This window comes from Jaculus jaculus, chromosome 1 (assembly GCF_020740685.1).
Source record: "Jaculus jaculus isolate mJacJac1 chromosome 1, mJacJac1.mat.Y.cur, whole genome shotgun sequence".
NCBI classification, from domain to species: Eukaryota; Metazoa; Chordata; class Mammalia; order Rodentia; family Dipodidae; genus Jaculus; species Jaculus jaculus.
Window position 1 is genome coordinate 222,288,243 of NC_059102.1, and position 72,089 is coordinate 222,360,331.

A 72,089-nucleotide genomic window follows, 5' to 3' on the forward strand; every position below is an offset into this window, starting at 1 on the left:
GGTACATTTATACAATGGAGTTCTACTCAGCGGTAAAGAAAAATGAAGTTATAAAATTTGCAGAAAAATGGATGGACCTGGAAAGGATTATACTAAGTCAGGTAACCCAGCCCCAGAAAGCCAAGCGCCACATGTTCTCTCTCATATGTGGATCCTAGCTACAGATGACTGGGCTTCTGTGTGAGAATGAAAATACTTAGTAGCAGAGGCCAGTAAGTTGAAAAGGAGACATAAAGGGTGGAGAAAGGAAGGGAGGAGGATACTTAATAGGCTGATATTGTATATATGTAATTACAATGATTGTAATGGGGAGGTAATATGATGGAGAATGGAATTTCAAATGGGAAAGTGTGGGGGTGGGGAGGGAGGGAATTACCATGGGATATATTTTATAATCATGGAAAATGTTAATAAAAATTAAAAAAAATGTTAAAAAAAAAAGAAATCATTAAAAAAAAGAAATCATAAAAAAAAAAAAGAGAGAAGTGCTTACTGGGCAGTTTGATAAGCATAGTATATACATTTAGCCAGACAACAGCAGACATTACACCTCTAGGGCTCATGACTACCCCTGTTTTAAGTTTTCAGTATCAGAGATGTATTCCCTCCTATGGAGCGGGCCTCCAGTCCAATTAGAGGGCAGTTGGTTTCCACCATGATAGACGTGCCACTATTGCACCTGTTGGCTCATTTGGCATGGCTAGGTGGCACACATCTTTAATCCAAGCATTCAGGATGCAAAGGTAGGAGGATCACCAAGAGTTTGAGGCCACCCTGAGACTACATAGTGAATTCCAGGTCAGCCTGGTCTAGAGCAAGACCCTACCTTAAAAAAAAAGTCAAACAACAAATGTTGGCAAGGATGTGAGGAAAGAGGAACCCTCATTCACTGTTGATGAGAATGCAAACTTGTACAACCACCATGGAAATCAATATGGAGATTCTTGTAGAAGATGAATATAGAAATACCAACAGACCCAGTTATTCCCTTACTGGACATTTACCCTAAATGTTCTATGCTTCACTACAGAAGTGTTTGTTCAACCATGTTTATAGGTGCTCAATTCATAATAGCTAAGAACTGGAATCAACCCACGTGCCCATCATTGGTCGAATAGGTAGCAAAGTTGTGGTACATATACACAATGGAATTCTACTCAGCAGTAAGAAAAAAATGATACAATGAAATTTGTAGAAAGATAGATGGACTTAGAACACATCATATTCAGCAAACACATTATCACAGAATGACAAACAACACATGTTCTCACTCATCTGTGTTTCCTAGCTTGAATGAGCTTGAGTTTCTGGCATACCAGATAAGCAACTTGAGGCCCAGAGAATAAGGGCTTGGGGGGAGGGGAAAGGGAGGATATGGTAAATAATACACAAAACTAGACACAAAATAAACTGGTACCATAGAAACTTTTCTCCTTGAAGGTAGACTAAAAGATGTAACCCTCAAAAGGAGTCTAGGGGGAATGTCTGAAAAGAAGGGCCCTGGAGAGGGTGGGATGAAGGCTAACCTTAAAAAATTTTGGTTTTGACCTGTAGCTCACAGTACCAGAATTAGGTGCTACCCACATTGAGCTGTTGATGGGAGAGACCTAAGAGGTCCCCAAAACAAGACAGGCTTCTGTTAAAGCACTTGATTGCCCACCTGAGGTAAAAAGGTAAGACCCTATTGCTGAAGACACCATATGCACTGACACAGAACATTGAGACACATGGCTGGAATCCAGAAAGCCAGTCCCCAGACAGCCCATCTACTGCTGGAAAGCCCTACCTGAACTACTGGGGGAAAGTGGCAAACAACAGTGGCAGCAAGCAGCTACTCAGAAGCAACCAGCCTGACAAGAAGTTCACACCAGTCCAATGTTCACACACAGCTTTGGTGGGAAACCAATGTCTTTCTTATTGACTAAGAGATCCCCTTAGTGGAAAGAAACCCATATCTGCAACTGGGAACCAGGTCTGACCTCTATGGAGATAAAGATTATGCTTTCCAGGGCTGGAGAGATGGCTTAGAGGTTAAGCGCTTGCCTGTGAAGCCTAAGGACCCTGGTTCGAGGCTCGGTTCCCCAGGTCCCACGTTAGCCAGATGCACAAGGGGGCGCACGCATCTGGAGTTCGTTTGCAGTGGCTGGAAGCCCTGGCGCGCCCATTCTCTCTCTCTCCCTCTATCTGTCTTTCTCTCTATGTCTGTCGCTCTCAAATAAATAAATAAAAAATGAACAAAAAAAATTAAAAAAAGATTATGCTTTCCAAAGTCAAGCTCCCACTAGTCTCTGGCTAAAAGATGGGTAACAGCCTTCAAACTCTCCATAAATAACACTTATCCAGTTAAACCTATGCTGATTTCATTCTCTGTTGGAGAATCTGTTTTTCTTTTTCAGAAGGTAGCAAGACCTAAGGAGATAAACCACCCCTTGCATTTTTGTCAAAGCTCAGGTGAAACCAAGAGGAATTGGGGAGACAAGCAAGAATGCTATTTCCATGATAACCTGACCATCAGTGCCAGGGTGAGGGAGACAGATTCTGAGGTTACTCAACACATACAGAGGTTCCTAAGAGCTCATTACTGAAGTAAACTTAAAATGCACCCACCAAGACTCAGGAAATTTTGTGGAAGAGGGATGGAAAGATTGTAAAAGCCACAGGTTTGTATGTTATACCAAAGGCATTGCCACCCCCCAATAACTAACTGCTGCTCCCACAAGGCAGAACCCACACCCCATGGGGAAAATCAGCAAACCCACTAAGGAAAGCCCCCTGCAGAATGGGGGCAGGGAAAAGATGGGACCAACACATGTCTAATTTTACTTGATAAGTCTGCACACTCATCAGAGACAAAAATACATGTCCTTGTGTATCATTCTCACATGTAGTTCTTAAATATTTAAAATAACACTTTAGGGGCTGGAGATATGGCTTAGCAGTTAAGGTGCTTGCCTGAGAAGTCAAAGGACCCATGTTCTACTCTCCAGATCCCACATTAGCTAGATGCACAAAGGTGATGAAAGGGCAAGGTTGCACATGACCACTGGGTGGCACAGGGGTCTGGAGTTTGATTTCAGTGGCTGAGGTCCTGGTGCACCAATTCTCTCTCTCTTTAAAAATAAGTTTAAAGTAACACTTTATTATCTCTAATCTTAGTACATTCTAAATCACATTTAATTTTTCTTTAATTATCTCTTGGGCACTGTGTTTTTATTTTTTGACCATCCCAACATATCCAGCAAGTAAACCTTAAATGTAAAAAATTCCATTTATTATAGTTTACATTGTCTTCAGTCATAATTTATTATAGTTGTCAAAATAATAAGCTTACAGGAGACTGAGAAGAGAAATTAGTTTATAAAAAGCATGTTGTGCAAACATGATGAGCTGTATTTGGACCCCTAGTGCCCACTTAAAGGATGGGTATGGGGACACATGCTTTAGTCCCAGTCCTAAGAGACAAAGCCAGGAGAAGCCCCAGGGCTCACTGGGTAGAAAGTCTAGCCAAATCAGAGAGATCTAGTTCAGGGAGGTACCCTGTCTTAAAAAAGAAAATAGTAAGATGGGCTGAAGTAATGGCTTAGCGGTTAAGGCATTTGCCTGCAAAACCAAAAGACCCAGGTTCGATTCCCCAGGACCCACGTAAGCCAGCTGCACAAGAGCGCGCACAAGTCTGGAGCTTATTTGCAGTGGCTACAGGCCCTGGCATGCCCATTTTCTCCCTCTCTCTCTCTCTCTCTCTCTCTCCCTCTTTCTCTGTCAAATAAATAAAAATATTTTTTTTAAAGTAAGGTGGAGAGTGATTGAGGAAAACACCAGATATTTAACTTCTGGCCTCTATATGCATGTACACACATGTGTATAGAAGCCAACTTTTCTCCCCATTGTAGAAAAACACATCTGTCAGCTAGGGCTTGGAAAAAGAAGTTACTGCAAGAAGCATCCCTACTCAAGGCATCTAAAACTAAGTTACCTGTTGGTACAGGATCTTTAGCATCAGAAATAAGCAACACACAACAGTTGAAAGTGCAACTCTGCATACACAAGAAATGAATTGACTCTAAAAATTTACAACTAAGTAAACAATACTCCTAGAGGATATAGGAAAGGACAAGAAGAAAATTAAGAGGAACTGTGGAAGGAAAAGACAGATCTGGGAGAACTGTGGAAGGAAAAGACAGATCTGTGGTAATTACCCAGGAAACAGAAACATATAAAGTTAAATGACATGGCAAGTAAACAAGGAAAGGTAAACAGGAATTTTCCAGAAAGAACAAAATGTAAAGAACTGGGAGAGTCAATTAAGAAAACATGTGAGACTTCCATTTAAGATGGCGGCATAGGTACAATGCCAAAGCAGCCTAGGGGGAAAAAAGACCAAAAAAACTCAGCAAAATACACACTTTTACTAAAAAGTGAGGTGTATAGGAAATTGAAGCGGCAGCGTAGAAATAGAAGAGATCCAGAGCATCCAGAGCCTGCACAGGCTGGAAAAAGAGGCCCTGGCAGCTCCGCCAACCGCAGCACTGGTGGCAGCGTACCAAAAAGCTGCCAGGCTTGGCTCAAGCAACAGAAAAAGCCAGGGGCAGGGGGCTTCCACTCACACCGGCGCTCTCCACAACTCAGGAAACGTGAAGGGAGAGCAGCAGTGAGCAACGGAGGAGGAGATCACAAGGTAGAAGAACACGTGGAACAGCGAAAGAACTAGAGCAGCTGCGGCTCCATCTCCTCCCCCACTGCCTGAGCCCACAACCACCGAACAGAGCAGCGGTCCCAGGACCCGGCCACGCCAACTTGATCCGACAACGGGACCCAAGCAGGAGCAGAGTCTGGCAGCAACATCACCGGCACCAGAGGCAGCAGTGGCGGTGGACCCAGCAGCAGCGGCGACAGACCCAGCAGCAGCAACTTTAGCAGCAGCAGTTCCAGCACCAGGGGTGCTGATCTGCAGGGCCACACTTACCAGGCTCGGTTTGCCATGCAGGAAAAGCCAGTGCCCAGCTGCAGAAATCAGAACCGCAGCTCAACAACCCAGGGAACAACTTGACTGAGACCAAAATATCCAAGGTGACTGGGATTGCACCATGGAAGGGTCTCACTTGGTCATAAGCTGACTTGGATCCCTCAACAGACCAGAAATCTTAACCTCTTTGTTGATACAGGATCTGGTTGTTATAATAACTACTCTTGCATACATACTTGGGGCTGTTTTTGATTGAATGTGTACAATGTTTAGTTAAATTTTAGAATCTACCTGTATTTAATTCCACTCAGCCTACTTGAATACTCCCATAGAAGGGAAACTCAACCCCTAGGAACACCGTTGTAGATACTCTGAGAGTCTTAAGAGACACACCTAACACCTTAAGCTCCTACCCTGAAAATATATAACATCAAATCAATTGATACAGCTAAGAATACCCAGTTAGATAGAAAATCCAAGCATTAACTTAATCCAAGATGCAAAAATATATACATTATAACACAAGAAACACTAAAAAGCAAGACGATATAAATCCACCTAAAAGTATTAATGCATCAGAAATGCCCTCCAGTGAGAACAAGTTAGAGGAAATGCCTGAGAAAGATTTCAAAAGAATGATTGTAAATATGTTCAAAGAGGTCAAAGAACAAAGCAAAGGAATCAAAGAAGAAATCAAAAAGGAAATCAAAGGAATCAAAGAGGAAATCAAAGAAGACGCAGGACACCAATTTCATGAAATAAAGAAGGCACAACAAGACATAAATAAGGAAATAGAAATAATAAAGAAAAATCAGTCAGAATCACTAGCAATGAAGAACACAGTTAATGAAATAAAAACTCTGTAGAAAATGTCACCAGTAGGATGGATGAGGGAGAGGACAGAATATCTAAGCTAGAAGACCAGGTGGCAGTTCTAATACAGTCCAATAAAGAGAAAGACAAACTTACAGAAAAGTATGAGTGGGAATTTCAAGATATTTGGGACACTATGAAAAGATAAAATATAAGAATTCAGGGCATAGTAGAAGGAGAAGAATTCCACTCCAAAGGCTTAGTAGTCATCTTCAACAAAATCATGGACCCCAAATTGGGAAAGAGGTGCCAATGCAGATACAGGAAGCCTTTAGAACACCAGCCAGACAAAACCTGGAAAGAACCTCTCTCACCATATTATAATCAAACTTCCAAACACACAAACCAAAGAAAAAAACTATTGAAAGCAGTTAGAGAGAAAAATCAAGTTACCTACAAAGACAAGCCCATCAGGATTACAGCAGATTATTCCACACAAACTTTAAAACCCAGAAGGGCTTGGAGTGATATATTCCAAGTTCTGAAAGATAACAACTGTCAACCAAGGTTACTTTATCCTGCAAAGCAATCCATTCATATAGTTGGATAAAAAGGACATTCCATGACAAAAGCAGGGTAAAGGAGTATTTGAAGACAAAACCAGCTCTACAGAAAATACTTGACAGAATCCTCCATGCTGAAGAAAAGGAAAAGGACACATATAAGGAACCTAGCAAAAAGAAGCAATACTCAAATACTAGTTAACAAAAGAGAGCACAGGTAGAACCAGGACCACAAAAAAAAAAAAAAATGGCAAACATAAATACACACCTTTGAGTAATATCTCTTAATATCAATGGCCTTAATGCCCCAATGAAAAGACATAAGTTTGCAGACTGGGTTAAAAAGCAGGATCCTACAATTTGTTGTCTCCAAGAAACTCACCTTTCTACAAAGGATAGACATTATCTTAGGGTGAAAGGTTGGAAGATGGTGTTTCAAGCAAATGGGCCTAGAAAACAAGCAGGGGTTGCTATCCTAATATCTGACAAGAGAAACGTCAGTCCAATGTTAGTCAAAAAAGATAAGGAAGGGGCTGGAGAGATGGCTTAGCGGTTAAGCGCTTGCCTGTGAAGCCTAAGGACCCCAGTTCAAGGCTCGATTTCCCAGGACCCACGTTAGCCAGATGCACAAGGGGGCGCACGCATCTAGAATTCGTCTGCAGCGGCTGGAAGACCTGGCACGCCCATTCTCTCCCTCTCTCTCTCTCTCTCTCTCTGCCTCTTTCTCTGTCTGTCGCTCTCAAATAAATAAATAAAAATAAACCAAAAAAAATTTTTAAAAAGATAAGGAAGGTCACTTTATATTGATCAAGGGCACACTCCAATAGGAGGACATTACAATCCTAAACATATATGCACCTAACATGGGGACTTCCAAATTCATCAAACAAACACTATTAGAACTAAGGTCACAAATAACACCACACACAATTTTGGTGGGTGACTTTAATGCCACACTCTCATCAATTGTCAGGTCATCCCAGAAAAATTAACAGATAGGCATGTGGACTAAATGAGGTCATAGAAGAAATGGACCTAACAGATATATACAGGATATTTCATCCAAAGGCTGCAGAATATACATTCTTTTCAGCAGCACATGGAACATATTCTAAAATAGACCATATATTAGGAAACAAAGCAAATCTTAACAAATTCAGGAAAATTGAAATAATTCCTTGCATTCTATCTGACCACAATGGAATTAAAATACAAATCAGTAGCAAGGAAGGCTATAGAGCATACACAAAATCATGGAAACTAAACAATACACTTCTAAATGATGAATGGGTCAATGAAGAAATCAAGAAGGAAATCAAAAAATTTATAGAGTCAAATGATAAGGAGAACACAACATACCAAAATTCCTGGGACACAATAAAGGCAGTTCTAAGGGGTAAATTTATAGCCTTAAGTGCCTATATTAAGAAATTAGAGAGGTCACAAGTAAACGACCTAATGCTTCACCTTAAAGCCTTGGAAAAAGAAGAACAAGGCAAACCAAAAATCAGTACATGGGAAGAAATAATAAAGATTAGGGCAGAAATTAATGAAATAGAAACAAAAAAAATCCAAAAAATTAATGAAACAAAGAGTTGGTTCTTTAAAAGGATAAACAAGATTGACAAACCCTTAGCAAATCTGACCAAAAGAAAGAGAGAAGAGACACAAATTAATAAAATCAGAGATGAAAAAAGTAACATCACAACAGATTCAAGAGAAATTCAAAAAATCATAGGGACAGTAGAAAGTGGAGAAACATCCCTTGTTCCTGGATTGGAAGAATCAATATCGTGAAAATGGCAATCTTACCTAAAGCAATCTACACATTTAATGCAATCCCTATCAAAATTCCAAAGGCATTCTTCATGGAAATAGAAAAAACAATTCAAAAATTCATTTGGAAACACAAAAAACCTCGAATATCTAAAATAATACTGAGCAACAAAAATAAGGCTGGTGGTATCATCATACCTGATTTTAACCTAGACTACAGAGCCATAGTAACAAAAACAGCCTGATACTGGCACAAAAACAGATATGTAGATCAGTGGGACAGAATAGTCGACCCATATGTAAGCCCAAGTAGCTATAGCCACCTGATATTCCATAAAAATGCCAAAAATACTCATTGGAGAAGAGATAGCCTCTTCAGCAAATGGTGTTTTGAAAACTGGATATGTATCTGCAGAATGATGAAAATAGATTCTTCTCTCTTGCCATGCACAGAATTAAGTCCAAATGGATTAAAGACCTTAACATCAGACCGGAAACTTTGAAACTGCTAGAGGAAAAAGTAGGGGAAACCCTTCAACATATTGGTCTTGGCAAAGACTTTCTGAATACAACCCCAATTGCTCAGGCAATAAAACCACAGATTAACCACTGGGACCTAATGAAGTTACAAAGATTTTGCACCGCAAAGGACACAGTGAAAAAAGCAAAGAGGCAATCTACAGAATGGGAAAAAATCTTCGCCAGCTATATATCTGATAGAGGATTAATATCTAGGATATACAAAGAACTCAAAAAGTTAAATACTAAGGAATCAAACAAGCCAATCAAAAAATGGGCTATGGAGCTAAATAGAGAGTTCTCAAAGGAAGAAATACGAATGGCATATAAGCATCTAAAAAAATGTTCTACGTCACTAGTCATCAGGGAAATGCAGATTAAAACTACATTGAGATTCCATCTCACTCCTGTCAGATTGGCCACCATCATGAAAACAAATGATCATAAATGTTGGCGGGGATGTGGAAAAAAAGGAACCCTTCTGTACTGCTGGTGGGAATGCAATCTGGTCCAGCCATTGTGGAAAACAGTGTGGAGGTTCCTAAAACAGCTAGAGATTGATCTACCATATGACCCAGCTATAGCGCTCCTAGGCATATATCCAAAAGACTCATCTCATTTCCTTAGAAGTACATGCTCAACCATGTTTATTGCTGCTCAATTTATAATAGCTGGGAAATGGAACCAGCCTATATGTCCCTCAACTGATGAGTGGATAATGAAGATGTGGCACATTTATACAATGGAGTTCTCCTCAACGGTAAAGTAAAATGAAGTTATGAAATTTGCAGAAAAATGGATGGACCTGGAAAGGATTATATTAAGTGAGGTAACCCAGCCCTGAAAGCCATGATTTCTCTCATATGTGGATCCTAGCTACAGATGATTGGGCTTCTGTGTGAGAATGAAAATACTTAGTAGCAGAGGCCAGTAAGTTAAAAAGGAGACATAAAGGGAAGATAAAGGAAGGGAGGAAGGTACTTAATAGGTTGATAATTGTATATATGTAAGTACAATGATTGAGATTTAGGTAATGTGATGGAGAATGGAATTTCAAAGGGAAAAGTGTTGGGGGGAGGGAGGCAATTACCATGGGATATCTTTTTATAATCATGGAAAATGCTAATAAAAATTGTTTAGAAAATGGGCTATGGAGCTAAATAGAGCATTCTCCAAGGAAGAAATACAAACGGCATATAAGCATCTAAAAAAATGTTCTACATCACTAGTCATCAGGGAAATTCAGATTAAAACTACATTGAGATGCCATCTCACTCCTGTCAGATTGGCCACCATCATGAAAACAAATGATCATAAATGTTGGTGGGGATATGGAAAAAAGGAACACTTCTACACTGCTGGTGGGAATGCAATCTGGTCCAACCATTGTGGAAATCAGTGTGGAGGTTCCTAAAACAGCTAAAGATTGATCTACCATATGACCCAGCTATAGAACTCCTAGGCATATATCCAAAGGACTCATCTCATTTCCTTAGAAGTACATGCTCAACCATGTTTATCGCTGCTCAATTTATAATAGCTGGGAAATGGAACCAGCCTAGATGTCCCTCAACTGATGAGTGGATAATGAAGATGTGGCACCTTTTTACAATGGAGTTCTACTCAGTGGTAAAGAAAAATGAAGTTATGAAATTTGCAGAAAAATGGATGGACCTGGAAAGGATTATATTAAGTGAGTTAACCTAGGCCCAGAAAGCCAAGTGCCACATGTTCTCTCTCATATGTGGATCCTAGCTACAGATGATTGGGCTTCTGCGTGAGAAGGAAAATATTTAGTAGCAGAGGCCAATAAGTTAACAAGGAGACATAAAGGGAAGAGAAAGGACAGGAGGAGGGTACTTTATAAGTTGATATTGTATATATGTAAGTACAGTGATTGAGATAGGGAGGTAATATGATGAAGAATGGAATTTCAAAGGGGAAAGTGTGGCGGGGGGGATTACCATGGGATTTTTTTTTTATAATCATGAAAAATGTTAATAAAAATTTAAAAATTTTTAAAAAAGAAAACATGTGTGGATTCCCATATGAACAAAATAGGGGCCTTGTGTCACAGGAACTCCCAGAGACCAGAGCAAAGCTAGCAATGTAGGGTGCAATCTTCTATTGTTGTCAGCTTCCCAGCACTCAGAACTTGCACATTTTTGTCAGACTTATATCTAAAGAATACTTTTGGTACTACTAAAGTTAGAAAGTCTCTCTATTGAGGGTCTGAGAAATTCATCCTACTTCTACTGACTGCCAAGAAGTCTATCAGGAGACTGTCCCATGCTATTGGATAACCCTAGGAGAGCTGGATACCTGACTAGCCATCTCCTAAGAAGTACAAAGAAGTTCACGTCCTTCACACTTGCTAATGCTTCTCCTTTTCCTCTCCTTGTACATACAACATCCCTGGCCCAATGCTAGATGGGCACCTCGCATTTCCCGTGCTGAGATGGGAAGTGTCCCTCTACTACTAGACTCTCCTCCAATAAAGTCTCTGTGTACAAAGTTCATGTAATCTATGCAGATAATTGTTTCAACAAAACACAATAGATGGCAACTACCCTATCTCAGAAGCAGGAGACATTCTGGATAGCTTGAAACTGTAGATGAATATTAGACCTCACTTGCCGGGCTCCCCTGGCAGGTAGTGCTGGGGGAGGACCAGGCCGGCTGGTTCCTCCCAAGGGGTCGAGGAGGAGGGTGGGTGTCGTCTGCCAGGAACAAAACCACTGTGCTGGGAGTCTTGTCAAAGCATGCACTCACTTTATTATTACTGACATGTGTTTATATAATGTTGAGAATGAAGGTGGGGATTTTAGGATGGGGTGAGATGTAAGGGCCAATAGCATACCACGACCTCCGAGATGATTGGGTCTAACTCTAACTTCCTGTGCAAAAGTAGCAGGCCAGAGGCCATTTGGCGCCCTGCTGAGTTCTAAGTGCACACGGGAGGTAACTCTTAACTTCCTGTGCGGAAGTAGCAGTCGAGAGGCCATTTGGCCTCCTGCTGAGTCATAGCTAGGGCAGAGGCAGTTCGCCAAACTTTACCTAGGGTCAGGAAGTTCCACTAGGCCCCTCACGGCTCAACATCTCCCCTTTTGTTTTTGTAAGAGCATTAGTCACTATGGCTCCTGTCTTAGATTGTCCCCCTCTGGAGATCTTACCCGTCACTGGGCACCATGTGTTTAGTCTCAGTCAGTCTGAGATCTTGCCCGTCATCGGTCACGTGGAGGGCAGAAGAGGTGGCAGTGGGTCATATGAGGAACTTAATTCCTGAGTTGCCAGCCTGTGGTAATGTATCTCAACCTGATGGATTTTTATTGTCTTTAGCCACTGGTGAATGAATTGTGTAATTTTGTTAATTACACAAGGCCTGACAGTGAGGATAAGGAGAAGGAGGGGCCCAAGTAGGGGGAGAAGGTAGGGTAAAAAGCCATGTAAGCCCATCTACAGTGGGTTGTCTTGAAGGCCCCACCGTCTCCTCTCCAGGTCCTCTTGAAGTCTTTTGATCTTGTCCTGAACAATTCCTGATCTATTGGCCTATAAATAGTATTTTGCCTGTAAAAACAAGCATATGCCTCCCTTTTTGGCCATTAATAGGTCTAGTAACCTCCTGTTTTGTAGCACTACCTCAGCCAGGGAATCTAGATGTTGTTGGAGATCAAGGATAGTGTTGAACGTGGCGTTTATGTCACTAATCAACTGGAAAGGGAGCTTTCTGTGGAGATGGACTGTCATACCCATCCTGGCTGTCCCAGTGGCCATGCCTACGGTTATTCCCAACCCAACAATTAGGGTCATATGGGCAACTGTGGTTGTATTATTGGTGATTACCACAAGCAGCTGGGGAGGCCCAGATTGGAGGCAAAGCCAGCAATCCTCTACATGGGAGGAAATTGTTTGGTTTAGCAGGGTGATGACCATTTTAGGAACAGTCCTTAGGGGTGGGACAGTCCCTGGAGGGGTGATTATCAGTGTCCCCTTATTGGGGTAAGTATTTTAGGTCCCTCGCTGGTATCCAAATGGGTCTTTTTTCATCTTGAGGGAAGACACATCCAAACCCTCTCCCTGCTATGAGGGGTGGGTCTTGTCTTTTCCAGGCCCCAGTCAATTGGTCTCTCCATTTGACCTTGATCAAGCTGTATGTGACAGAGGATGACACACGTTTTTGAAATGGAGATATTTTTTCATTTCTAGAAAAATTTAAAATATTTAAGGTGAATAATGCTTTCTTTAGCTGATCATGGCAGGGAGTAGTGATTCCCCTTTTGTTTTTGTAATTGTGATTTAAGTGTTTGGCTATATCTTTGAACCATAGCTTGGCCTCAAGGGTTATAGGAAATGCCTGTGGCATGTGTAATTTGCCACGTCTGGAGGAAACTTGTAAAGTTTTTACTTACAAAGCAGGGGCCATTATCTGTTTTTACTTGATCGGGCAGCCTGAGAGTGGCAAAACATTGAAGCATATGACTAATGGCATGTTTAGATTTCTCCCCAGCATGTGCAGATGCCCAACAGGCACGGGAGAAAGCATCAACTGATAAAAAGATATATTTAAGTTTTCCAAAGGGGGAATAATGAGTAACATCCATTTGCCAAAGATGGTTGGGGCAAAGGCCCTGAGGGTTACTCCTGGAAGTTTGGAGGGAGGGAACCTGGAGGAAGGGTTGGCAAGATTTGCATGTCCTAATAATCTTTTTAAGATTTTTATTTGGTATTTGGGGGAATCTTTGTTTAAGGCCTCTCCAGTTGGTGTGGGTTAGGGAATGAAATTGTATAGCCTCTGAGACAATGTGACAGTGAGCAGCAGAGGTCAATTGATTGGCCAAGCTATTTCCTTCAGACAGAAAACCTGGTAAATTTTGATGGCCTCGAAGTTGTTGTATGAAGATAGGGTGGGACTCTTTGTTTGAGTAGGGCACAAGCCTGGATCATTAAGGGGGATATAGGGTTGGAATCAAGTCTAATGTGAGCTTCAATAAGATTGGGCAATAGGTTTATCACATAGAGGCTGTCAGAAAATAAATTGAATGGCTCCTGAATAGTATGTAGAGCCAGAACAACCACAAAAAGCTCTTTGTACTGTTCTGATCCCTCTATTTCCTGAGAGGTGCACTTGATGGGCTTAGGTTTGACCCCCAATTTAAAGGGGGGATATACAACCAGGGAAGCTACCAGGCATCCCCCATCTGTAAAGGCAATGAGGAAGTCAGGGTTGGGTTGAGGTAGGAAAAGCCTGGGGGGTCTCCACTCCAACTGGAAAAAGAGCTCATCTACTTATAAGGGCCATAATGGCAGTTGATTGTACCCAAGAACCCTTCAAGTGCCAAAGCAACCCTTGCATTATTTCTTTGGAGCCAAGTGAAATCAGTTTATTTTATATGGGGTAATAATGGAGTGAAGCTCAATACCAAAGAGTCTAATGGAAGTTTCCCTTCCTTTAATGATGCAATCAGCTACTTGGTTACTTAAAGAATAAACCCTAGGGGCCCCACCGATTGAGAGGTGAATCCACTGAATAGGCTTTCCCTTTTGAGCCAGCAAGGCAGTTATCAGGGTCTCCCCAAGGAAAAGGTAGAGGGAAAGAGGGAGATCAGGGTCTAATCATTTGAGATTAGAGTTATCTATGACCTCCTGGACTCTATGGAGGACTTGTCTCTGCCCAGGTATTAGGGTTACTTGGGACGAAAATCAAGGCCCCTTAGTAGATCAAACAAGGGGGATAATTTCTCAGTGGTTATATGTATCCAGGGCCTCATCCAGTTAATTTCTCCCAAGAGCTTCTGGAGTTGAGGCAAGGTGTAAGAATCCTGAATATAAAGTTGTGGTTTAACAGGTGAAACTGTATCTAGGGTAAGTATCAAGCCCAAGATCTTAAAGGGAGGCACAGTTTGAACTTTCTCAGGAGCTACATTAAAGCTGTGAGTATGAAGGATAGTTAGACATTGGTGGGTAAGGTCCTGGAGTATGGAGGAATCCAGGCACCCAAGAATAATATCTTCCATGTAAATATAAATCAGGGTATTGGGGAGATTGATAAGAGAAGAGAAAATGGATGGCAGGTATCATTGACAAATGGGTGGGCTATTAGCCATGTCCTGAGGTAAGACAGTCCACTCAAATCGCCACAAAAATTAACAGTGGGTACAGAGAATGTAAATTTTTCCATGTCTCCTGGATGGAGAGGGATAGAGAAGAAGCAATCTTTAATGTTAATTGTAGTAATATGGTATATATTGGGAATAGCTGGGATCCATGGGAGTCCCCTCTGGGAGGTTCTGAAGGGTATTATGTGTTTATTGATCTTCCTTAAATTATGTAAAAATCTCCAGGACCCATTAGGCTTTTTTATGACAAACACAGGAGAGTTCCAGGGACTAGTGGAGGGACAGATATGGCCTCCAACTGTTGTTCAATAAGTATGTGGAGTTGGTGTAACTTAGAAGAAGGGAGAGGCCACTGCTCAACCCATATAGGATCCTCCAGTCTCCACTGGATTTTAAACGGGGGGCGGGGCTGGGCAGTGGCCCTTAGAATTGGGGATGTTCATTGGAATACTTTTGTCTGAGTTGCTCAAAGTAAGGGTCATCTCTATAATTGGGATAACATTCCCTCCCTTCCTCAAACTGTTGTTGATATTCTTTTTTATCTAACAAATCATTATAAAAGGCCTTATTTTCAGTAGTGATGAAAGCCTTGGCATCTCCAAGGATGTCTTGCACCAGTAAGTTAGCAGTGAGCCCAGTCACCACGAGAGGGCAGACTTCTTCCCTGCCCCTACCTGGATCAGTTCAAGGGAGCCACGTGGCAGTCTCCCAGGAGGTGGATTGCTCGCCAACTCCCAGTAGGGGAGGGCCAGGCACAAGCTGCCAGGAGGGGGGCACTTCCTCCTTTCTCAAGACCATTCGGTCCGCTTCAGTGTCGATGAGAAGTTTGAATCTTTTATTGCCAATATTTAAAATAATTTTGGGTCTAATGCCAGGAACCAAAAGAACGGTCCAATGGGCTTTGATGGTCTCTTTCCCCTTATTTAACAGGGCTGGGGGGAGCCCCAGGAGGAGTTTAAAGGCTTTCCCTGTATGTCAAACTTTGACCAACATTCCCTAGCCCAATGAACGCCTTTTTGTATTTAGGCCAGCGGGTGCAAGGGGCATTGGTCGAACCCCCCAAGGGTGATGGAGGCTTTGTCTTGTTGGGGCATTCCTTTTTAAAGTGGCCCTCATCCCTGCACCCAAAACATGTTGAGTTTTTAGGATTTCACTGTAATGCGCAGATTGTAGTGACCAAATCTCTCTGTTTATTTTCCTGAAGGGCGGCAGCCATGGCCCTAGCCTGATGGGAGATAGTGCCAACATCCTTGGTGGCTACAAGCCATCTACTCATGGAGTTGTCCTTGAGGCCTGCACAGGCAAGGCAGTGATCAGGCGTCATCCCTTCCCAAACCAACATTTTAGTAAACTGATCCCGTAATGCCCCTGGGGGAAATTTTCTTTGAAGGCTTTTTTCACCCTATCTATAAATGTAGCCAAGTCCTCAGATGGTTTCTGAGTAATACCCATAAGGGGGGGGGGCTTCAGAAGGTCCCTCATCATGCCTTTTCCGTGCCGCCAAGCCCAGTGCCCTGACCTGGTCCCTATATGGATCAGGTATAGCCACCTGTCAAGTGCCTGTAGCATATTGATCAGGGGTACCAGAGAGCATCCCAAAAGTTATTGGCACAGGGGGCTGTTGACTTTGGTTTCGCTCTGCCTGTGTATGGTACTCATCTTTTAAAAAGGCACACCACTTAATGTATAGGGGACCTGACAAGACAGCCCTGACTAGATTTTTCCAACCTTGGGTTGTACAAGGTTGATGGGCAAGTCCCTGTAATAGGGTCTCAGACCAAGGAGAGTTAGGTCCATCCTCCGAGACTGCCTTTTTAAGATCCTTAAGGTCCTGAGCTTTCCATGGATACCAGGCAGCAGGGCGATTGCCCCCAGGATTTAGATTGGCAGGAACTAAAAACAGTAGCTTTATTTTCTGGTGGCTTGGTGGCCGAATATGAAGGAGAGGCCAAGAGGGTCCAGAAAGGATTAGTCGATGGAGGAGGTGGAGGAGGTCCCCTGGAAGGCCAGGGAGAACTCTCAAAGGGATCGAGTGAGGGGTATAAAGATGTACCCTTTTCTGGGGTTTTTAAAGCTATATCTCCAGGAAAAGTAGTTGGATCAGGCTGTATACTATCTTCTTCCTCTGTTTCTTGTTTATGTTTGGTTGGCCTTGGAGGGAAGCAACACTTGAGGGCTGAGATCATAGGGAGGACCCCTAAGGGGGATATTTGACCCTTCTCCACATGTGCCTGACAAACAAGGGCCTCTACCCTATCCCAAATGTCCCAATCAAAGAGACTTCCTTCCAGCAGCCATGGCACCAGTTTAAGAAGGCAATCCCAGGTCTGTCGAGCCTGATTATCAGTTAAATTAAGCCCTCTACTCTTTAGGAGTGCCCTGAGAGATTCTAAGGCAGGATTGGATTTAGAGGTAGACTGTCCCATATTATAAAGTCGAGAGAGAAATTTCCATAAAATTAGGGCTATTGCAACCCACAGACACACAAGTACAACACAAACACAAGGATCCAAAAGATAGGTAAACATGCTGTACAAAGGTCATAGATGCAGCTCGCCGGCGAACTGAAAGTGAAAGGAAAGGGAAAGAGAACGAAGAGATGTTGATAAGCAAGTACAGGTTATAGAAGCAAAATTTAGCACATTAAATATGAAGACTGCCTCATAACTTATGAGGGTACACTCACCCGCACATGCACACCAACTGACCTCCTCAATGAGAATGCCTCTCACGGGGCACTAGTCTGCCAGGTTTCTTTTGCCCCACGTTGGGCGCCAGGTGCTGGGCTCCCCCGGGCAGGTAGTGCTGGGGGAGGACCAGGCCCACTGGTTCCTCCCAAGGGGTTGAGGAGGAGGGTGGGTGTCGAAGGCCATGGACAAAACCACTGAGCCGGAAGTCTCCTCAAAGCAGGAACTCACTTTATTGTTACCGGCAGGTGTTTATATAATGTTGAGAACAAAGGCAGGGATTTTAGGATGTAAGGGCCAATAGCATGCCACGACCTCTGAGATGATTGGTTCTCACTCTAACTTCCTGTGCAGAAGTAGCAGGCCAGAAGCCATTTGGCCCCCTGCTGAATCATAGTTGGTGGGAGGCAGTTTGCCAAACTTTAGCTAGGTTCAGGAATTTCCATTATGCCTCACGTCTGGGCCTCTCAAGGCCCAACACTCACTAACAACAGGAGAATGGACATCACAAACTCTGTTTCCAGAATTCTGGGATAAGCACAGATGTCCTTATTCCCAAAACATGGTGTCTGTAGAATCACAAAGTGTTTTGCAAACAGAAAGGTTTTATTAGGACAGGCTAAAAGACCCCTACAATCCTCCTTTTTCTTCTTCTTCTGGAGTGCTGGGATATAGGTTTGCACCAGTTCACCTGACTTTTTTCTTTTTGGTGTTACTTCACTGGTTGGGTGCTCCAGTACAATATTGTATGAAAGTGGTGAAAGAGGAAAAACTTGTGTTTTTCTGAGTCATAAAAGAAACCTCTCCATCTTCATCATTTAATGTGATACTGACTTCAAGAGTATTCTGTGAATACCTTTTATCAAATTGAAAAAGTTTTCCTGTATTATTCATTTGCTTAGTGTTATTACACAAGTGAGTTGAATGTTATTAAAAGTCAAAAATTACACAAGGGACTATGAGAAGGGGGAAAAAGGTCCAAAGAAGGGCTAATATTATACCAGGGGGTTGATTTTCATTAACTTCTTTTAGATGTATTGAGATGACTATATGATTTTTATCCTTTATGATATCAATGTGGCTTATTTACTCTGATAGATTTGTTTTGGACTTCTGGTCTTCAGAATTATAAGAGAATAAATTTCTTTTGTTTAAGTCACTAAGTTTGTGGGGTTTTATTATATAAAAATAGAACATCAATGAGATCATACAGTATAATATAAGGTTGGTTTAACATTTAAACATTTTTCAGGTATGTGAGTACTAGGGAACTGAACCCATGCCAGCAGGCTTTGCTAGCAAAGCACCTTAACTGCTGGACCATCTCCCCAGCCCTGACCTAATAACTTTAATGCGCACAGTTCCACACCAACGCAACATGTGTCTATCAGGGTCACATCACTGCAAGATTGTCTCTTTTGCCTACACTAATGTCTTTACTGTCAATGATTTTAAAATATTTCCTAATTTCTGTTGGATCACTTTTTAAAGAAAAAAGACCTGGGGGCTGGAGAAATGGCTTAGCGGTTAAAGCACTTGCCTGAGAAGCCAAGGGATGTATGTTTGACTCTCCAGATCCCAGGTAAGCCAAACACACAAGGTGACACAAGGGCACACGGTGACATAAGGGCACATGGTTGCACATGTGCACAAGGTGGTACACCTGTCTGAAGTTCAACTGCAGTGGCTGGAAGCCTTGGCACACCAATTCTCATTTTCTCTCTCCCTCTCATAAATTTTTTTTTTTTTAATTTTAAGCCAAAAAAGAATACTATTAACCAGGAAAAAAATCTGTATATATAGCTATAAAATTAGAAACTACTTGTGTCTTGAATTAGGGAGCTGGTATCAACTATGGCATTTTCATTTGAAATGAGGTCATAAAAGTTTTGAGGGGGAAAAAATATGTATATAAAACACATGCATTTAGCACAAATGTATAAATTGTTAATTATACATATCATGGCAAATGGTAAGAGGAAAAATGCATCGTCTTTTCCATTCTCTTGTTCTTTCTTAGAAGCCATTCCACATTCCCATCTAATACAATAGCTAGATACAGTCATCTTCCGAGTGTGAATCTATGTTTAAAGGAATATCCATCCCTAAAATTCCTAATCAAAGATAATATACAACTTGCCAATTATCCAACTGGGCAATCAGACAAAAAATAAGCATTATAATTCTGACATCCACACCTACAACAGAATGCTTTCCATAGTGAGATGTGAACAAGAGGGAACCAGGTGACACCATTCCACATAATGTTCTCCGGAAAAAAAAAAGTATGACATTTAGGACATCCATGTGTCTTTATTGTTTCATTATGACAGGTTATGATTCTGTTACAAATTGTATATATATATATTGACTTAGTAAAATCCAAACTATGACTTGAGAAAAATTAACACATGAGACATGATCTGAAAAGCTCTATGCTAAACAAAACAGGGACACATTTCATTGCAATCTAAAATTTTCAACTAGCTTTATTACTGATACATGCTAGTGCAAAACTGAAAATTACTGCATGCACAAAATTGGTCACTGCAAACTGTAACAAGAAGGTACATGTCTGTCATCCCCAGACTCAGAAGGCTGAGGCAGAATGATGTTGAGTTGGAGCTTAGTCAGGACTATACATAAACCCTTTATATAAAAATAAAAAATAAATTAAGCCAGGCATGGTGGCACATACCTTTGATTCCAGCACTTGGAGGCTGAGGTAGGAGGATCATTATGAGTTTGAGACCAATCAGGAGCTATAGATGAATCTCAGGTTAGCTTGGGCTAGAGTGAGACCCTGCCTTGAAAAACACAAAAACGGATATCAAAGTGCCAGGTGTGGTGGTGCATGCCTTTAATCCCAGCACTGGGTAGGCTGAAGTAGAAGGATTGCTGTGGGTTTGAGACCAGCCTGAGGCCACATAGAGAATTCCAGGTCAGAGCCGGGTGTGGTGGCGCACGCCTTTAATCCCAGCACTCAAGAGGCAGAGGTAGGAGGCTCGCTGAGAGTTCAAGGCCACCCTGAAACTACAGAGTGAATTTCAGGTCAGCCTGAGCCAGAGTGAGACCCTACCTTGAAAACCCAAAAAAAAAAAAAAAGAGAGAGAAAATTCCAGGTTAGCCTGGGCTAAAGCAAGACCCTACCTAAAAAAAAAAAAAAAAAAAAAAAAAAAGATATTAAAGTGAATAGGATCTGTAATCCCTAACAAAAACAAAAACCTTGGGAGCCTTTTAATCACCTATGTTATCATTGTGGGAATTTCCTGACAGATGCAGAGCTGTTCAGACAGAGAGGAAGATTTATTCACACTAGCAATCTGACACCCAGATCTTTTTTTTAAATTTATTTTATTTTATTTTTATTTGAGAGCAACAGACAGAAAGAGACAGAGAGAGAGAGAATGAGCGAGCCAGGGCTTCCAGCCACTGCAAACAAACTCCAGACGTGCATCTGGCTAAAGTGGGTCCTGCGGAAATCGGGCCTCCAACCAGGGTCCTTAGACTTCACAGGCAAGCGCTTAACCGCTAAGCCATCTCTCCAGCCCCCAGATCTCTCTTTAATGGCATCAGCCCTGGGCTTAGGCATACAGGGCTTTTCACAACTTTTTTTCTACAGCAGATACAAGCAAGCAAGGTTATAGAACCATACATGGCATGAACAGGCAACTACATAGTTTAATTTTCTTATAATTCTCATTCCAGTTAGTCCAAAACTATGTCAGTAATGCGCAGAGCAGATAGGGAACTTATCTCTGTTCCCTGGCTTCTCCATGTGGGTAACTTGTGGGCAAGAAACATCTCTCTGTTCTTTAGTCTCTCCTTGTGGGGGCTTGTGGGCAAGTGGGAGTTTCTCTCTGTGTTCCCTGCTCTCTCCTTGTGGGTGGCTTAAGAGCAACCAGAGACTTATCTCTGTGCTTTATGGGTAACTCCTGGCCTGTCAGGGGACTCTGTACCCAGTATGTTTCTTTTAAGATTGCTATTTTCTGCTAGATTATCATTTAACCTACTTAACCTACTTTAAAATAGGGGGCTGGGGCTGGAGAGATAGCTTTGTGGTTAAGGTGCTTGCCTGAAAAGCCAAAAGATGCAGGTTCAATTCCCCAGTACCCACATAAAGCCAGATGCACAAGGTGGCTTATGCATCAGGAGTTTGTTTGCAGTGGCTAGAGGTTCTGGCACACTCATTCTCTCTCTCTCTTTTTCTCTCTCAAATAAATAAAAATATTTTTTAAAAAAATCATGGGCTGGGGCTGGAGAGATGGCTTAGTGGTTAAGACATTTGCCTGCAAAGCCAAAGGATCCTGGATCCACATAAGTCAGATGCACAAGGGGGCGCGTGCATCTAGAGTTCGTTTGCAGTGGCTGGAGGCCCTGGCACACCCATTCATTCTCTCTCTCTCTCAAATAAATAAATAAATTTTATATATAGGTATAGATATAGATTAGATATAGATATAGATATATGTTTTTCAAGGTAAGGTCTCACTCTGGCCCAGGCTGACCTGGAATTCAGCCCAAGATGTTTTTAAAAATATTTTATTGAGCCGGGAATGGTAGCTCATGCCTTTAATCCCAGCACTCAGGAGACAGAAGTAGGAGGATCGTCATGGTTCGAGACCACCCTGAGACTCCATAGTGAATTCCAGGTCAGCCTGGGCCAGAGTGAGACCCTACCTCGACAAACCAAAAAAAAAAAAGTCATGGGTTGGAGAGGCTCAGACATTAGGTATGCTTCCTGCTCACATTTGAGAGCCTGAGGCTGCCCAAGTTCAAATCTCTAGATCACATGCAAAGCAGCTGGGGGTGACTATGTGTACCTGTAACCCCAGTCCTGCAGGGGAGAAATTTGAGACTCTTCAGAGCACCACAAACCCCAAAATTAGTAAAAGGAGACTCTGGCCCAAAACAAGACAAGTATTGCAAGCAGGACTCAGAAGTAAGGTGAGTTATCAGGGACGAGTAAATTCACTGCAAATTACACAACTTACATAATACTTTACAGCTGACAACTCTATGCTAATGAAATCCTAAATTAACTGCCAAGTGTCAAGTTCTCCCCTGTGTTTTCTACCATTAGCTAGGCTTCAGCAGGAGGTACCACACTACCCCTTAATGGAGTAGTGAACAGTTAATAGCCTTCCCTGAAAACTAAGGGAAACTAAAGAGTTAATAACTATCCTTAAAGCTTGCAAACAATAAAGAAGGCACAGAAGTATTCAGCCTCATTAAATTTGACACCTTCCCTGATTGATGTATTCCCCTTAGCCTAGATGGCCTTGAAGGACTAGGAACCATGAGTGTCCTCCCTTAGACATTCCTGGCTGAAGAAGCCTATTCTGAATAAGGACACAAATAGCTACAATTCTCTCATCACCTGTACCTGGTACAGTCTATTTCTTAGGATCTTCCTTTTAAGTTTGAACCCCAGCCTGGCTCAGTGCTTCAGCCTTCATCCTGTTGGAAGGTTGCTGCCCCTAACTGTTTCTCTCAATTAACAGTCTGTCTGTAGAGATCAAGTCTGGTGTCCTCTTTTGCTTGTCTCTTACACTTTCCTTACACTAACAACCAGGCAGAAGAATGATGGAGTAGTTAACCCAAGATCCACTCCAAACTCCACAGGCAAGCGACCCCCACTGTATGTGTTTAGGGTGCCAGTAGGGAACATACACATGCATACACCACACATTTTTTTTAATTTAAGAAATTAAAAATCAGTCAGTGCGCCCGCTGTGTCCATGGAGAGTAGTTGAGGGCTCGGAGCTCAGGCCCTAGGCTCTGGGGCGCTGGTACAGCAAAGATGTCAGCTTCATTGGTTTGGGCCACTGTCTGAGCTGTGCACAAGAGGAAACTGCAGCCCACCCAGGCCGCTCTCACCCTGACACCTTTAGCTGTAAACAAGATAAAACAACTTCTTAAAGATATGCCTGAACATGTAGGTGTAAACGTGGGTGTTCGGACCAGGGGCTGTAATGGCCTTTCCTATACTCTGGAATATACAAAGACAAAAGGAGATTCTGATGAAGAAGTTGTTCAAGATGGAGTCAGAGTGTTCATTGAGAAAAAAGCACAACTAACACTTTTAGGAACAGAAATGGACTATATTGAAGACAAATTATCCAGTGAGTTTGTCTTCAACAACCCAAACATCAAAGGAACGTGTGGCTGTGGAGAAAGCTTTAACATGTGAAACCTCAGGACCCCGGCTTCAAGCTCCAGGGGAGCTGGAGGCTGCCTGCAGAGAGCTGAAGAGATCTGTCTGCTGCCTGTGCTCAAGGTTTATGATGTGTGACCACCTTATTGGGAAAATAAAGTGATGCATTTTGAAAATGAAGCCAGTGTATGAGACTCGAGAAGATATGATCTTTGTATTCTCTATGAGGGACAGATGAGAAACCATTGCTCTCTCTGAATTGTTTTTTCTGTCCTGTCCCAAGGAGGGGAAAAAGTCATCCACTCTGCACTTAACTTGCTGTGGCATCTTTTGCATTTATACCAGATCATGGCCAGTGTTCTTCTGGGAGGAGGTCAGGGAAGATTGATAGGTGAGCTCACGATCTATCCCTAGTGAATAGCTTCAGTGCGCCTCTCCCCAGTCATTTTTCTCACCCATTTTTCTGGTTTCAAATTCCATAAGCAAGAAGTCCTGACTGTGGGTGACATTACAGAGGTGCCTTGTTTTTCTACCCAAACATACCATGGTCTTTTACATTTTATCAAAAAAAGTCACTGTCAAGAATCCTCATTTGGGAACCCTTCAACAGCACCAGATGAATAATGTCCTTGAACTATTGTTTTCATGAGTTCTGAGTATCAGAATATGAGAGCCACCAGGCCCAGCTTAACCCCCTCTCCTTTGGCACTCTGTCTGCTTCAAGATGGAAGCTCGAGGCTTTCCTAGACCTTTTTAAATTGGATTTTTAATAGTTATCAAGCTTGGCTTCCTCAATTCTGTATGTGAAGAGACATAGCTGCAAGGAAGCCAAAGGGCTTTGTCTCTGTACACCCCTGTGCAAGCTAGCAGAGAGCTTCTTTCCTCCCTTACAGGGGACACAGGTGCTCAGCACTGAAGAATAGTTGTGAAGATAAACGGGAGGCTGGCTTCCTTACATATTGCAGAGTTTGTAATTTTTTATGGAATATGCACTATTTTATTTTGAATGGAAAAAATCTTATTTGAAACCCTTTTGTATCAATTTCTATCTTGTTTCTGGAGAACTTTGAAACAGTGGTTTATATTTATAGGGAAGATAAGCAGCCCACAATTACTCTTAGAGCATGGTAGTATTTGTGGAACAGAATATGGAGTTCTTTGTGTACAATGCCCAGTATGTATATACTTTCTCATTCCTAAGTGTATAGTTAAGTATTTTAACCTAAAAGCCTATCACCAGCTTTTCTTTTGAGATTGGGCATATCTGAGTGGCCTTGCTACTACCATCTGGTCAACCCCCCTACCATGTAGATTCCTTGCACGGCTTCAGTCACCCAAAATTTCCAGCCTCCCCTCTTGTGTAGGTCTCACATCCCACCCAGCCTTGCAGACCCAGAATTCCACTCTCAGCCTGTGGGAGGGAAAGGTGGGAAGTCTTGAGAGCTGCTAATTAGCTACAGTGAATATCATAGGCCACTTCCACGCCCAAATCCCTGGAGTCAAGCTGAAGGGGCATGACCTTAGGGGTGTGGTCAAGCCCTCCACCCCTCCAGTGAGGGGCTCTCCCCTCCTGTCAGTCACGCCATAGTCCCAGCCTTCTCAGATGGGCATCTCCTGACCCACCACATCCCCTGCACCAGTCGGATCTGCCAGTTTCCATGGAGGCGAGTGCTGCAGTGGGGATCTTTTTGGGAGGCCACAGGGGTAGAAACCCCAGGAGAGAGAAAGGAAGAGAGGGAGAGCAATCTGAGACGAAGCATGATGGGGGCTAATTTTTAAAAGAAAGAGTAGAGGGTTGGAAAGATGGCTTAGTGGTTAAGGTGTTTACCTGTGAAGCCAAGTTTGACTCTCCAGATCCTACATAAGCCAGGTGCACAAAGGTGAGGCAAGTGCAAGGTCGCACATGCCCACTAGGTGGCGCAAATGCCTGGAGTTTGATTGTAGGGGCTGAGGCTCTGGCACGCCAATTTTCTCTCTCTCTCGCCTCCTTCTCTCTAGAAAAAAAAAAAGCTGGGTGTGGTGGCACATGCCTTTAATCCCAGCACTTGGGAGGGAGAGGTAGAAGGATTACTATGAGTTTGAGACCAGCCTGAGACTACATAGAGGATTCTAGTCAGCCTGGGCTAGAGCAAGACTCTATCTCGAAAAAACAACAAAAAAAATTAATTTAAATTAATTTTGAAAAAGAACAGAGGAAGCAACAGAGGGGTTAGATGAGAAACAGCTTAGAGAATCCCCTTCTAGAGTTAAATATTTTAAAAATATTTTTATTGTTCTTTATTTTTTTATTTGAAAGAGAGAGGTAGGAAGAGATTGGGCATGCCAGCGTCTCCAGCCACTGCAAACAAACTAGATGCATATGCCACCTGTGCATCTGGGTTCTAAGGAATCAATCCTGGGTCCTTTAACAGCTAAGCCATCTCTGCAGCTCAGGTGGGTGTTTTTGTTTGTTTGTTTGGTTGGTTGGTTGGTTTTTTGGAGGTAGGGTCTTGATCTAGCCCAGGCTGACCTAGAATTTACTATGTAGTCTCAGGGTGACCTTTAACTCACACCAAATTCCACACCCCCAACCCACCCAGCCTGTCATAGTATCCCATATCAGAGTAAACTGTAGCTCTGAACCATTGCCTGGCCTCTCTCTGTTGGCTGTTGGCACTGACGCGAGTTGCACAGCAGAAAAGGGAAACAATAGAATTTATTTATTTACTTTCTTTCAGTACTCAGAATTGAACTCAGGGTCTCACGTTGCTGGCCATGTGTTCTATGTCTCAGCCTCCCAATCAGCTGGATTGCAGACATGTACCACCATGTCTGGCTGCATTGTTTGCTTTAAAAAAACCTCATCAGAGTAGGTATCACTTACAATGGATCAAAACAGTTTTATTTTTTGTTTGTTTGAATCAGGGTCTCACTCTAGCCTAGGCTGACCTGGAATTCATAGTAATCTTCCTACATCAGCCTCCCCAGTGCTGGGATGAAGGTGTGTAACACCACTCCCAACAGAAATAAAATAATTACTGTAAGGAAAGTGTAAGAGAAAAGCAAAAGGAAACACTGGGCTTGATCTCTACAGACAGACTGTTTATTGAGAGAAACAGCAAGGGGCTTCAACTTTCCCACAGGATGAAGGCTGGAGCACTGGGGTGCAAGCTTATAATGGGGAATCTTAAAAAATCTTTAAAAAGACAGACTGCACCAGCTGGAGTCTAAGGGAAGTAGATAAGGAACTGTAGTTATTTGTGTCCTTTCTCAGAATAAGCTTTTTTTAAGCCGGGCATGGTGGCACACGCCTTTAATCCCAGCGCTTGGGAGGCAGAGGTAGGAGGATCACAGTGAGTTTGAGGCCACCCTGAGACTACATAGTTAATTCCATGTCAGCCTGAGCCAGAGCCAAACCCTACCTTGAAAAAATAAATAAATAAATAAGCTTTTTTAGCCAAATTGTCTAGCAAGGATAACCCACCAGATGGTTTCTGTTCCCTCAATGTTTTCTGAGCTAAGAGAAGTTTAGTTTATCATTCAGGAATAGACGAGCCTATCAAGGCCATGCTTCTGAAGTTTCATTGCTTGTTGGTCTTAGAAATAGTTATTAACTCTTTAGTTCCCTCTAGTTTTCAAAGAAGTCTATTAACCCTTCAATCCAGACTCTGGAAAGATTCAAAAGACTGGGGAGAATTGGGGATGTAAGGGGCATTTATGGGAGGACTGTGTGGGCAGGAATGGGGCAGTGATTCATCTTCCTACTACTTCAAGCAGGGGGAGGGGGCAGTAGATCTCTCAAGGTGTCCCACACAGTCCAGTAGATATTCAGTGGCCACGAGGAATTTAGTGAAGTGAAGTCATGAAGTAAAGGCATGTATTCTGTCCAGGCAGAATTCAGTGAGGTATCTGAGTATATAAGGACCAAAAGAGAGGGTGAACATTATCATAATCGGGGGAATAAACTACATGTCATAGACTTAACTTGAAGGGAGTAGAGCTATGAGATTTTTTTTAATTTATAGCAATAAATATCTTAGTTGGTCACAGAGAAATCCCAGGTCATATGTAGAAAAGTATTATTGGCCATTAAAAAGGCTAATACAGGGCTGAAGAGATGGCTTAGCGGTTAAGCACTTGCCTGTGAAGCCCCGTGTGAGGCTTGATTCTCCAGGACCCATGTTAGCCAGATGCACAAGGGGGCGCATGTGTCTGGAGTTCATTTGCAGTGGATGGAGGCCCCGGCATGCCCATTCTCTCTCCCTCTCTCTCCCTCTCAATCTCTCTCTCTCTGTCCCTCTTCTCTCTCTGTCTGTCTCTCTCAAATAAATAAATAAATAAACAAAAAATGTTAATATAGCCCAAAATATTACTGGCTCTGGATTGGTAACATTTATCTCTCCACAATCATTGTAGTCCATCATTGAAGTCTTAGTCATACAGATGTGGCTTTGGGGAGTTTTAGCTTTTAGTTTTCCATTTTCCAAACTTCATTTTGTAATTTGTGTACATAGTAGGCTATTATCCCACATCAATATTATGAATAGGCAAGGAGGCAACTCTTCAGGAGAGTGATAGGTATTAGAGCCATTAGGAAAGAAATACCTAGATCATGTCAAATCTATTAGCCATTACAATCTGGTTATTATCCATGTATGAGGTTTTTGCATGTGACATGACATTTAGAAGTGACTGGAACGTTATATTTAAGGTATAAAAATAATAATAATATAGATGAGTAAGTAAGAAAGAGTTGTTAACTTGGATGGGAGGTTAATTGGAATTTGTGGAAATATAAAGATTTGGTTTAGGGTCAGGCGTGGTGGTGGGCACCTTTAATCCCAGCACTTGGGATGCAGAGGTAGGAGGATCGCTGTGAGTTCAAGACCACCTGAGACTACATAGTGAATTCCAGGTCAGCCTGAGCTAGCGTGAGACCCTACCTTGAAAAACATAAATAGAAGAATGAGGAAGACTTCTGGTTAAGATGGCGGCATAGGTACCATGCCAAAGCAAGGAAAAACTCTAGAAGCTATCTATTGGTTTAAACTTTTAGCAAGAAGAGAAAACTTAGATACCAATATGTAGAATAAGTTAAATAGGGCCAGTAAAGACAGGAATTTCTTTAAGAGGGTAGAGTTTGCATTTGATTTAGTGAGATGGCTTGAATTTTGTTTGAGGGGGAGAGACCCTGGCAAGTCATAGCCAGATGACAGAACTCTGTGTGAGAGGCAGAGTTTTAGAAGGGACAGGATTTTAGATGACTTTTGGTGACAGGAGAATTTGATAAGTAGAACAAGAAGTACAAAGGGGAGGACAGGAATGAAGGACAAAAAAGCCCTGAAGGAAAGGAACCTCGGACCACTTACCATGTTTTCTGAGGAAGTTATCAAGATCAATAAGAATATTAAAGTCAAAAGTACCAAATTCAGGCCAGCGGTAGCCATTATCTAAGGAATATTGCAGCCAAATTTGAATAGAGAGTTGGAGTAATTTGGCAGGCAGGAGCTCAGGTAGTCCAAACCCCTTTAAATTAGCCTTGAGACATGCCAATGAAGTGTCTTTTGAAACAGATAATTTAGAGCCCATTTTGCAGGACAAGGACTAGATGGCCAATCCTGCCACCAGGGACATCTCCCAGGCTTAGGGAGGGCAAACAAAACCCAAAGTTTAGGAGGAGCATCCTCACACTTATAAGGTTCGGGATGTCCAGTGGAATGAGAGGTGGGAGGCTCATGGAGGCTCCAATCTTCCACAGACCATAAAGTGAGAAACTTCTGGAGTTTCTAAGGTCTGAGGTGGGTTGCCTCTGCCACAGACTGAGAACAAAGATCTTGTCTTGAAGTTGTAATTTGATGAGGATGTGGATGCAGTAGATCACATGGTGAGAGGCCTTTAGTCTGGAGTTCAAAAGTCCAGTGGGAGAGGGTGAAAGAAGAAGAAAAGGAAGAACTCTCCAGGGATCAAGCTGTAAAGACTGAAGGTTTCAGGTCACAGGTGGCTGTTTAGTTCAGAGTAGTGAGCACAGTGAGTTCTTCTATTCCTGAGAGTGAAACATTGGCAGCGAGGTAGAGAAAAGGGGAGAGGAAGCTGGGGGGGGGTGCAGCCTGAAAGCCCTGGAGGGGTATCTGAGACCCCGGCACCAATGTAAGGAAAGTGTAAGAGAAAAGCAAAAGAAAACACCAGACTTGATCTCTACAGACAAGATTGTTTGTTGAGAGAAACAGCAAGGGGCTTCAGCTTTCCCACAGGATGAAGGCTGAAGCACTGGGCCAGGCTGGGGTGCAAGCTTATAAGGGGAGTCTTAAGAAAAACAGTCTGTGCCAGCTGCAGGCCCAAGGGAAGTAGATAAGGAAGTGTAGTTATTTGTGTCCTCGATCAGAATAAGCTTTTTTAGCCAAATTGTCTAAGAAGGATAACCCACCAGACAGTTTCTGTTCCCTCAAGGTTTTCTGGAGCTCTCAGGGAAGTATCATCCGGGAGTAGACAGGCCTGTCAAGGCCATGCTTCTGAAGTTTTTTATTGTTTGTTGGTCTTAGGGACAGTTATAAACTCTTTAGTTCCCTCTAGTTTTCAGAGAACTCTATTAACCATTCAATTACTAGAATAAATGAAAAACATCAGCAATCCAGTTTTGTGAATCTAAGTAAATATCCTCTTTGGGGAACTATGAGTAGATATTGGAAACTCTAGGAGTATGGCACTCAGATCTATTATCAGGACTTTGGTTACCTGTCCATCCTATTTTACTGTCTTTGGTCCATACTGTCCATGAAGTTGTAATAGAAGAACAAACATCTGTCATTGATCCAAATGAAACTATGGGACACTTGACTTTTTTTAATTTCTTTTGAGGATTGTTGTATCTATGGCTGATGTAAGAGATTAATCAACAGGGTTTTTCTTCTGAGCAGGCTTAGGGTATGACTATTAGAGCATTTTGTTAAAATATACTCTTGTTAAATTGGGCATCAAAGTAGACTGGTGCTAGAGGGCAAAAGTGAGTTTATTACTTAGTTTAGCTCAGATTGAAAACTAAAATAATATCAGTAGTAACTATTCTTTTTTTTTTTTTGAGTGTCTAAAATTTAAACGTTCAAACCTTCACAAGTCCTTCTATTCCTTACATGAAAGGTACTTAATAAGTTACATGTTCTACTTACATTTAAAAAAAAGAAGATACCTCTCATGTAAGTAGAAATTACTTAAAATATAAAGGGTAAGGATAAAAGATGAGCTATCCAGTCCATGTAAATTACATTAAAACCCAAACATAAATAGAAACAGAAGTGAAATTTTCCTAAAAGGAATTTTCACAATTCTTACTCCCAAGGGGGATAAATTATACTACAAATAAATTTACATAGACTAAGATTTTCCTTGCTGTGGTATGTAAATATAAGTAAAGTCCATGTGGTCTAAACTTTTCGGGTTATGTAGTTAAGAGATACAGACTGTTTTCTGGAGAGGTCGCTAGTTGAAGTAGGTAAGAACAATCATTTGAATGGGCTGTCTGCACACTGGGCAGGGCTTGTTCCTTTTCTTGAGCTTCTTTGCGCATGTGAAGCACGACATAAGATGTCCTGTCTTGCCATGAACAATGCAACCGTTTTTAGGTCAACCTTGGCAAATCACACAAGGCTCAATGGCATTAAGGGGGAAACTAGACTCCATACTTTCTTCCTTGTCTTGTGTTTCTTCTTTCTCCACCTCTTTAAAGTCTTCTTGGCTGCTACAAATCATGCTGCTAGAAGTCGATGGCTGAGAATGCTCTTCACTTTCTTGAGACTGGAAGGCTTGCATGACTTGATCATCATTTTCCTCAATCCATGTCTCTCTGGAGTCGTTCACTGCAGTTTTTTTACCATCAGGCACATCCAAGCCCTCTTCTGTCTGAGCCGAGATTTTTAGTTTGGCTTTTTCAAAGATTTCCCCTCTATCTTTCCCTTTATCATCTGGAAGCCAGTTCTCACGAAGGGCCCAACATCTGTTGCAATGTGGTGGAAGTGGAGGATTCATTTCATTACAGGAAGTACACTTCCAATAGTCCGCTAAAGAAATTTCAGGATCCTCTTCAAATGAATCTGTATCACTCTGTCCTGCCTGATACACTGTGACTCGATAAATCTCATCATCTTCATGTGAGAGTTCTTGACCTTCTTCACTAAGACTATAATCTTCTGAATCAAGAGATTCAACTTCAAATTCTACACTAAATTGATCAGAAACTGAGTCTTGATCCAACCAATCACCCGAATCTTCACTTACACCATCATCAAGCTCCTGATTTGAGGGGAACTCTGTGGACTCGCTGCCACTGCTTCTTTCACAACACAGCTCCCGTATCACACACAGAGCCAGGCTTTCCTCAAAGGAAAGGGATTTGTGGCACTTTCTCTGTCGTTCACCAGTTAAGTCATCTGAGTTTTCCTCTGTCTCACTAATTGTTCTCCTTCTAGATGAGGTAGAGGGTCTAGAAGCCAACTCTGAAGATGAAGGCGTCTCTTCTTGCAGTTCTTGCATAGGGTCCTTTAGATCACTCCCACCTTCAAGAGGACAACCATTCTCACTCATGGATGTTCCAGAGTTTGATGGCTCTTGCTGATTTACTACTACCAAGTTTTTGTAGATCATTGTGTATATTTTCCTGTGCTCTTTCACAGAGAAGCTTGGCACTCCAAACAAATCTCCAAGAAGATCATTTGAACAATAAACAATATGTTGCTGCTTCTCATCATATAATCTTTTAGTCATAATATACTGGCCAAGATAAAATATAACCTTTAATCCCAGCACTCGGGAGGCAGAGGTAGGAGGACTGCTGTGAGTTCAAGGCCACCCTAAGACTCCATAGTGAATTCCAGGTCAGCTTGGGCTAGAGTGAGACCACACCTCTTTCATAGTGTAAGTATCTTTTTGTGCACCAACAGTCTTTAACAACTTCAAAAGCAATGGCTTTGGCCTAACCTGGATCAAGGCGGGGGGAAAAAAAGAAAGTGCAGTTCTAGGGGGTGGGTGAGCGCGGGCGGGCGTCCGTCCGTCCGTCCGTCTGTCGAGCGCCGGCGAGCACAGCTGCCCCTCGGCGCCCCGCTCCCCCTCACCGGACGCGCGGAGGCACGACGCCCTGGGCCGCGGCCACCATGCTGCCTGGGGGCCCAGAGCGCTCGGAGTCCCGCGAGGAAGGCGGCGTTACCCCAGGCCCGCTTTCGAGCCGGTGTCCCCCCCCAAGACCCGTGCAGGCCCCCAACAAAGCTCAGGATGGCGGGGCGCGCCCCTGTCGTCCGCCGGGAGCGTACCGGAAGTGGCGGCCCATCCGCAGTAGTAACTATTCTAAGAGCATAGGATGAATTAGCTGGGGGCACAGGATGTAGCTCAGATGATACAATGCCTGTCTTCCGTGCACCAAGCCTTGGATTCCATCCTTAGCTCTGCATAAACTGGGCATGGTGATGCAATAAAAAAGGTAAATGGGACTGGAGAGATGGCTTATTCAGTAAAGGTTTTTGCTTGCAAAGCCTGATGGCCCAGGTTTGATTTCCCCAGTACCCATGTAAAGCCATATGCACAAAGTAGTATGTGCTTCTGGAGTTTGTTTGTGGTGGCAGTAAGCCCTGGCATGCCCTCAGTCTCTCTCTCTCTCTCTCTCTCTCTCTCTCTCTCTCTCTCTCTCTCTCTCTCTGCTTTTTCTCTGTCTCAAATAAAATATTTAGAAATAAATACATAGCTTTTTTTTAAAATACATTCGGAGCATTTCTACACTTTATTAGTGTTTTAGGTTCATTTACAGCTAACTTAGCTCCAGTAAGTTGACACTTAATATAAAAATTCTTTTTAAAAAATTTTTGTTTATTTATTTATTTATTTGAGAGCAGCAGACACAGAGAGAAAGGCAGTGAGAGAGAGAGAGGGAGGGAGGGAGAGAGAATGGGTGCGCCAGGGCCTCCAGCCACTGCAATGAACTCCAGACGCATGTGCCCCCTTGTGCAGATGGCTAACATGGGTCCTGGGGAATCGAGCCTTGAACCGGGGTCCTTAAGCTTCACAGGCAAGAGCTCAACCGCTAAGCCATCTCTCCAGCCCTAAAAATTCTTAAATAAAATAATTTCTTTTCAAAAAAGCTGAAGAGATGGCTCAGCAGTTAAAAAGACACTTGTTTCCAAAGCCCAGTGGCCTGAGTTCAATTCCTCAGTAACAATGTAAAGCCAGATGCACAAGGTGGCACATGCATCTGGAATTTGTTTGCAGTAGCAAGAGGCCCTGGCACACCCATGTTCTCTCTTTCTCTCTCTTTCTCTCTCTTTCTCTCTGTTTACCTCTTTCTCTCAAATGAATAAAATATTTTTTAAATTCTAAAACTCTAATAAAATAAATATATTCCCATATTATATATTATAAAGTAATCATTCAGATGTCTTTTTTTGAAATGCTTTTTAAATATTTTTTATTTATTTATTTGATGGAGAGAAAGAGGCAAAGAGAGACAGCAAGAAAGAAAATGGGCATGAGCTGGGTGTGGTGGCACATGCCTTTAATCCCAGCACTCAGAGGCAGAGGTAGGAGGATTGCTGTGAGTTCGAGGCCACCCTGAGACTACATAGTGAATTACAGGTCAGCGTGGGCTAGAGTGAGACCCTACCTTGAAAAACCAAAGAGAGGGCTGGAGAGATGGCTTAGCGGTTAAGTGCTTGCCTGTGAAGCCTAAGGACCCCGGTTCGAGGCTCGGTTCCCCAGGTCCCACGTTAGTCAGATGCACAAGGGGGCGCACGCGTCTGGAGTTCGTTTGCAGAGGCTGGAAGCCCGTTCTCTCTCTCTCCCTCTATCTGTCTTTCTCTCTGTGTCTGTCGCTCTCAAATGAATAAGTAAAAAATTTAAAAAATATATTTTAAAAAAAGAAAAACCAAAGAGAAAGAGAGAGAGAGAGAGAGAGAATGGGTGTTCCAGGGCCTTTAGCCACTGCAAACAAACTCCAGATGTATGCACCTCCTGGTGCATCTGGCTTATGTGGGTCCTAGGGAATTAAACCGGAATCCTTTGGTTTCACAGGTAAGTGCCTTAACCGCTAAGCCCTCCCTCCAGCCCTCAGATTTCTTTTTCCATCTTTTAATTTTGTTTGAAAAAATCCTAACATTGCAGGACTAAACTGGAATGTATTAATATTCCACTCTTGCATAAGGGGGAGTAGAGATAGAAGCTTATAAAACTAAACATGTATCTCAACATATCAACTGAACAAAGAAAGAAATGAAAATGCTTTAATTAGGGCTGGAGAGATTGTTTAGTAGTTTAGGCACTTGCCTGCAAAGCCAAAGGACCCAAGTTCAATTCCCCAGTACCCACATAAAACCAGATGCACAAGATAGCACATGTATCTGGAGTTCATTTGCAATGGCTATAGGCCCTAGAGTGCCCGTTCTCTCCCCCCTCCCTCCCTCTCTCTCTCTCTCTCAAATAAATACATAAGATATTTTTAAATGATCACAGGTGGATAATGTAGAAACTGGAAGTTTACTATTTAAAACCTAAAATTGCTGACTGCTCAGAAAGTACACAGATGGATCCCATGATGGTGGTGGTGAACAGCAGAAAGGGAGTATAGAAAAATATGCACTGTTCTCCATGCCGCCAGTCTCTGATTAAAGCTTGACATTGATTAGATATTGAACCAGGCTAATGTTGGCAACAGATCCAGTGATGGCAACCTGCCTATCAGTAGACCTTTCCACTGGATTTTCAGTTTTGATCTGAACCCTAGATATCTGACAGATCTCATTGATTTTGGTGCCCTGATGCCTGATTATGCAGCCAATCAAATCTTTTGGGATTACTGAGTTGATGAGTAGTCTGAGCAGACACATCCAAACCTATCCAATATCCTTTCACCCCTGGAGAGCTTGATTCAATGATACTGAATCATAGGGAAATGAGACTGTTGCATTGCTGACTGGTGCAGCTTGGTCAAATCTGGCTATGGAATGGCATGCAGTCCTTGAATGGCATAGATCTGACTACCTGGAAAGATGACTGGACAACCTGAGGGCTTGGGCTGATACACAGTGGCCATGCCCTTTGACACACCTAGTGATGGATTATGGAATATCAGCAACAGTGGTGGCCTGCTCAGTTGCACTAAGGAGCATATTTCCCTGCCACCTGAACCTGAGCTCCACTACTCTATTTCCTTGATCTTGAAACCACCTTTTCCAATGAGAGACCCACACTGACTAGCAGGTACCACCAGCTTAAGGATGACTGGGGGTCTATTGGAAGCTGTGCTATTGGTCACAGAGCTGCTTATGTCCTCTTCCAGTTTTTAAATAATCATAGCAAAGGCTTTAAAGGTGGCATTAGTGGGTCCAGTCAAAGTAGTAATTCCCTAAGGGCAATTCCCTTCTGAGATATGGATGTGTGCACCACTCTCCTCACACATCATCTGTTTTTTGTTTTTAGGTTTTTGGGTTTTTTTCAAGGTAGAGTTTCACTGTAGCCCAGGCTGACTGGAATTCACTATGTAGTCTCAGGGTGGCCTCGAACTCATGGCCATCCTCCTATCTCTGCCTCCTGAGGGCTGGGATTAAAGGCATACACCACCATGTCCCACCCATACATCTTCTTAAATGATTCTCTGTTCTTTCCATTGATACTGCCCAACTTCCTTCCCAAGCATAAGTAGCCAGAAGGTGAGAGTGAGATGTAATCCACCTTCAACCACACCAGTGTCCATGTCAAGCAGAGTTATGGGGAGCTAGACATCAAGTGGTCAAGCCTTATGCATCTGGCTTTCGTGGGTCCTGGAGAATCAAACTGGGATCCTTTGACTTTGTAGGCAAAGGCCTTAACCACAATGCCATCTCTCCAGCCCAGTTTTTCTTTTATTTTGATGTCACCATCTTCCCCTCCTATTATGAGGGTCTTGTGAAGGTAGCTAGAAACTGTGAGGTCATGAATAGCAAAGCAAATTTCTGTCTGGACAATTGCATTATAAGCAATCCTACCCTTCTTTTAGCTCTTAAATTATTTCCATCACCTCTTTCACAGTGGACCCTGAGCCTTGGAAGGGGAGAGAGAGATGTTACAGTGCTGAACAATACTCTGTTTCTTCTTCTCACCACTAGGGTGCCTTTTTGGGTTATCTCTTTGGTTGGTTTTGGTTTTTCGAAGTAGGATCTTATTCTACCTCAGACTGACCTGAATTCACTATATAGTCTCAGGGTGACCTTGAACTCATGGTGATCCTCCTACCTCTGCCTCCAAAGTGCTGGGATTAGAGGCGTGTGCCACCACGCCCAGTATGGTGACTTTTGGGTCATTCTAGTGGTTACCACCAGCTGAAAAGAAAAGTTTTTGTAACCAAAGTGAGAGTAGCATTAATATGTGGATATGAACATTAAGTAAAATGCTTACAGGGCAGTTTGGTGAGCATAATATATGTATTTAGTCAGACAAGAGCAGGCGTTGCACTCCAAAGGCTCATGACCTCCATGGGATTTTGATTAGGTTTTCAGTACCAAGCATGTATTCCCTCCCATAGAGCAGGTATCCAGTCCAATTAGAGAGCAGTTGGTTTCCCCCACAATAGGCATGCCACTATTGTACCTGTTTGGTCATTTGGCCTGGCTGGCCAAACTTGAGGCTTGCAGTGTCCACTGTTTTCACCATTGCTGACTTCTGTTGCCTATAGGGTTGCATGCAGTCAGTGCAGCTTTTTCCAGCTTTCTGTCTGCTGGTCTACTGGGAGGAGGATTTCAGCTCAGCTCCAGTTTGATTTCTTGGTGACCATGCAATACAGGCACACAGAGTCTTCAGCAATAGGGTTGTTTCAGTCAGGTTCTCATTGCTGGCAGAAATCACTCAACCAAGAGCAGCTTGTGGGAAAAATGGGGTCATTTTGCTTCACAGACTTGAGGGGAAGCTCCATGATGGCAAGAAAAATGATGACATGAGCAGAGGGTGAACATCAGGTGGACAACAGGAACAGGAGAGTGTGCCAAACACTGGCAAGGGGACACTGGATATAATGCTCATAAGCTGACCCACAACAATACACAGCCTCAAAGAGGCATTAATTTTCAAATCCTCATCAGCTGGGATCTTGGCATTCTGAACACCTAAGTTTATGGGGGACACCTGAATCAAAACACCACATTCCACCCTTGCAACCTTTCTAATTTTTTAATATAGGCACTTAAAGTTATAAATTTCCGTCTTATAACTGACTTCATTGTGTCAAAGGTTTTGGTATGTTGTATTATTATTATCATATCTATGAATTTTTTCATTATTATTATCATTTGGATCTATGAATTTTTTCATGTCTTTCTTCATTTGTTCAGTGACCCATTAACCATTCAGTAGTGTACTGTTTAGTCTCCATGACTTTGTGTATTATCTGTAGTTTTTCTTGTTGCTGATTGGTAGTTTAATCCCATTGTGATCAGATAGAGTACAAGGAATTATTTCAATTTTCCTGTATTTATTAAGATTTGCTTTGTGTCCTAATATATGGTCTTGTTTAGAGAACGTTCCATGTGCTGCTGAGAAAAATGTGTATTCAGTAACATTTGGATGGAATGTTCTGTAGATATCTGTTAGGCCTATTTGTTCTGTGACATCATTTAATCCAGATGTTTTCTTGTTTAGTTTTTGCTGGGATGACCTCCAGTTGATGAGAGTGGGGCATTGAAGTCACAAACTCCAATTGTACTGGGTGTTATCTGTTACGATAAGTTTAAGAGTATTTGATGAAAATGGGAGCTCTCATGTTAGGCACATATATATTTAGAATTGTCATGTCTTCCTATTGAATTTTTTCTTTAATCAATATAAAGTGACCTTCTTTATCTTTCCTCACTAATGTTCATTTGAAGTCTGTCCTGTATAGCAACACCTATTTGTTTCCTAGGCCCATTTGTTTGAAATACTTTCCATCCTTTTGCCCTAAGATAGTGTCTGTCTTTTGTGGAGAGATGAGTTTCTTGGAGGCAACAAACAAAAGACTCCTGCCTTTTAGTCCAATTTTCAAGCCTGTGTTTTTTGGTTGAGACATTGAGGCCATTGATATTAAGAGTTACTATTGAAAGGAAGCCAGGCATGGTCCCCAGCATTTGGAAGCAGAGGTATGAGGATAGCCATGAGTTCAAGGCCACCCTGAGACTACATAGTGAATTCCAGGTCAGCCTGAGCTAGAACAAGACCCTACCTCAAAAAAATTTTTTTTTTAAGAATTGTTATTGAAATAATAATTCAACAATTATTATTGAAAGGTATGCATTTATCCTCACCATTCTTCCTGTTTTGTAGTGTTTCCTGTTTTCTATTTATTTATCCTGCAAAGCTATCCATTCAAATAGATGGAGAAATAAGGACATTCCATGACAAAAGCAGGATAAAGGACTATTTGAAGACAAAACCAGCTCTACAGAAAATACTTGAAAGAATCCTCCATGCTGAAGAAAAAGAAAACCACACATATGGGCTGGAGAGATGCCTTAGCAGATAAGCGCTTGCCTGTGAAGCCTAAGGACCCCAGTTCAAGGCTCTATTTAAAGACCCACTTTAGCCAGATGCACAAGGGGTTGCATGTGTCTGGAGTTCGTTTGCAGTGGCTGGAGGTCCTGACACACCAGTTCTCTCTATTTCTCTCTATCTGCCTCTTTCTCTCTGTCACTCTCAAAAAAATAAATAAAAATGAACCAAAAAGAAAAAAGAAAAAAAGAAAAGCACACATAACACATATAAGGAACTGGGAAAAAACGAACAATACTCAAATACTAGTTAAGACAAGAGAGCAAAGGTAAAACCAGAAGAAAAAATTGGCAAAAATGAGTACACACCTTTCAAAATATCTCTTAATACCAATGGTCTCAATGCCCCAACCAAAAGACATAAGTTTACAGACCTGGTTAAAAAGCAGGATCCTTCAATTTATTGTCTCCAAGAAACCCACCTTTCTACAAAGGATGGATACTATCTTAGGGTGAAAGGTTGGAAAACAGTGTTTCAAGCAAATGGACCTAGAAAACAGGGGTTACTATCCTAATATCTGACAAGGTACACTTCAGTCCAACATTAGTTAAGAAAGATAAGGAAGGCCACTTTATATTGAAAAAGGCACCCTCCAACAGGAGGATATTGCAATCCTAAACATATATGCACCTAACATGGGGGCCACCAAATCCATCAAGCAAACACTATTAGAACTAGGGTCACAGATAACACCAAACACAGTAGTAGTGGGTGACTTCAACACCCCACTCTCATCAATTGATAGGTCATCCTGACAAAAAATAAACAAATAGGAATCTGGACTAAATGAAGTCATAGAAGGAATGGACCGAACAGATATATACAGGACATTTCATCCAAAGGCTGCAGAACATGCATTCTTTTCAGCAGCACATGGAACATTCTGTAAAATAGACCATATATTAGGACACAAAGAAAATCTTAACAAATACAGGAAAATTGAATTCCTTGCATTCCATCTGACCACAGTGGAATCAAACTACAAATCAATAGCAAGAAAAGCCATAGAGCATATACAAAATCACGGAAATTAAACAACACTTTACTAAATGATGAATGGGTCAATGAAGAAATCAAGAGGGAAATCAAAAAATTCTTAGAGTCAAGGGATAATGAGAACACAACATACAAAAATTTCTGGGACACAATGAAGGCAGTCTTAAGAGGTAAATTTATAGCTTTAAGTGCCTATATTAAGAAATTAGAGGACTTCTGGCCAAGATGGTGACTGCCTAGCTGCACTCCAGATACCAGGGAGAAAAAGATAGATGCAGATCCTATGGAGAGAGCTGCCCCAACATACCTCAAAACAGGCCCAAATGAAACTAAGGACAATTGGCGAAACAAGCAAGGGTGATGTTTTCCTGTGAACTGGATACCAGCACAAAGGGGAAGGAGACCAACGCAGAGAAAAATCAACTCCTACCAAATTAGAGAGCCAGAACCTCAGATGCCCCCAACACCTCAGCACTGAAGCAGACCAAAAATGAACCCAACATGGCTCAGGGAAATTTTGCAGAAGAGAGGGTGGAAAGAATGTCAGAGTCACATGTTGGGTCATGATTTGCAGAAACATTTAGCATACCAATAACTGGGGACTAACTCCACAATGCACGACCCATTTACATCAACAAGGAGGGTCTAATGGGAGGGGGTAGATCATAGATGAGCCTAAACAATGGTACCAAACTGCCTGTATTTGATGAAAAGAAAACTAATAAATCAAATTAAAAAAAAAAGAAAGAAAGAAATTAGAGAGGTCACAAGCAAATGACCTAATGCTTCACCTTAAAGCATTGGCAAAAGAAGAACAAATCAAACCAAAAATCAGAAGACAGGAAGAAATAATAGAGATTAGGCCAGAAATTAATGAAATAGAAACTAAAAAAAAAATCCAAAGAATCAATGAAACAAAGACTTGGATCTTTGAAAGGATGAACAAGATTGATAAACCCTAAGCAAATCTGACCAAAAGAAAGAGAGAAGAGAAACGAATTAATAAAATTAGACATGAAAAGGTAACATCACAACAGATGCCAGAGAAATTTAAAAAATCATAGGGACATACTATAAAAGCATATACTCCACAAAGTATGAAAATCTGAAAGAAATGGATGATTTCCTTGATTTATATGACCTACTTAAATTAAATCAAGATGAGATTAGTCACTTAAATAGACTTATAACAAGCATGGACATCTGAATAGTTATCAAAAATCTCCCAATTAAAAAAAGCCTAGGCCCAGATAGATTCACTGCTGAATTTTACCAGACCTTCAAGGAAGATCTAACAGCATTGCTTCTTAAGCTTTTCCATTATATAGAAAAAGAAGGAATTCTACCAAACTCCTTCTATGAGGGCAGCATCACCCTGATACCAAAACCAGGCAAAGATAGAACAAAAAGAGAAAATTACAGACCAATCTCCCTCATGAATATAGATGCAAAAATTCTCAACAAAATATTGGCAAACAGAATACAAGAATATATCAGAAAGATCATTCACCCTAACAAAGTAGGCTTTATCCCAGAGATGCAGGGATGGTTCAATATACACAAATCTACAAATGTAATACATTATTTAAATGGATTGAAGGACAAAAATCCCATGATCATCTCATTGGATGCAGAAAAAGCGTTCGACAAAATCCGACATCCCTTCATGATAAAAGTCCTACAGAGACTGGAAATAGAAGGAACATATCTCAATATAATAAAGGCTATTTATGACAAGCCTACAGCCCACATATTACTAAATAGGGAAAAAACTGGAAGCTTTTCCACTAAAATCAGGAACAAGACAAGGGTGTCCACTGTCCCCACTTTTATTTAATATAGTTTTAGAAGTCTTAGCCATAGCAATAAGGCAAGAGACACACATAAAAGGGATACAAATTGGAAAGGAAGAAATCAAGTTATCATTATTTGCAAATGACATGATTCTATATATAAAGGACCCTAAAGACTCTACCAGCAAACTGTTAGAGCTGATAAAAACCTACAGCCATGTAGCAGGATACAAAATAAATACACAGAAATCAGTAGCTTTCCTCTATGCTAACAACAAACACACAGAAGATGAAATCAGAGAATCATTCCCATTCACAACTTCATCAAAGAAAATAAAGTACCTTGGAATAAACCTAACCAAGGAAGTAAAGGTTCTGTACAATGAAAACTTCAAAACACTCAAGCGAGAAATTGCAGAAGACACTAGGAAATGGAAAAACATCCTTTGTTCCTGGATTGGAAGAATCAATATTGTGAAAATGGCAATCTTACCAAAAGAATCTATACATTTCATGCAATCCCCATAAAAATTCCAAATTCATTCTTCATGGAAATAGAAAAAAAAAATCCAAAAATTCATCTGGAATCACAAAAAGCCTCAAATATCTAAAATAATACTGAGCAACAAAAATAAGGCTGGCGGTATCACCATACCTGATTTTAACCTATACTACAGAGCCATAGTAACAAAAACAGCATGGTACTGGCACAAAAACAGATATGTAGATCAATGGAACAGAATGTAAGTCCAGGTAGCTATAGCCACCCGATATCCGATAAAAATGCCAAAAATACTCATTGGAGAAAAGACAGCCTCTTCAGTAAATGGTGTTGGGAAAACTGGATATGTATCTGTAGAAAGATGAAAATAGATTTCTCTCTCTCCATGCACAAGAATTAAGTCCAAATGGATTAAAGACCTTAACATCAGACCTGAAACTCTGAAACTGCTAGAGGAAAAAGTAGGGGAAACCCTTCAACATACTGGTCTTGACAAAGACTTTCTGAATACAACCCCAATTGCTCAGGCAATAAAACCACAGATTAAGCACTGGGGTCTCATGAAATTACAAAGATTTTGTACTTCAAAGGACACTGTGAATAAAGCAAAGAGGCAGCCTACAGAATGGGAAAAAATCTTTGCCAGCTATATATCTGATAGAGGATTAATATCTAGGATATACAAAGAACTCAAAAAAATTTAAAAAATTAAATTAAAATTAAAAAAAATTAAAAAGGGGCTGGAGAGATGGCTTAGCAGTTAAGTGCTTGCCTGTGAAGCCTAAGGATCCCGGTTCGAGGCTCGGTTCCCCAGGTCCCACGTTATCCAGATGCACAAGGGGGCGCACGCGTCTGGAGTTCGTTTGCAGAGGCTGGAAGCCCTGGCATGCCCATTCTCTCTCTCTCCCTCTATCTGTCTTTCTCTCTGTCTGTCACTCTCAAATAAATAAATAAGTAAAAATTAAAAAAAAAAATTTTAAAGTTAAATAATAAGAAATCAAACAAGCCAATTAAAAATGGGCTATGGAACTAAATAGGGAACTCTCAAAAGAAGAAATACAGATGGTGTATACGCATCTAAAAAAATGTTCTATGTCACTAGTCATCAGGGAAATGCAGATTAAAACTACATTGAGATTCCATCTCACTCCTGTCAGATTGGCTACCATCATGAAAACAAATGGTCATAAATGTTGGTTGGAATGCAATCTGGTCCAGCCATTGTGGAAATCAGTGTGGAGGTTCCTAAAACAGCTAAAGATTAATCTACCATATGACCCAGATATAGCACTCCTAGGCATATATCTGAAGGAATCATCTCATTTCCTTAGAAGTACGTGCTCAACCATGTTTATTGCTGCTCAATTTATAATAGCTGGGAAATGGAGCCAGCCTAGTTGGCCCTCAACTGATGAGTGGATAATGAAGATATGACACATTTATACAATGGAGTTCTACTCAGCGGTAAAGAAAAATGAAGTTATAAAATTTGCAAAAATAATGGATGGATCTGGAAAGGATTATACTAAGTGAGGTAACCCAGGCCCAGAAAACCAAGCACCACATGTTCTTTCTTAAATGTGGATCCTAGCTACAGATGATTGGGCTTCTGTGTGAGAAGAGAAAAACTCAGTAGCAGAGGCTAGTAAGCTAAAAAAGAGATGCAAAGGAAAGAGAAAGGAGGGGAGGAGGGTACTTAATAGGTTGATATTGTATATATGTAAGTAAAAGAGTTGATTAATGGGGGTGAAAAGGCCCAAAGTGAGGTCAGGGGACTAGATTGAGTAAAGGAAAGGTGGAAGGAGGGCTTGTCAGAATCTAAGAGGATATAAACCTAAGAGGATATAAATAAATCAAATGGATTTATTTGGCTTTGGACAATGGAACACTCAGGAGCTGTAGATTATTACTAGAAAATTATCAGTGCCAGGGATGGGATATCTTCCACTGAGTTGTTGGCCAGGGTAGTCCCTGGTGCCCCCAAAATGTTATAGGCCATTACCGAGACCCTTGGTTTCCCACCAGGAATTGATGGTAAGACCCTATTGCTGAAGATTCCACATACTTGGGCTGCAAGGCCACTGAGAAATCTTGCTGGAACTGAGCTGATAAACTCCTCCATATAGACCAGCTGACAGAAAGCTGGAAGAAGCCATTCTACATGCAGTTCAATGGGAGAAAGATACACTATCAGTGAAGATACTCATCAGTGTGCACTGCAAGCCTTATAATTGGCCAGCCAGGCCAAATGAGCCAATGGGTGCAATAGTGGCACATCTGTCATGGTGGAATCCAACTATCCTCCCATTGGACTGGAGGCCTTCTCCAAGGATGGGAATACATCCCTTATACTGAAAACTTAAAACAGGGGTAGTCATGAGACCTAGGGGTGTAACATCTGCTGATGTCTGGAAAAATGTATATACTATGCTTATCAAACTGCCCAGTAAGCACTTCTCTTAATATTCATACCCTTACATTAATGCCACTCTCACTTTGGGTAGAGAATCTTCTCTTTTCAGATGGCAATGACCTTGGTATGACTCAGAACGTATCATGGTGCTGAAAAGAAGTGACTAGAGTACCGAGTAACATTTTGATCACACCTTCCAAGGCCTAGGGTCTAATGCAGAAGAGTTGGCAGAAAGAATGTAAGAGCCAAAGGAAGGGTAGGACTCCTTACAACATGCTCCCTCCAGACATAAAATGGCCTTGATATCCATGACCTCATAGTGCCTGACACTACCTACACAAGACCATCATAAGAGGAGGGAAAGATCATGACATAAAAGGGAGATTTATTGAGGTGGTGAGGGGATATGATGGAGAATGGAATTTCAAAGGGGAAAAGAGGGGAGGGAGGGCATTACCATGGGATATTTTTTATAATCATGGAAAATTTTTAAGAAAATTGAGAAAAAATTAAATTAAATTAAATTAAAAAAATAAAAATAAAAACATATACCATCCTTCTACTTATTACATTCTGCTTTGACATTACTCAGTACAAATTCAAAAATTGGTTTACTGTTGTTGAGGCAGGCTGATCTGGTTCTCACTCTGTAGTCCCAGGTTGGCATTGAACTCATGTTGATTTCCTACCTCTGCCTCCTGAATGCCGAGATTAAATCCTTCTTCTTTTTTTTTTTTTTCTTTTTCAAGGTAGGGTCTCACTGTAGCCCAGGCTGACCTGGAATTCACTATGGAGTCTCAGGGTGGCCTCGAACTCATGGCGATCCTCCTACCTCTGCCTCCCAAGTGCTGGGATTAAAGGCGTGCACCACCACGCCCGGCTAAATCCTTCTTCTTTATCTAATCACATAGGATGGTCTCAAATGCCATTTAACAAGTTGTTACAATCTTTGTGCAACAATATCTTTCAGGAAAGCTTATTAGACACATTGCCCAGTGTTTTGAAGAACTGTTTTTCTAGATACTTCTGTGAATATAGAACATATTTACAGACTTTAAGAAGGATCACAGTTCAAACAATGCCATAATGACTATATAAATCATTTAGGCTGAGTGAATTTTATCATTTATACTCATGGGATGTCTCCAAGAATCTTAACTTTCCTTATGCCAGCAAATTTTGGATTTTGTTAACAGTAATTTCTAAAGACAAACAGCCTGGGCTGGCGGGATGGCTTAGCAGTTAAGGCATTGGCCTGCAAAGCCAAAGGACCCAGGTTCAATTCCCCAGGACCCACATTAGCCAGATACACAAGGGAGTGCAAGCATCTGGAGTTCATTTGCAGTAGCTAAAATCCCTGGGATGCTTATCCTATCTCTCTCTTTCTCTCTCTCTCTCCCTCTCTCTCTCAAATAAATTAAAAAAAATAAATAAAGACAAGCAGCCTCATGACTGCTAATATTAATGGTCTTCTGTACTACAACTGGTAAAATTTGTTATGACAGGTAAGGAGAACCAAAAACTAGGTAGAGAAACTGGGGTAGCCTATCATCACATCCAGTCCCTGGTCCCAGTGATTAGAGAATTGTTCTTACTGTGATTTTGAAACAGCTCAGTACTTGCTGCAGAACTGCTATGGCATGGGGTTAATATTTGGAGAACACAGAATTACATGAACATTCTTTCAGATGAGTGTAGATTCACAACATTGTCAAGTCTTTTATCTATCTGTTACACAAATATGTATGATGTTTTAGGACTCAGTGGCTTTTGAGGATTTTGCTGTGAACTTTACTCTGTAAGAGTGGGCTTTGCTGGCTCTTCTCAGAAGTATCTATACAGAGCTATAATACTGAGAACCTGTAGGAACCTCACTTCCATAGGTAAGAATGTCATCATGACTTTACTTAGTCAATTAAAGAACAAGTGTTTATTGGTTGTTGATATTCTTATGTAATTTGAATGTGGAAATGGAAGAATTTGGTAAATGTGGGGTAGTCACAATGTATAATGAAACTAGAGATGAATACTTTTTCTATTATTTATATAAGTTATAGTAACTTTCTGGGCCTTCTGTTTAGGAAACAAATGGGGAAACCAGAATATTGAAGAACAGTACAAAAATCTTAGGAGAAATCTAAGGTAAAGTGGAAACTAGTGTCTCTTGAGATAATATTAATGTGACTAAAAATTTAAGAGGAAAAATAATAGCCGGGCGTGGTGGCGCACGCCTTTAATCCCAGCACTCGGGAGGCAGAGGTAGGAGGATCGCCATGAGTTCAAGGCCACCCTGAGACTACAGAGTTAATTCCAGGTCAGCCTGGACCAGAGTGAGACCCTACCTCGAAAAACCAAAACAAACAAAAAAATAATAATAATAACCCATAACGTTATCTGTATTTGTCATTAGAAAATTTTCATAAAGTTTATATCATATGTACTTCAATGTAAGAAAGCTACTCACTGCTTGTTAAAGAGTTCAGTTAGGGGGCTGGAGAGATTGCTTAGTGGTTAAGGCACTTACTTGTCTGAGAAGCCTATGGACCCAGGTTCAATTCTCCAGTATCCACGTAAGCCAGATGCACAAGGTGGCGCATGTGTTTGAAGTTTGTTTGCAGTGACTAGAGGCCCTGGTGCACCCATTCTCTTTCCCTCTATGTGCCTCTTTCTGTCTGTCTCTCTCTCTCTGTGCCAATTAAATAAATAAATAAATAAAATACTTTTTTTTAAAAAAAAGAGTTAACTTAGGTGAGATCATAGAGGAAGTAGTGATTTAAACACAGTGCTTCTCTCACGGCTTTCTTCACAACCTGCTCCAGGGAGATGGCAGTAAACACTGAGGACACTCAAAACTCATCAAAGCAGAAACCCAGAGGTTGCAGAGAGCTCAACACTAAAGTAGACTTATAACACACCTGCCAAGGGTCAAGAAACATTGTGGAAAAGGTTGGAAAGATTGTAAGAGACACAGGGTGAGTGTGATGGTTAAGTTTGTGTCAACTTGATCTGCTTAGGAATCCACAGTCATTCCTCATAAGTGGGTCTCTGAGGTTGCTTCCAGGAAGGATTAACTAAAGGAGGAATCCTTCCCCCATGGTGAGCCCTTCCCCCAGAGTGGGTGGCCCCTCTTGGAAGGAAAGCTTTATCAAAAGCTCTGGGAATAAAGGTATTCTCCTCCCCCTCCCACCTGGCTGCCAATGCCCCTTGCTGCTTGCTGTTTTGCCGCATTTCAGCATGTACAGAAGAGCAGCATCTCTCCCAGATACCTCCAGGCTTTCAGTGCCGGATTTGGATGGCTGAGGCATCCAGCCTCATGGACTGAGCAGCTACCAGGTTCCTTGACTCTCAGATCTGTAATCAGCTGTTGTTGGACTGTCATAAACTAATCCAGTTCTGTTTCTCTAGAGAACCCTGACTAATACAAATTGTGGTACAAGAAGTGGTTCTAGAGAAACAGAATTGTGAGGATGGATTTCCCTAGTGGGCTTGGTGCTCTCCAGAGTTGGTTCTCCAACTTTAGTGCCACTACAGGCTCTCCTGGTAATAAGGAGGCCGCTAATAATCCATGGTATGAACTATTTAAAGAACTCCATGAGATAGATGTATTTGGTGATCCTGAGTCATATCTTGTGTGTATGTGGGGGGCAAAGTCTTGTATAGTCTATACACATACACACACACACACACACACACACACACACAGACAGACTGACTGCTGCATTTGGAAACCCTATGGTGAGTATAAGTAAACCTACTGTGGTAGTTTGAATAGATGGTCCCCAATATATTCAGTGTTTTATTAGGTTGTAGTTTGCATCTGCAGCCACCTTGCTGGAGGCAATGTCTCTGGGCAGATCTTAAGGTGTGGTGATGGGTTTGAGATTTCAATCTAAAGATATGCAAAGTGTGCCTGGCTGGAGTTCCTGAAGTGTGCTGTTCTGTATGGCTTTTAGACTTGTGCTTCTTCTCTCTTTCTCTCCCTCTTCCTCTCCCTCTCCCTCTCCCTCTCCCTCTCCCTCTCCCTCTCCCTCGCCCTCGCCCTCGCCCTCCCTCTCTCTCTCTCTCTCTCTCCCCACTTGGTCCTGTGAAAGCCGGCCAGCTTCTTCTGCCTCTTATGGAACCTCCCCTGGGTCTGTAAACTTCAATAAATCCCTTCCTCCATAACTGTGCTTGGTCTGGAAGTTCCTTTCAGTGAACCTCAATCTGTATGCTACACTCAATGAGGAGGACTCTCAGTGGAATGGAGGCAAAGAAAATGTGACCTAAGATGATAACACAAAAGGAATGGGACCAACACACAATTTGTTCATATAGTAAAGTTCCTAGTTTATTTAAAAAATAAAGGGCTGGGAAAAAATGGCTTAGCAGTTAACACACTTGCCTGCAAAGCTGAAGGACCAAGGTTCAATTCCCCAGGACCCACATAAGCTAGATGCACAGGTGGTACATGCATCTGGAGTTTGTTTGCAGTGGCTGGAGGCCCTGGTGAATCCATTCTCTCCTCTCCCCCCACCCACCTTTTCTGTTTCTCATAAATAAATAAAAATAAAATATTTTTTGAATAATAAAAAAATTCACTTGGGAGCAGTACTAAAGCTGAAAATGTAAATGTTGCTGTTTTCATAATAATTCTCTGGAAACCATATTATAAAATAATCCATTTTAGTTTCAAACCTCCTCCCCGCCTCCTGAGGTAGAGTCTCACTCACTCTAGCTCAGGCTGACCTGAAATTCACTATGTAGTCTTAGGGTGGCCTTGAACTCATGATAATCCTCCTACCTCTGCCTCCCAAGTGCCGGGATTAAAGGCATGCACCAGGGCTGGAGAGATTGCTTAGCGGTTAAGGAGCTTGCCTGCAAAGCCAAAGGACCCAGGTTCGATTCCCCAGGACCCACGTTAGCCAGATGCACAAGGGGGCACATGCATCTGGAGTTTGTTTGCAGTGGCTGGAAGCCCTGGTGTGGCCATTCTCTCTCTCTCTCTCTCTCTCCCTCTCTCTCTATCTGCTTCTTTATTTCTCTGTCTGCTGCTCTCAAATAAATAAATAAAAATAAAACAAAAAAAAAATTAAAGGCATGCACCAACACATCTGGCTAATTTTGTCTTGTTTTGTTGTTTTCTCAGGTAGGCCTCACTGTAGCTCAGACTGACCTGGAATTCACTATGTAGTCTCAGGGTGGCCTCAAACTCATGGTGATCCTCATACATCTGCCCCCAGAGTGCTGGGATTAAAGGTGTGTGCCACCATGCCCAGCTGATTTTAGGAATAGTTTATGTCCAAGACCAACTAATAAACAGTCATTAATAAATCAACTATTACTAATGTGCTTGTCATTTTTTCATAGGTGTTACATGGTAGAGAGACTGCCTAAGAGCAGTGAGGGGGTCAGTGCAGAGAAACTCTCACTCAGATACCAAATCTCAAAATGAGTACAAAAATTTCTACTGGAGTGAAATCTTGTGAGCATCAAGACAATGAGAAGAAGCAATATAAGTGTAAACAGTATTGGAAACTTAAAATTCTGTCTTAAGTATTCAAAGAAATATGGAAACCCATATTAGGAACAGACCTTATAAATGTGAGGCATTTCTTAAATCCATTGGTTTTCCCAGTTCATTTGGAATGCATCAACAAACTCACTGTAGAGAAAAACACTGCAAAGCCAAGGAATTTGGGAAGACCTCTGTTTGTCCTAGCTCACTTTGCACAGCAGGAAGGACTTACACTGTAAAAAAAAAAAAAAAAAAAGTTACAAATGTAAGCAATGTGGTAGAACTCTGAGCTCTTCCAGTTCCTTTTAAATGCATGAAAGAGTTCATACTGGTGAAAGCCCCTATGAATGCAAACAGTATGGTAAAGCTTTTAGACATCCTCAGTTCACTTTAATTCCATGAATAAACTCATACAGGTGAAAACCTCTATGAATGTAAACAATGTGGTAAGGGTTTCACTATGCTTTGTCTACTTCAAGTACATAAAAGAATTCATGATGAATAAAAACCCTATGTATGTAAACAATGTGATAAAATTGTTACACATCTCAGTTCTCTTTGATTACATGAACAAACTCATATTGGAACAAAAACCTCATCTATGTAAACAATATGGGAAAGCAGTCACATGTCTCAGGTCCCTTTGATGACATGAAAGAAATCATACTGAAGATAAACTGTATGTGTGTAAAAAATATGTTAAAGCCTTCAAAAGTCACCAGTCTCTTCCATGGTATGCAAAAACTCACACCAAACAAAAAAATCTGTGAACATAACAGTGTGGTAAAGCTGTTGAGTTCTCCCAGTTCCCTTCAAGTACATGAAACATTTCATATTGGAGAAAAACACTATGAATGTAAACAGTGTGGTAAAGCCTTCAGACAGAATTGTAATTCTGTCAATTACATGACAGGACACACAGTGCAGAAAAGCCTTATGAATGTCAACAATGTGGTAAAGCCTTTCACTTCATGGTTCCCTTCCAAGACACATAAACACCCTATGAATGTCAACAGTGTGATAAGGCCTTCAGACAACTGTTCACTTCAATTCCATAAAATAACTCATGCTGGTGAAAAACCCTATAATTGTAAACAGTGTGGTAAGAGCTTCATTATTCCCTGTTTACTTCAAATACATGAAAGAATTTGCACTGGGGGAAACCGTATGTATGTAAACAATGTGGTAAAGCCTTTACACATCTCAGTTATCTTAGATTACACAAGTGAATCCATAGTAGAGAAAAACTATATGTATGTAATCAATGTGATAAAGCCTTCAAGAATCGCCAGTCCTTCAACATCATGCAGAAACTCATATTGGACAAAAAGGTCTATAAATGTTAACATGCTAAAGCTCTGAGTCCTCCCAGTTACCTGCAAGCACATGACCAGATTGATGCCAAAGAAAAGCCCTATGAATGGAAACAATATAATAGGATTTTACTTCACAACTCTCTTCAAAGACAGGAATTCACACTGTAGAAAAACCCTATTATAAAAACCCTAGTATGAGAGCTGGAGAGATGGCTTAGCGGTTAAGCGCTTGCCTATGAAGCCTAAGAACCCCGGTTCGAGGCTCAGTTCCCTAGGTCCCACGTTCGCCAGATGCACAAGGGGACGCACGCGTCTGGAGTTCGTTTGCAGAGGCTGGAAGCCCTGGCACACCCATTCTCTCTCTCTCTCCCTCTATCTGTCTTTCTCTCTGTGTCTGTCGCTCTCAAATAAATAAATAAATAAATTTTTAAAAAACCCTAGTATGAAATATAAACTGGTAAAAACCTTTAGAAGTAACTGTTCCTTTTCAAGGAAGAACTCACCCTGAAATAAAACCCTATATTTCCTTCGAAGATATGAAAAGCATGTCCTGGTAGAGGGGAAACCCTGTAAATCTAAACAACATGCAAACTTTTAGACCTTGCAATTTATTTCAAATGTATGAGAAAATTCTGTGAATATAGATATAGTGAATCCTTCAGCTTTTCGGTTTTTTTGTTTTGTTTTGTTTTGAGATCATGGGAGGACTCCCTGAGGGGAAAAAAAAATCTTATCAAAAGAAAAGCCTTTTTTAGCTGGGCATGGTGGTGCACACCTTTAATCCCAGCAGAGGTAGGAGCATTGCTGTGAGTTCGAGGCCACCCATAGACTACATAGTGCATTCCAGGTTCGTCTGAGCTAGAGTGAGACCCTACCTCAAAAAAAAAAAAAAAAAAAAGTCTTGGGATAGAGATATGGCTTAGTGGTTAAGGCACATGCCTACAAAGCCTAAGGACCCCAGTTTTATCCTCCAGGTCCCACATAAGCCATATGCATATGGTGGGACATGTGTCTAGAGTTCGTTTGCAGTGGCTACAGGTCCTGGCATGCCCATTCTCACTCTCTGTCTCTCTGTCTTTGTCTCTCCTTCTCCCTGTCTGTAATAAATAAAATAAAATCTTTTTTTAAAAGTTTTTAAAAATAAAGTCTTAATTTTTAAATTTATTTTCAAGCAGAGAGAATGACACACCAGGGCCTCTAACTACAGCAAAGTGTTGCAGATGCAGGCATCACTTTGTGCATCTAGTTTCATGTGGGTACTGGGGAATCAAACTTGGGTCATTAGGCTTTTGTGGGAAAACACTTTAACTGCTGAGCCATCTCTCCAGCCCCAGAAATGACATTTTAAAAAAATATTTCTTGGGTGCAATAGTGGTACATCTGTCATGGAAGAAACCAACTACCCTCTAATTGGATTGGAGGCCTGCTCCATGGAGGGAATACATCCTTGATACTGAAAACTTAAAACAGGGGTAGTCATAAGCCCTAGGGGTGTAACACCTGCTGCTGTCTGGCTGAATGTATATACTGTGCTTATCAAACTGCCCAGTAAGCACGTTTCATAATGTTCATACCCTTATATTAATGCTACTCTCACCTTTGGCAGAGAATCTCCTCTTTTCAGATGGCAGTAACCTTGGGATGACTCAGAAGGCATCATGGTGCTGGAAAGAAGTGACAGATGTGCTCAGTACTGCAATATCTCTAACACACCTTCCAAGGCTCAAGGTCTGTTGCAGAAGAGGTGGTGGAAAGAATGTAAGAGCCAAAGGAAGGGTAGGACTCCTTACAACGTGCTCCCCCCAGACACAAAATGGCCTGGATATCCATGACCTCACAGTGCCTGATGCTACCTACACAAGACCATCATAATAGGAGGAAAAATCATGACATCAAAATAAAAGAGAGACTGATTGAGATGGGGAGAGGATATGATGGAGAATGGAGTTTCAAAGGGGAAAGTGGGGGGAGGGAGGGCATTACCATGGGATATTTTTTGTAATCATGGAAGTTGTTAATTTAAAAAATTGAGAAAAAATTATTTCTTACAAGGAGAGGGAGAGAGAATGGGAATGCCACTGCAAATGAACTCCAGATGCATGCCCCACTTTGTGCATCTGGGTTTATTTGGATACTGAGGAATTATACCCTGGCCATCAGGTTCCGCAAGCAAGTACCTTACCACTGAATCATTTCTCCAGCCCTTCAGTGCCATTTGATGATGAAAAAAATCATCAAAGGAAAACACTTACTGATTAGAATGTGGGAATACTTTACTTCTGTAAAAAGGTTACATAGTAATACATAATGAGCATTGACCTAAGAATGCTCACTGGATTTGTGGTAGAAAAGAAGCTAAAAGTTTAACTGATTCACTGAGTTACTGAAAGAGTTAATTGCTGAAAAGCTAAAACTTATCTTTGTCAGCAGATAGAAAAATACAATAAAATGAACTGTCTAGAAAGAGCCCAAAGGGATGTTAAGAAGGAAAGACAGTTTAGACTAAAACAAAGTAAAATGGAGTTCATTGTTAGGGTGGCCTGACTACAGAAATGATAGATATGCAAATTGCCACATCTTGTTTGTTCACTTAACCCTCCTCTTGGCTATAAAAACTATAAAATGGAAATAAAATCTCAGCTCAAGAGCCAAAGCTCCTTTGGAGTGCTACCTCAAGCTTTTTGCCCCCCCCCCCCCCCACACACACACACATAATAAACTCCTCTACTTTCACTCATTCTGGTGTTGAAGTGGTCTTTCCAGAGAATTTCTACAAAATCTCTAGAGGCCCTCCTCCCCCTAGGAGATTTTCCTTCACCATGATCTCAGTTAGTCAGGAAGGACTGCTGCTCCTGGGCCTCCCAGCCTTCCAAAGGTCCCTGGAACTGGGAGGCATGTGCCCTGAGCCTCAATACTGCTGCAAGGTGATGGCCCTTTTTCTGTCAGGTTGACTGATGGTGTCAGGTTGACCAATGGTATTCGCTTTCAGTAACTAGGTAGATAAGACCAATGTTCCTCAGTCTCTTTAATGAGCCTGATTAGGCTCATTATGAATGGGATTAGATAAGAGAAATTGTTTAAACTCTGAATGAATGAAGGAATGTGTGAGGGGGAGATGGCCATCTGGTGTCTATATGCAAAGAGCACTTGATATGAATGTGTGTGCAAGTGTGCATGTGGCTCACAGCCCCAGGGCTGCAGAATGGCTTTGTCTTTGTGTCAGTTCTACAGCCCTGACACCTAGACTGCATGGTCAAAAACAAACCATACTTCGGAAGGGAATATTCAGGAGGTTATAATAGTAAGATGACATCAGAAAAACTAAAGGCCTCTGTAAATTAGGAAGGCCAGATTTTAATGTTGAATGGCCCCCAGAGGAAGCACTGAAAGTAACTAAGACTATAGACAGGAAAAATGCAAGATTCTCCTATGCCTAAATGTTATAAAATGGCAAGATCAGGGAACTGCCCTGAAACCCAGAAAGAAATCCAAAATTCTCCCTAGGAAAAAAAAAAAAGCTCAATTAACTAGTCAGAACAGAAGCTGCAAGACCAGAGATCACCCACACATAGCTTCTTTCTAACACTCTCCAGTAATGAGGTACTGGCTGGCAGAACTTAAAATTGGTGAAACCCAAGGCCACAGAAAGGGGGTTAAAGGGAGATAATGTTGCCTGAGCTACTGGAAAATTCCACCACTCTGGGTCCAGGCACTTTGGAAGAAATTAATTGATAAAAAAAGACAAACTAAGATAAAAATCTCACTGAAAGGTTTTATAAGTGCTTCTGAGTTAAACAAATATGATGAAAGTCACTCAAGCCCTAAACCCAACCATATGCCTACCAGAAGAGGAGGGAAAGCCCCTACATACTTGCAGAGAAGGGTTATGCTGTCATGCTGTGTTCCCCAGGGGCAAAAGGTCAATCAGGAATAGCTAAATTCTGGGGCCAGTCCCAGGCAAATGCTACCTGGAGAAACTTATCTGTCGTGCTCTCACATGCTGCAGCTGGGGCAGCTCTCCAAGGCAAAGATGAAATGGGGACTACACATGAGCAGGCACCTGTAATTGCAATGTGTCGCTTACTGCTTCCCCAGCAGGGCTTGACCTACATGATGGCCAGATGGCCCTGGAATAGGAGGGGAAACCTGACACACAAGTCTCAATGGACAGAGAGACAAGACACAAGCCTCTCTTGGCTTATACCACCCCGGGGAAATCCCTGAAGACTATGCTTTTTTGGCTTCCTAGCCTTGCAGACCCAGGGGGAGCTGTCAGCACAGGGAATATCAGGGTCCTGGTCCCAGCGTGATGATGGGTGAGTCCCAAATTGCTGTGGACAGATGGGGACTTCTTATAAGACATGTGTAACTGTTTTAAGTTTACTTTATCTTTCTATGCTTCTATGGAACTACTGACAGATAATAGCCCTAAGGTTTGTGTCTAGATTGAGAAGTACTCAATACTGAGTTTTTCAGAACATTTCTAGAACTTCTAATAATGTTCTAACCTGCTTTCATATTTTGAAATGTGTTTCAAAAAGCTGCTAAAAAGAGGCTCCAAAAATCAACAAATGATAAAAATTTGTATGTATATTCTGAGTAAATAATGTAAGTCAAGTCTGGTCTGCTCCTTTATAAAAGACTATTTTAAAGAGCCTTTTGAAGGCAAAAGAAAAAACACTTAACGTGTTATATTAAAATGTCTTATGGACAATAAAAGTTTTTCTGGTAATTATAATGAGATAAACTAGATAAAAGGATAAACTAAAGAAGAAACTCTAAATGTTGGATATTAAATGTTTGATAAAGAAGATTGTCACAGAATGGTTACACAGATTGTAAAGTAAAAGTATGTAGATGAAGGTGTGAGTAAACTTAAACAGAAAGCTTAAAGACAAAGTTGATTAACTAAGGTTTCAAGTGCTTAATCAGATTACAGACTACTCGAGATTAAGATATTAGACTACATTTTATATCAGACTAACAAAGGATGGCCCTAGCTGGTTACAGGATGTTAAAAGGCTGTTAAAAAAAAAAAACTGGCTTTAAAGTTTTCAACCATGTTTGCTATGTTCCTCTATTTGTCAACCCCCACACTTTAGAGCTTGACCCAAGGATCCTCCCACAGTGACACCTTCTCTAGCCAGGTGGCTGGAGATCTAAATCACCAGCTTTAATAAACTCCTGAATCTATTGGGGATATCCATTCAAACCACCTCTGGAAGCATTTAAAAACTGCTTTTATTAAAAAGCATCAATGTGGCAAGATAAATGTTTGGCATCTCTGTGTACATCTTCTTTACTTTGTTTTATTTTTACATATTTATTTGAGCACGACAGATACAGAAAGAGGCAGATATATATATATATATATATATATATATATATATATATATATATATAGAGAGAGAGAGAGAGAGAGAGAGAGAGAGAGAGAGAGAGAGAGAATGGGCAAGCCAGGGCCTCTAGCCACTGCAAATGAACTCCAGGCACGTGTGCCCCCTTGTACATCTGACTAACATGGGTCCTGGGGAATCAAGCCTCAAACCAGAGTCCTTAGGATTCACAGGCAAGTGCTTAACCGCAAAGCCATCTCTCCAGTCCATACATCTTATGTCTCTAAGTTGTCTTCTTGCTTTTGCAAGAAAGCATGTCATTTACTCAAGGAAGGTGAGAGCATAAAAAGAAATCACCTTCCCAGTGAGTTTCAGGAGCAGTACAGCCCTAAATGAGGAGGGTTACCCTTGAGGGCAAGGTTGTGCATGGCAGTCTGAGAAGTCGTCCATCCCCTTAAGCAACAGGAACTTCTTGGACCATCTATTCATAAGTAGCCAATGTCACAAGATGCAGGAAGAAACCCTGAGGAGAGAGGAGGAAGCACTGGGTGCTTCTCAGGAACTGTTGTCATTCAGGGATGTGGCTGTTCATTTCTCTCCCAAGGAGTGGGAATGTCTGGATCCTGCTCAGTGGGACTTGTATAGAGATGTGATGTTGGAGAATTACAGAAACCTTGTTTACCTGGGTCTTGTCTCCACGCCATACCTGGTCACATTTCTGGAGCAAAGTGAGTCTTGGAGTGTGAAGAAACGTGGAACTGTAGCCATGTGTCCAGATACAAAACCTTATAAATGTATGGAATGTGGCAAGGCCTTTGATCGGAATTCAGTCCTCATTTGGCACCAGAAAATTCATTGTAGAGAGAAACTCTACATATGTGAAGAATGTGGCAAGAGCTTCAATGTTCACTCAAGATTGTCTAAACACAGAATCACTCACACTGGAGAGAAGCCCTACAAATGCTCAGAGTGTGGCAAAGCTTTCAGCTGTACTTCCAAGCTCAATCAGCACCAGAAGATCCACACTGGAGAGAAGCCCTTCAAGTGTGCAGACTGTGGGAAGCCTTTATTAGCTGCTTAGCCCTGACTCAACACCAAAGAATTCACACTGGAGAGAAACCCTACAGATGTGAAGCGTGCGGCAAGGCCTTCAGTTTCCACACATCCCTTTCTAAACACCACATAATTCACACTGGAGAGAAGCCTTACACATGTGGAGAGTGTGGCAAGGCCTTTAATGTTTGTGCAACACTTACCAAACACCAGAGAATTCACACTGGAGAAAAACCACACAAATGTGAAGATTGTGGAAAAGCTTTCAAATGTTCATCAGGCCTTGGCCAACACCAAAAACTCCATACTGGGGAGAAACCTTACAAGTGTGAGGAGTGCGGTCAGGCCTTTAGCTGCTCATTGTGCCCCAATAAGCATCAGAGAATTCATTCTGGAGAGAAGCCCTTCAAATGCAAAGAATGTGGCAAAGCCTTTCACTGCTCCTCAAACCTGAATTACCATCAAAGACTTCACACTGGGGAGAAGCACTACAAATGTGAAGAGTGCACCAAAGCCTTCACTGTTTGCTCAACATTAAATTGAAACCAGAGAATTCATATAGGAGAGAAACCCTATAAATGCAAAGACTGTGGCAAAGCTTTCAATCATTTTTCAAACCCCATTCAACACCAAACCATCCACACAGGAGAAAAGCCCTACATGTGCAAAGAGTGTGGCAAGGCCTTTAACCACTCCACAAGACTGACCCAGCACCTGAGAATCCATTCTGGAGAGAAACTGTAGAAGTGCAGTGAATGTGGCAAGGCCTTTAACTCTTTAAAAAAAAAAAATAGATAGATAGATAGATAGATAGATAGATAGATAGATAGATATACATATACATATACATATATAGATATAGATATATATTATTTTTATTTTTATTAATTTTTATTAACATTTTCCATGTTTATAAAAAAATATCCCATGGTAATTCCCTCCCTACGCCCCCAACACTTTCCCCTTTGAAATTCCATTCTCCATCATATTACCTCCACATATCAATCATTGTACTTACATATATACAATATCATGCTATTAAGTACCCTCCTCCCTTCCTTTCTCTTCCCTTTATGTCTCCTTTTTAACTTACTGGCCTCTGCTACTAAGTATTTTCCTTCTCACACAGAAGCCCAGTCATCTGTAGCTAGGATCCACATATGAGAGAGAACATGTGGCGCTTGGCTTTCGGGGCCTGGGTTACCTGACTCAGTATAATACTTTCCAGGTCCATCCATTTGTCTGCAAATTTCATAACTTCATATTTCTTTACCGCTGAGTAGAACTCTATTGTATAAATGTGCCACATCTTCGTTATCCACTCATCTGTTGAGGGACATCTAGGCTGGTTCCATTTCCCAGCTATTATAAATTGAGCAGCAATAAACATGGTTGAGCATGTACTTCTAAGGAAATGAGATGAGTCCTTCGGATATATGCCTAGGAGTGCTATAGCTGGGTCATATGGTAGATCAATCTTTGGCTGTTTTAGGAACCTCCACACTGTTTTCCACAATGGCTGGACCAGATTGCATTCCCACCAGCAGTGCAGAAGGGTTCCTCTTTTTCCACATCCCCGCCAACATTTATGATCATTTGTTTTCATGATGGTGGCCAATCTGACAGGAGTGAGATGGAATCTCAATGTAGTTTTAATGTGCATTTCCCTGATGACTAGTGACATAGAACATTTTTTCAGTTGCTTATATGCCGTTCATATTTCTTCCTTTGAGAATGCTCTATTTAGCTCCATATCCCATTTTTTGATTGGCTTGTTGGAATCCTTATTATTTAACTTTTTGAGTTCTTTGTATATCCTAGATATAAATCCTCTATCAGATATATAGCTGGCAAAGATGTTTTCCCATTCTGTAGGTTGCCTCTTTGCTTTTTTCACTGTGTCCTTTGCAGTGAAAAATCTTTGTAATTTCATGAGGTCCCAGTGATTAATCTGTGGTTTTATTGCCTGAGCAATTGGGGTTGTATTCAGAAACTCTTTGCCAAGATCAGTATGTTGCAGGGTTTCCCTTACTTTTTCCTGTAGCAGTTTCAGAGTTTCAGGTCTGATGTTAAGGTCTTTAATCCATTTGGACTTAATTCTTGTGCATAGCGAGAGAGAACAATCTATTTTCATCCTTCTGTAGATATATATCCAGTTTTCCCAACACCATTTGCTGAAGAGGCTATCTTTTCTCCAATGAGTATTTTTGGCATTTTTATCGAATATCAGGTGGCTATAACCGCTTGGGCTTACATCTGGATCCTCTATTCTGTTCCATTGATCTACATGTCTGTTTATGTGCCAGTACCATGCTGTTTTTGTTACTATGGCTCTGTAGTATAGGCTAAAATCAGGTATGGTGAGACCACTAGCCATATTTTTATTGCTCAGTATTATTTTAGATATTCAAGGTTTTTTGTGATTCCAAATGAATTTTTGGATTGTTTTTTCTATTTCCATGAAGAATGCCTTTGGAATTTTGATAGGAATTGCATTAAATGTGTAGATTGCTTTAGGTGAGATTGCCATTTTCACAATATTGTTTCTTCCAATCCAGGAATAAGGGATGTTTCTCCACTTTCTAGTGTCTTCTGCAATTTCTCGCTTGAGTGATTTAAAGTTCTCATTGTAGATTCTTTACTTCCTTCGTTAGGTTTATTCCAAGGTACTTTATTTATTTATTTATTTTTTATGCAATTGTGAATGGGAGTGATTCTCTGATTTCATCCTCTGTGTGTTTGTTGTTAGCATATATGAAGGCTACTGATTTCTGTGTATTTATTTTGTAACCTGCTACATGACTGTAGGTTTCGATCAGCTCTAACAGTTTCTAATACAGTCTTAGGGGTCCTTTATGTATAGAATCATGTCATCTGCAAATAATGATAACTTGATCTCTTCCTTTCCAATTTGTATCCCTTTTATGTCTGTCTCTTGCCTCATTGCTAGGGCTATTTCTTCCAAAACTATATTAAATAAAAGTGGGGACAGTGGATACCCTTGTCTTGTTCCTGATTTTAGTGAAAAAGCTTCCAGTTTTTCCCCATTTAGTAATATGTTGGCTGTAGGCTTGTCATAAATAGCCTTTATTATATTGAGATATGTTCCTTCTATTCCCAGTCTCTGTAGTACTTTTATCATGAAGGGATATGGGATTTTGTCAAATGCTTTCTCTGAGTCTAATGAGATGATCATGTGATTTTTGTCCTTCAGCCCATTTATATAATGTGTTACATTTATAGATTTGCATATATTGAACCATCCCGGCATCTCTGGGATAAAGCTTACTTGGTCAGGGTGAATGATATATTTTGTTGAGAATTTTTCATCTATGTTCATGAGAGAGATTGGTCTGTAATTTTCGTTTTTTGTTCTATCTTTGCCTGATTTTGGTATCAGGGTGATGCTGGCCTCATAGAAGGAGTTTGGTAGAATTCCTTCCTTTTGTATGTCCTGGAAAAGCTTAAGAAGCAATGGTGTTAGCTCTTCCTTAATAGTCTGGTAAAATTCAGCAGTGAATCCATCTGGGCCTGGGCTTTTTTTAGTTGGGAGATTATTGATAACTGTTCAGATCTCCATATTTGTTATAGGTCTATTTAAGTGATTAATCTCATTTTGATTTAATTTAGGTAGGTCATATATATCAAGGAAAGCATCCATTTCTTTCAGATTTTCACACTTTGTGAAGTATATGCTTTCATAGTATGTCCCTATGATTTTTTGAATTTCTCTGGAATCTGTTGTGATGTTACCTTTTTCATCTCTGATTATATTAATTTGTGTCTCTTCTCTCTTTCTTTTGGTCAGATTTGCTAAGGGTTTATCAATCTTGTTTATCCTTTCAAAGAACCAACTCTTTGTTTTGTTAATTCTTTGGATTTTTTGTTTCTATTTCATTAATTTCTGCCCTAATATTTATTATTTCTTCCCGTCTACTGACTTTTGGTTTGCCTTGTTCTTCTTTTTCCAAGGCTTTAAGGTGAAGCATTAGGTCATTTACTTGTGACCTCTCTAATTTCTTAATATAGGCAATTAAGGCTATAAATTTACCTCTTAGAACTGCCTTCATTGTGTCCCAGAGATTTTGATATGTTGTGTTCTCATTATCATTTGGCTTTATAAATTTTTTGATTTACTTCTTGATTTCTTCATTGACCCATTCATCATTTAGTAGTATATTGTTTAGTTTCCATGATTTTGCATATGCTCTATTGCCTTTCTTGCTACTGATTTGTAGTAATTCCATTGTGGTCAGATAGGATGCAAGGAATTATTTCAATTTTCCTGAATTTGTTAAGATTTGTTTTGTGTCCTAATATATGGTCTATTTTAGAGAATGTCCCATGTGCTGCTGAAAAGAATGTATATTCTGCAGCCTTTAGATGAAATGTCCTGTATATATCTTAGGTCCATTCCTTCTATGACCTCATTTAGTCCAGATGCCTCCATGTTTATTTTTTCCCAGGATGACCTGTCAATTGATGAGAGTGGGGTGTTAAAGTCACCCACCACCACTGTGTTTGGTGTTATCTGTGACCTTAGTTCTAATAGTGTTTGTTTGATCAATTTGGAAGCCCCCATGTTAGGTGCATATATGTTTAGGATTGCAATGTCCTCCTGTTGGAGTGTGCCGTTAATCAACATAAAGTGACCTTCTTTTTCTTTCTTGACTAATGTTGGACTAAATTCTACCTTGTCAGATATTAGGATAGCAACCCCTGCTTGTTTTCTAGGCCCATTTGCTTGAAACACTGTTTTCCAACCTTTCACCCTAAGATAATGTCTATCCTTTGTAGAAAGATGAGTTTCTTGGAGACAAGAAATTGTAGGATCATGCTTTTTAACCCAGTCTGCAAACCTATGTCTTTTCATTGGGGCATTGAGGCCATTGATATTAAGAGCTATTATTGAAAGTTGTGTATTTATGTTTGACTTTTGTGTGTGTGTGTGTGTGGTTCCGGTTCTACATGTGCTCTCTTGTGTTAACTAGTATTTGAGTGTTGCTTGTTTTTTTCTAGGTTCCTTATATGTGTGCTTTTCCTTTTCTTCAGCATGGAGGATTCTGTCAAGTATTTTCTGTAGAGCTGGTTTTGTCTTCAAATACTCCTTTAACCTGCTTTTTTCATGGAATGTCCCTATTTCTCCATCTATTTGAATGGATAGCTTTGCAGGATAAAGTATCCTTGGATGACAGTTGTTATCTTTCAGAACTTGGAATATATCACTCCAAGCCCTTCTGGCTTTTAAAGTTTGTGTTGAATAATCTGCTGTAATCCTGATGGGCCTGCCTTTGTAGGTAACTCAATTTTTCTCTCTAACTGCTTTCAATATTTTTTCTTTAGTTTGCGTGTTTGGAAGTTTGATTATAATATGGCGAGGAGAGGTTCTTTCCATGTTTTGTCTGGCTGGGGTTCTAAGGGCTTCCTGTATCTGCATTAGCACCTCTTTTGCAATTTGGGGGAAATTTTCTTCTATGATTTTGTTGAAGACACCTACTATGCCTTTGGACTGGAATTCTTCTCCTTCTACTATGCCCTGAATTCTTATATTTGATCTTTTCATAGTGACCCGGATATCTTGAAAGTCCCACTCGTACTTTCCTATAAGTTTGTCTTTCTCTTGTTTGGATTGTATTAGATCTTCCACCTGTTTTCCAGCTTAGATATTTTGTCCTCTCCTTCATCCATTCTACTGGTAAGATTTTCTATGGAGTTTTTTATTTCATTAACTGTTTTCTTCATTGCTAGTAATTCTGACTAGTTTTTCTTTATTATTTCTATTTCCATATTTATGTCTTGTGTTGCCTTCTTTATTTCATGAAATTGGTGTCCTGTGTATTCTTGGATTTCTTGTTTGATTCCTTGATTTGTTCTTTGACCTCTTTGAACATATTTATAATCATTCTTTTGAAATCTTTCTCAGGCATTTCCTCTAACTCATTCTCACTGGAGGACATTTCTGATGCATTAATACTTTTAGGTGGACTTATTTTGTTTTGCTTTTTAGTGTTTCTTGTGTTATAATGTATATTTTTGCATCTTGGATTAAGTTAATGCTTGGATTTTCTAGCTAGCTGGGTATTCTTAGCTGTATCAGTTGATTTGATGTTATATATTTTCAGGGTAGGAGCTTAAGGTGTTAGGTGTGGCTCTTAAGACTCTCAGAGTATCTACAAATGTGTTCCTAGGCGTTGAGATTCCCTGTTATGGGAGTATTCAAGTAGGCTGAGTGGAATAAAATACAGGTAGATTCTAAAATTTAACTAAGCACTGTACACATTCAATCAAAAACAGCCCCAAGTATGTATGCAAGAGTAGTTATTATAACGACCAGATCCTGTATCAACAAAGAGGTTAAGATTTCTGGTCTGTTGAGGGATCCAAGTCAGCTTGTGATCAAGTGAGACCCTTTCCTGGTGCAATCCCAGTTACCTTGGATGATTTTGGTCTCAGTCAAGTTTCTGCCTGGGTCATCGGGCTGCTGTTCTGATTTCTGGAGCTGGGCACTGGCTTTTCCTGCATGGTAAACCGAGCCTGGCGAGTGTGGACCTGAAGATGAGCACCCCCGCTGCTGGAACTGCTGCTGCTAAAGCTGCCGCTGCTGGGTCTGTCACTGCTGCTGCTGTAGCTGCCACTGAAGCTGCTGCTGCTGTGTCTGCTGCTGATGCCTCTGAATCTACTGCTGTTGGGTCTGCCGCTGCTGCCGTTCCTGGATCTGCTGCTGCTGGGGCCGCTATTACCAGTGCCAGAGCCGCTGATGTTGCTGCTGGACTCTGCTTCTGCTTGGGTCCTGTTGTCGGCTCAAGTTGGTGTGGCTGGGTCCCAGCACCGCTGCTCTGTTCACTTGAGCTGGGCTCAGGCAGTGGGGGAGGGGAGGGAACCACAGCTTCTCTAGTTCTCTCACTGTTTCATGTAATCTTCTACCTCATGGTCTGCTCCTTCGTTGCTCACTGCCGCTGTCCCTTCACATTTCCTGAGTTGTGGAGAGCTCCAGTGTGAGTGGAAAATCCCCGCACCCTGGCCTTTCCTGTGGCTCATGCCGAGCCTGGTGGCTTTCTGGTGTGCCGCCACCAGTGCCGTGGTTGGTGGAGCTGCCAGGGCTGCTTTTGCCGGCCTGTGCAGGGTCTGGATGCTCTGGATCTCTTCTACTTCTCCGCTGCCACTTCAATTTCCTATACACCTCACTTTTTAGTAAAAGTGTGTATTTTGCTGAGGTTTTTTGTCTCTCCCCCCCCCCCCCAGGCTGCTTTGGTGTGGTACCTACACCGCCATCTTAACCGGAAGTCCTTTTAACTCTTCTTCATACTTTCATTATCACCACAGGGTTCACACAGGGGAGAGGCCATACAAATGTGAGGAATGTGGCGAAGCCTTTAATAATTGCTCTGCCTTTATTCAGCACCACAGAATTCATACTAGACAAAAACCTTAGAAGTACAAGGAACGTGGGAAGGCTTTTCATAACATTGTAGTACAACACCAAATAAATTAAAGTATAAACTGTCGATGCAAAGCAGGTGCTAACAATTGATGTACACTTAGGCAGTATCAAAAATTCACACATGGGGGGCTGGAGAGATGGCTTAGCGGTTAAGCGCTTGCCTGTGAAGCCTACGGACCCCGGTTCAAGGCTCGGTTCCCCAGGTCCCACGTTAGCCAGATGCACAAGGGGGCGCACGCGTCTGGAGTTCGTTTGCAGAGGCTGGAAGCCCTGGCGCGCCCATTCTCTATCTCTCCCTCTATCTGTCTTTCTCTCTGTGTCTGTCTCTCTCAAATAAATAAATAAATATTTAAAAAAAAAATTCACACATGGGAAACTCCACAATTCAAGTGTGTAAAATGCTTGATGACATCTTAAACTGAGAGATTTTGCCTTGTCAAGAAATCCTGCAAATATAAGCCGGGCGTGGTGGCGCATGCCTTTAATCCCAGCACTCGGGAGGCAGAGGTAGGAGGATCACCATGAGTTCGAGGCCACCCTGAGATGACAGAGTTAATTCCAGGTCAGCCTGGACCAGAGTGAGACCCTACCTCGTAAAACCAAAAAAAAAAAAAAAAAAAAAAAAAGAAATCCTGCAAATATAAACAAGGTGGCAAGGCCTGTCATTTTAAATTGATCCTTATTAGTCATTGCTGAATTCATATTAGATAGAAACTTTATACATGGAATGACTCTGGAACTTGTCCAATAGTTATACATGAAAAGATTAAGGTTATATTGCAAAAATTGTATAAATGTACGTGTAAGGAAACCTTTGCTCATAAGAGAACTATTGTGCAAGAAAAATCTGAATAATATATGGAATGTGGCAAGGTAATGCTTAAAATTTACAGGATATCCTTATATTATATGATATAAAGAAGTCATCACAGACAAGAGAATCAGGCATATAATAACATTTCTGTTAGGATATCAATTTATTATGTATCCATATTAAAGCCTCACCTTTGAAAAATGAATGAAGCAAAACTCTCAGATGTGCCACAGAACTTTTAGTTAATTTATTTTGAGCCCATATACTGGATTTTGAAACACTGTATGTGGAAAGTTAGTAGTTTTTTAAAAAATAAATCTGAGTGGTTATTTTTTAAAAATACTGTAACCTTAAGATGGTTCCTGTCTTGTTCATGCTCTTTTACTGGGTGATTATTACTGTGATTATTGTCTAAGTCTTAAAAAAGGTGATTTAGTCATTGTGACTTTGTTCTTAGGGAAACTGAGGAACTCATCCTGTCCTAGGAAAACCTGCAATATACAAACAATGTTAATTTAGTTAATCTAGGCTTCATATATTCTACCAGTCATAAATATTGCCTTATGTTAAACTTAAAAATGTTTCAATGATGAAAGGTAGTTGATGAAGATATCACTTTATGTCTATCATAATAATAATGTCTCTAATGTATGTTAAAATCAGACTAATTAGCTCAACAATAATCAGGTTAGGCTTTATTCTGAAGCTATGTATAATCAGTCTTAGTCAAATTTTTACTTAACCAATTGTCTCATTTCTTGTATCTTAAGTTCATTACTTATAGATATAAAAGACATGTTCCCAGCTCTAGAAAAAATGATCTTAAATGCTGCTGTTCAGATTTCCAGTTAAGATAGCAGTGTAGGAACCATGCCAAAGCAGCCTAGGGGAGAAAAAAAAACAGCAAAATATATTCTTCTATGAAAAAGGGAAAGTGTAAAAAATTACCAACCACAGCAGAGAAGTACAAGAGACCCAGAATGTCTAGAGACCACAGAAGCAGGCAAAAGTGGATCCAGCAACAGTAGTACCAGATCTGCATGGCCACAGCATAAGCTCAAGAAAAGCCAGGTGAGGGGATTCTCCACTCACACTAGCCTCCTCCCAAACTCAAGAAATGTGGAAGGGAGGACAGTAGGGACCAGTGGAGTGGCTCATGATGAAGAGGATTGCAAGGATCAGTGGGAGAAATTCAGCCACCATCCACAGCCTCCCCGCCCCCACCACCAGCACAAGCACCAGAAACCTGTGGAAGGGAGCTCACCTACACAGCACCTGGCACAGGTGATCAGAGCAGCAACCCACTGACCCAGCCAGCCTACCTGAGTGCAAAAAAGGGACCCAAGCAGGTTAGTACCAAGGAGTGGTGTCATTTGCTGCTAGACACTTGACTGTGTGGCTGTTGAATCTGATTTTCAAGAGGAATGTGGAAGGATTTGAAACCTTGGCCTAAGATGCCTTTCAGTGCTGTAAGTACAGCTTGATGAACTATTCTGGACAGAGTTGAAAGGCCTGAATACAGTAAGAACTATGGACTGTGAGTTTTGGCCTATGAGGGTAAGAAAGATAATTGTGTGGACTGGGCTACAAGTGGTTTGAGAGTCTTGCTGTGATGGCTGTGTCCTGAAAAGTTGTGCAAGGTTGCATTGCATAGAAATGGACTGGTGTGAGCAGAGGGATATGGCACAGAAAAAAATGAAATCTTTGAGCCTAAACTGCTGCCCATTCACCTGCAAATTGTTTGAGAGTTTATAAACATTGGGATTGGGCCAGCTGACTTGCACTGGGGCAATAAGAAGAATGTAGACTTTTTTGAAGGAGCCTGAATGCTCAAGGAGTATCCTGTTCTTCAAAGTTTGCTTGATTCTCCCTGGATTAACAAACTGGCAACCTACCTGGTATTGTGGAGTATAAGAAATGCAGGAAAGAGAGGGTCATTGAGTTTGCAACACAGTCTTGTGTTTTGGAAATGGCCATGGGCAGTGTGAAGCAGGGTTGTTGGATGCCTGCATGGAGACCCAATGGAGCCGTGAGGATGGACCGTGAGTTGCAGTGGAGACCCAGTGGAGATGCCAGGACCACAAGATGGCTACCAAGGAGAACTGCTGGCCCTGGATGAAGTTTCCCAGAACTGTGAGTAGCCTAACTGGAGGGGCAGAATTGGAACTCCAGAGACTTGCTGCTGGTTAGAACTATTGAACTTGGAGATTTAACACTGACTAGAGTTGTTGAACTTGAAGCTAGAGTTTGATGTTTGCCCTGTTTGTTTTAAATCTTGTATTGGCTGAATATTTCTTTGCTATGCCCAATGCCATCTTTTGCAGTGTGAATGTTTATTCTGTGCCATTATGGGTTTGGGGGGATTATTTTTTTGGTATTATGGCTGTTAAAAGATCTTGGACTATGGGGATGTATGAACATCATTGGAATTGATAAAAAAACAAAAACTGGGAAATTTTAAAGTTGTATAAATACATTGCATTTTATATCATGTATGGTTATCAGTTTATGGGGGCCAGGGGTGGAATGTGGTTGTTTGATTCAGGTGTCCCCCACAAACTTAGGTGTTCCAAATGCTAGGTTCCCAGCTGATGGAGATTTGGGAGTTAAAGCCTCCTGGAGGGAGTAAATTGTTGGGGGTGGGCTTATGGGTGTTATAGCCAATTTACCCTTGCCAGTGTTTGGCACAGTCTCCTGTTGTTATGGTCCACCTTCTGTTGGCCAGGGGGTGATGTTCACCCTCTGCTCATGACATCATTTTTCCTGCCATCATGGAGCTTTGCCCTCGAGACTTTAAGCCAAAATAAACCTTTTTTCCCCCACAAGCTGCTCTTGGTTGGGTGATTTCTACCCAGAACATGAACCTGACTACAACACTAACCAAAGTTATTTTCAAACATACATGCCAAGCTTTGATACTATCTTGTCTTTTCCTGACATACAGTTTCTAGATCAAATCAATTGATTTAAAGTTGTGGATAAAATGTTGCTTCCAGAGCTGCTAAAATGTTCTGCCTGTATTCATAACTGACAGATACTTAAAAGATAAATTTGTTCTGAGTTACCAGTACAGCACATATTATCACCTGACAACTAAACATAAATGCTAAACAGAATAATTATAAGCTATTGTGCTATTCGCTGATGAGATCTGCTTTGTTAACCAAATATGTTCTGTGTTTTTTTTTATTGGCAAATTCCATAATTGTAAACAATATCCCATGGTAATTCCCTCCCTCCCCCCATTTTCCCCTTTGAAAATCCACTCTCCATCATATCCCCTCCCCCTCTCAATCAGTCATTCTTTTATTTTGATATCATTATATTTTCCTCCTATTATGATGGTCTTATGCAGGTAGTATCAGGCACTGTGAGGTCATGGATACCAGGCCATTTTGTGTCTGGAGGAGCACACTGTAAGGAGTCCTACCCTTCTTTTGGCTTTTACATTCTTTCTTCCACTTCTTTCACAATGGACCTTGAGCCTTGGAAGGTATGATAGAGATATCTCAGTGCTGAAAACTCCTTTGTCATTTCTTCTCAGCACCATGGTGCCTTCTGAGTCATCTCAAAGTCACTGACATCTGAATAGAGAAGGTTCTCTAACCAAAAGTGAGAGTAGCAATAATATATGGGCATGAACATTAATAGGAGTGCTTACTGGGCAGTTTGGTGAGCATAGTATATACATTTAGCCAGACAGCAGCAGATATTACAGCCCTAGCTCATGACTACCTCTGTTGTAGGTTTTTAGTATCAGGGACGTATTCCTTCCCATGGAGTGGACCTCCAGTCAAATTAGAGACTGGTTGGCTTCCCCCATAAGAGACATGCCACTATTGCACTTGTTGGCTCATTTGGCCTGGCTGGCCAAATATAAGGCTTGCATTGTCCACTGTTGAGTATCTTCACTGGTGATTTCTCTCTCCCATTAAGCTGCATGCAGCATGACTTTACCAGCTTTCTGTCAGCTGGTTTTAAGCTCAGCTCCAGAAGGATTTCTCAGTGACTTTGCAGTCCAAGTGTGTTGAGTCTTTGGCAATAGGGTCTTACCATCTACTTCTGGTAGGAAACCAAAGGCCTCAGCAGTGGCCTGTAATGTTTTGGGGGCATCAGGGACCTCTCTGACCAACAACTCACTGGAAGGTATCCCATCCCTGGGATTGAAAATTTTCTCGTAACAATCTATGGCTTCTGAGTGTTCCATTGTCCAAAAGAGTAGGTATACATATGTCTTATTTATATCCTCTTAGTTTTTGATTAGCCATCTCTCCACCTTTCCTTTACTCAATCTCTTCCCCTGACCTCACTTAGGCCTTTTCACCCCCATTAGTCTGTTCTTATACTTACATATATACAATACCATCCATCCTATTAAGTCCCCCCTCCCTCCCTTTCTATTCCTTTTATATCTCCTTTCTAGCTTATTGGCCTCTGCTACTGAGTTTTATTCCTAGTCACATAGAAGTCCAATCATTTGTAGCTAGGATCCAAATATGAGAGAGAACATGTGACCTTTGGCTTTCCGAGCCTGGGTTACCTCATTTAGTATAATCCTTTCCAGATCCATCCATTTTCCTGAAAATTTCATTTTCCTTTACCGCTGAGTAGAACTCCACTTTATAAATGTGCCACATCTTCATTATCCACTCATCAGTTGAGAGACAACTAGGCTGGTTCCATTTCCTAGCTATTGTGAATAGAGCAGCAATAAACATTGTTGAGCATGTATCTCTAAGGTAGTGAGATGAGTCCTTAGGATATATGCCTAGGAGTGGCATGGCTGGGTCATATAGTAGATTTATTTTTAGCTGTCTCAGAAACCCCCACACTAATTTCCACAATGGTGGGACCAGATTGCATTCTCATCAACACTGTAGAAGGGTTCCTCTTTTTCCGCATCCTTGCCAGTATTGTTGGTCATTTGTTTTCATGATGGCAGCCAATCTGACAGGAGTGAAATGGAATCTCAACATAGTTTTAATCTGCATTTCCCTGATGACTAGGGATGGAGAACATTTTCTTAGATGTTTATATGCCATCTGTATTTCTTCTTTTGAGAACTCTTTATTTAGTTCCATAGCCCATTTTTTAATTGGCTTGTTTGATTTCTTACTATTTAATTTTTGAGTTCTTTGTATATCTTAGATATTAATCCTCTATCAGATGTATAACTGGCAAAGATTTCCTCCCATTCTGTAGGTTGCCTCTTTGCTCTATTCACAGTGCCCTTTGCTATACAAAAGCTTTGCAATTTCATGAGGTCCCCACAATTGATCCATGGTTTTATTTCCTGAGAAATTGGGGTTATATTCAGAATGTCTTTGCAAGACATTGAAGGGCATCCCCTACTTTGTCCTAGTAGTTTCAGAGTTTCAGGTCTGATATTAAGGTCTTTGACCCATTTGGACTTAATTCTTGTGCATTGAGGGAGATAAAGATCTATTTTCATCCTTCTATAGATAACATATCCAGTTTTCCCAGCACCATTTGCTGAACAGGCTGTCTTTTCTCCAATGAGTATTTTTAGCATTTTTGTCAAATATCAGGTGACTACAGCTACCCAGACTTACATCTTGTTTCTGTACCTTTTTAACTAATTCTGTTTTGCTAGTCAGATATGTACAGTCCTCTGAGTGATTCATAACCTCACGTAGAAGCCAAGATCAATTGGAAACATTGGAATTAAAAGGATTACCAATATGTTGATTCCTGCTCCCAGGTCACAGGCCATAGGAGATGATAGGACTCTTGCTAACTTCTAGCCTATGATATGTTGCCTGTCTTCTTCTTTTTTTTTTAATTTTTTTGTTGTTATTGTTCATTTTTATTTATT

The 72,089-nt window shown here is 41.2% G+C and overlaps 2 protein-coding genes and 2 pseudogenes across 2 annotated transcripts; 2 read left to right on the plus strand and 2 right to left on the minus strand.

Annotated features, from left to right (window-relative positions):
- Positions 1 to 23,240: 23,240 nt before the first annotated feature.
- On the plus strand, positions 23,241 to 23,630 carry LOC101609690 (annotated as a pseudogene).
- Positions 23,631 to 30,818: 7,188 nt separating this feature from the next.
- LOC123454360 (E3 ubiquitin-protein ligase Mdm2-like) lies at positions 30,819 to 32,544 on the minus strand. Its single transcript, XM_045133187.1, is given in 2 exon segments — positions 30,819 to 32,354; positions 32,466 to 32,544. Coding segments are annotated over 2 exon segments (1,317 nt in total). The 5' UTR covers positions 32,475 to 32,544; the 3' UTR covers positions 30,819 to 31,046.
- A 2,548-nt stretch (positions 32,545 to 35,092) lies between these two features.
- Positions 35,093 to 36,324, minus strand: LOC101609892 (annotated as a pseudogene).
- Positions 36,325 to 57,553: 21,229 nt separating this feature from the next.
- On the plus strand, positions 57,554 to 65,430 carry LOC101610171 (zinc finger protein 678-like). The gene is given in 3 exon segments (XM_045133244.1): positions 57,554 to 58,006; positions 58,009 to 58,764; positions 65,285 to 65,430. Coding segments are annotated over 3 exon segments (1,311 nt in total). The 5' UTR covers positions 57,554 to 57,597.
- The last annotated feature ends 6,659 nt before the right edge of the window (positions 65,431 to 72,089 follow it).